This window comes from Saccostrea echinata, unplaced genomic scaffold (assembly GCF_033153115.1).
Source record: "Saccostrea echinata isolate AGI-Se365-2 ecotype Australia unplaced genomic scaffold, CSIRO_AGI_Sech_v1 ptg000001l, whole genome shotgun sequence".
In the NCBI taxonomy this organism is placed as follows: Eukaryota; Metazoa; Mollusca; class Bivalvia; order Ostreida; family Ostreidae; genus Saccostrea; species Saccostrea echinata.
In genome coordinates, this window is record NW_026889750.1 from 47390326 (window position 1) to 47452268 (window position 61943).

Here is a 61943-nt window from a genome sequence, read left to right on the forward strand (position 1 = left end):
TGAAGCCCTTCAACGGTATATGGTGACGTCTCTGTATGAGTGAAAAATTCTCGAATGGGACGTAAAACAATATACAATCAATCAATCCCTTTATGACTGTCTTCCATTTGTTTCATATTTGGATATTTGACTGATTATAGACATCCATGCCTAAATAACAGACAGGCGGGATATTCTGGCTTTTTAATGGTAAACATGTCTCCCAAAATATTCTGCATGCTTTGAGTACGATCAATTGTTTTTTTAAAAAGTGAAAGAAAATGAATGACATAAGTTTTGGGAAATAAATACGGAACGTTATGCAATGTTTTATATATATATATATATATATATATATATATATATATATATATATATATATATATATATATATATATATATATATATATATATATATATATATATATATATATATATTAGGGGTGTCAAATTTTTCAACAATTCATATTCGAATATTCAATGAAAGTATTCAAATATATTCGAATATTCGATAAAATAAATGCAATCTGGTTTATTTTAAATGTACATCATCATACTCTCATGGCAGGTTTTGCGTCGGTATTTGGAAGTAAAATTGGATGTAGATTTTGGTAGGTATACAATAAGGAATTCTGCATTTAATATTTTTTAATGTTTAAAATAAATAATTGATTTAAGTGTATCAGGGACTTATATACTAACGGGATAGGCAACTCTCGGAAGTCTCGCGATACCTCGTAAGTTGCGGGATTTCGTAAGTCAATTTTAATAAAATACATCTCTTTTGCTATCAAATATTTCTGCATAAAATCTTAATTTATCTATCAAAAAATTATTCAAGATTTGTTATAAGCACCGTTTTTACTCCTTATCTTAGAAGTAATTACGTTTATTTAAAAATCATTGCGTGTCCCTGATCGGCCGTATTTCCGAGAAATCGCCGATTTTGGTGGTTGTTTACTTAATATCTAGATTATTTTATAATATGTGGTTTAAAATTTATTAAATATCCATTCCGATACACAAAAAGAACAGATTACATTAATCAGAAAACAAGCTTTTTACTGGGGAAAAAAGTAGTTTGAAAAACTTGCAGTGTTGTGTGTGCCGTTCTGGGTACATAAACATGGCGCTGAAGGAGTTGCCTATCCCGTTAGTATATAGGTCCCTGAGTGTATACAACAGAAATATAATTTTAACAAATGATATCTATACAAGCTCAAACTGACGAACCAGTCGTCTAACCAGGGGCTAGATTGTCGTTTACTCTTCAGATTTAAATACGTCACGTAATTAATTACAATTATCTGCGTAATAAAAGATATAATATAATCTTTGATACAATGTTTTGACAATATAAACAAACACTTCCATTGACAATTTTCCTAGGTCATTAATTTCCCGATAATGATTTTAAAATTTTAAAATTAATATTCAACCCGAGATAATAAAGCAATTGATGTATTATTCTGAAATTGGGCCCTTTACAATATTACAGACTGATTCTATCAAAGATGTAATTTAATGATCAATAAAATTCATTTTCATAAGTACACTCATCATGTCTCTTAGACATTCAAGAAAGGTTTCATTTCGTTGTCCTCGATTCTATATCCGATCATATTAAACTATTGAAAGTACTTTTTGTATTATACATTAATAATTCTTGTTTATTTCTTTTATATCTTACCCATTATGAAATAATTTAGAAGACCTATATGATAAGAAAGTGGCGAAAGGAATCAGGGGATCGCTAGTAAATTAAACAGGGATAATTCCAGCACTGTTCTAATTAAAATTTAAAACCTTTTTTGGGAAATCTGAAAAACACCGAATAGTCGAATCTTAAATTCATATTCGAATATCAACTCATCGAATGAATATTCGAATGTTGGAATATTCGTTGACATCCCTTATATATATATATATATATATATATATATATATATATATATATATATATATATATATATATATATATATATATATATATATATATATATATATATATATATATATTGAATGACATAAGAAGTCGTGCATATGAGGTAAATGTATTGCAAATGACATAATATTTCGTGCGAACGACATACTGTTGATATATTCCCTAATAAAAGGTCCCCCGAAAATTGCAGAGGTGGGATCAGGTGCCTAGAGAGGGTAAGATATCCCCTGTTGACCCGTCATACCAGCCGTGAGCCCTATGACTAAATCAGGTAACGGGACATTCCGTTGTCAAATTTAGTATAAAAACAAAGGCCAAACAATTGACCCAATTATAGGTTTTATTTGTTGACAGGGTCATTGATACGGCCATTGAATATACGAAATGCTGACTTTAAACGAGGTTTTTGAAACCCTTGTAACATCAACTTACATGTATCTGTCAGTAGTCTGCCTCGATTTAAAAAATTTATCGTGCTCTTTGGTATCGAATACGTTGGTAGACGTAATCATCATATGCAAATGATAGCGGAATATTACTACATAAATAAGGAAAGTTGACGATGGAAAAGATGAAGTCATCCCTTTTGTCAGACAATTTAGTTGTTAGTTGGTCTTTATCGTCTATGGTCAGTAGAACATCTAAATATTAAGCAGACGAGCAAACATAATGGACTTTTGCGAGAAGCGCTGACTTTTACAGTCGACGGCTTACTTTTACACTAGGGCAATATACGGAAGCTCTTTTGCGATAAAAAGTTTTAGCTAAGCAGTTAATTTAAAGATACTAATGGGTCATTTCAAAGCATGAATTACGTTTCTTAGGAAGAAAACGGTAACTACCCTTTCCTCAATTTCCTCTCTTCCCAATTTGATCAACTCCTGCTAAGTTTTCCCTCCGGAATGTTTTTTTTTACTTATTTGATTCCTTACGAAAGAGAGATTGTAAGGAGATACTGCTCCTTACGAATAAGGTGTTTTAAGCTATATTATTCGGCATCCCATCATATTTTGTGTTGGCTGTATACCGTTTAATCAAGTTAGAACCACTAAAACTACACTTAGAGCCACTGTTAAGGTTTTAATAAATCTATTATCCATTCCGTACCTCCATACATAGCACAGAGTAAGCCTTTGACTGTAAAAGTCAGTGCTTCTCGCAAAAGTCCGATAAGGACATAAAATTTATATAAACAGTGGTTATTAGAATTTCTTTTCAAATGCATAGAAGTAATAAAGAAGAATCCCAGTACTATGTATAATGAACATTCAAGTCTGTTTACATGGTCGTCTGAGAATAGGATACATACATGTAAGAGGTATATTTCTTTTTAAAATCTACTTTAAACAGTGATTCATTTGTTAAATCAATGTGGAAACATTTCAATACAGTGTATTTTGGAGTAGATTATTGTTTTCAATTTATCATTGAAGATAGACCATTTTATTGACATTCCAGGTGAACATAAGGATTTATTTTTCCTACAATTATTGCTGTTTTTTCTGTCAGTACAATGATTTTCCACCATCGAAAAACAATGTTCACATCGCCCTTAGGGCTCGATAAATCTTTTACGCATCTGAATCATCGCATTGACCTTAAAACAGCAATAACTGTATAACGTAATTAGATCAACATATCGATTCATTCCCAATTTAGCTCAGGTGAGCATTTTGGCCAACAGGTCTCTTGATTTATTTTTTTATGCCCCCTAAAAATTTCTACATTAATCTACAAGGGTCATCATTCTACGGGGGTCATTTTTCTTTTCGTAGGGTATGCAGATTTTTAGGGTGATGACACTTTTTCTACGAGCAAAAGGGTCATTTTTCGACGTCGACCCCTTCACGGTAGCTCAGTCGGTAGAGCACTCGATCCGTGATCGGGAGGTCGTGAGTTCGAATCTCGGCCGAGACTGACCTCAGTCGATAAAACATAGGTAATCAGAGATTACAGAGCTCACCTCAACGAATGTTGTCTTTAAGTAAGGCAAAGTCCCACACTAAACTAATAATCTAGGAGTGTGCATCCCTAGATGCAACATTTATGCAATTTTGGTCTGATAGGGCTTGCAGTTACTTGGGAATAGACTTATCTGAAAACTTAAAACTAGTCCTCATCCAGAAAATGTAAGTCAAATCCAGCATCCGAAGCAAGTTTTGAGATTGTTTGCCCCTTGATGCATCATCCATGCAAGTTTGGTTCAGATAGGCCATATAGTTACTTGGAAATGAGATCTGCTCCAAAAACTTTAACCTGGTTACTCATCCGGAAAATGTAGGTCAGATCCAGCATCCGAAGCAAGTCCAGTAGTGTGCATCCTTAGATGTATCATCCATGCAAGTTTAGTCAATATAGGGCTTATAGTTACTTGGAAATGACATCTGCTCCAAAAACTTTAACCTGGTCACTCATCCGGAAAATATAGGTCAGATCCAGCATCCGAAGCAAGTCCTGTAGTGTACATCCTTAAATGTATCATCCATGCAAGTTTGGGCAATATAGGGCTTATAGTTACTTGGAAATGAGATCTGCTCCAAAAACCTTAACCTGGTCACTCATCCGGAAAATATAGGTCAGATCCGCATCCGAAGCAAGTCCAGTAGTGTGCATCCTTAGATGTATCATCCATGCAAGTTTGGTCAATATAGGGCTTATAGTTACTTGGAAATTAGATCTGTTCCAAAAACCTTGACCTGGTCACTCATCCGAAAAATATAGGTCAGATCCAGAATCTGATTCAAGTCCAGTAGTGTTCATCCTTAGATGTATCATCCGTGCAAGTTTGGTCAATATAGGGCTTATGGTTACTTGGAAATGAGACCTGCTCCAAAAACTTTAACCTGCTCCAAAAACTTTAACCTGCTCCAAAAACATTAACCTGGTCATTCTTTAGCTGAAATTGCAGCATCTGAAACCTTGACTTGTACAATAAAACACATTAGTAGCATCCTCCATGCATCTCTGACTAATATAGGCCATAGAAGTACTTGAAAAGAAAACTGCTCCAGAAACCTTAACCTGGGACGCCGACGCCGACGCAGACGCCGAGGGTATTACATAAGCTCCCCCAACTTCGTTGAGGTGAGCTAAAAATGGGTAGCAACTGTTCCTTCGCCATGCGCTCGGCACTTGAAGTGAAAGTTGCGGGTCCTTTGGACCTCAAAAACCGATGCCCCGTGTCAGTAGGCGTTGGCACGATAAAGAACCCTCACTGCTCAATGGCCCTAAGTGCCGAGTAAAGGTCAAAATTTGAAGCCCTTCAACGGTATATGGTGACGTCTCTATATGAGTGAAATATTCTCGAATGGGACGTAAAACAACATACAATCAATCAATAGTCCTCGAATAATGACCGGGGGTCATTATTCGACGGCGAAAAATGATCCCCGGTCATTATTTTATGGGGATCATTATTTGTCTTTACACCGGAACCAAAAAAAACCCGCTTGAAGTTGTCCATTAAAATTTAAAATATTACATCTGTTTGATTAAAATTCAGTCGTAATCACGTTTTAGAGTTACGTCCCGTTTGTATGAAAAGTCACATGTCGGTATTAATAGCACACTCTATGCTGAGAAGTAAACAATGGAGAGAAAAATAATACCACTGCGAAGAGAAGGTCGACGAAATATTTACTTTAATATCTACTGTAAGTTAGTTAAATGCTAAAAATTAATAGCGATTCTCTGTAACCACTTAAACTTTTTTGCCACGCATGGTCACCGATTTTGATGAACCCATTATTACAACTTGACACCTGAAACTTATATCAAATAAAATTTCGTTGCTATGTGTCTTGGTTGCCATGGTAACAGCCAGAAAAGTTGAAAAATTGAGATTTTCAGCTACTTCAAATCTTTATTAAGCCTTAATAAAGACTAAGAAAAACACAAACCATTCTCCCAAAAACATAACACCTTGTTGCAAGTTATGCTATAAAAAACTATTTAGAATTTATCTCTAAGTAAGTGGTAACCATCGGTACATTTGACATACATTTTATATGCTGAAAAATGCTGAAAAACGCTCAATATTCACAAATGATAGATGTTACATGATCAAATTCAATCAACAACCTGAGAAAAACTATGAAAAATATTTGACCTTAGGTAATTACGTATTGGCAATATTATTCTAAAAATAACTTCCATGGTTGCCAAGGTAACACAGGGTCACCATATGCAAAATCTGTATGATTGGGTTAATGCTACTATTTTGAGGAAAAACAATAAAATTCATGACTGGCACATATACATCCTTAAGACCTTGCAACACCGACAACATAAGAAAAATTGGGATTAATTGTCACTTTGCAGTGTAACCATGGAAACAACGTACTAGTTGTTTAAAGTGATATTTTTTGCTGCTTTAGGAATTTACTTACCTTTTAATCAAGAAACATATTATTTGACTCACCTTGAATAGTACTTATATGGTAGTACTAAAGTTGAATTTCGTATATTGATCAAATTTGTTGAAAAATACAACACTGTTGCTATGGTTACCAAGAAGAGAAAATGTTCGATTTTGTTAATTTTATGTCAATATAAGACCCTTTGTGCCAGTTGTTTGCATCCAGTTTGAGATTGGGTGGTAGTCAAAATTGAAATTCAGGTTAGTTGTTCACATATATCAATCATTAAAGTTTTGGAAATCTACATACAAGGGTACATATGCAAGGAAACGGGGTATTTTTCAGATTTTTATTCATGTTTTTTCGCCTTATTTCCATAGCAACGCACTATTTAAAGAATTAAAATTTGAAATGTGAAAATAAGGGGCACACCAACGCTTTTAAAAATTGATCATCAGTTATATAGAAATATGCTTTTAAAAAGATAGGATAAGATTAAAACAATAAGAGAGTAAATTTAAAATTCCTCCGTGCTATTAAAACCATGGCAACCATTGCCAACCTATAAGAAATATCATATTTTGTCCTTGGAATATGTTCCAAAGATCTCTTGTCTATTGTTTGCTTGCATTTCAACCTATAATTGTTTTTATTCTTAAGTGTATGACTTTATAAAATTAAATAAACAAAATTATTACTTTTGAATACTTTGTTTCCATAGTAACGTATGTTATAGTTGATTTACCAAATATGTTTATCATGCAAGCAGGCCTTCAACTTTCAGAAACAGTCATTGGCAATTGTTTGCTTTGTTTCAAACGTTAACTGTGGGACTCTGAACTTGTTGAAAAATGCCATTTTTCAAACTTTAGGACATGTTGCTATGGTAACCATGACACGTAGCAACCGATTTTTGCCTGATTTGAGTTTACGGTATCAAAGACTTTTCTATGCGTGCCACAGCTCCTATATAAAAGTTAAAGTCATTACAGAGAATGGCTCTTAAATTGCAACATCTCGAAACGATCGGCAGTTTCATGTGTTTTGTCCTTCAAGAAAAATTTATAGATTACATTTATTTGTACTACATGTATTTCAAAGTTTACTAATGCAATCACAAACGTGTGTCAGAGAAATGTTAATCAGCTAAAGGTATATTTTATACAACAAAGAAACACACAATTATGCAAACATTTTGACGATTAAAATCACATACATGTATAGTCTAAACCTTAGAAAAAATGATTTTTTTTATTAAGTCACCTGACACTAATCAGAAATATTTAACACTGGGTAATGGATATATATATATATATATATATATATATATATATATATATATATATATATATATATATATATATATATATATATATATATATATATATATATATATATATATATATATATATATATATATATATATATATATGGGGGGGTGGGGGTGGGGGGGGGTGTAGGACTCCAAAGTGCGATGGGACTCCAAAGTCCGATGGTCACGCCAAAGTCCGATGGTCTGCGCCAAACCCTGATGGTTTGACACGCCAAAGTCCGATAGTGCCAAAACAATTAACGTTTGTGACGTCATAGTACTACTGCGCCGAATTGCGATGCCGCGCCATGCCAAGATCTTAAATAAGTATAAATAAATATCATTATGCGAAAACTAACCCTAATCTCTCGAATAAGTGCAAAACTAACCCTAATCGCTCGAAAAGTGTGTAACAACTATAACCTAGATATCTTTGGTGGGTGCGAGACTAACCATAATCAGTCGAATAGAGTGCGAGGACTAACCCTAAGTCTCTTGGGTTGGTGCGTAGCGCTACCCCATAATTCCTATAATGTGCAAGGACTAACTCTGATCAGTCAAGTGGTGTGCGAGAATTAACCCTAATATCTCTGATGAGTGCAATCAACAAGCAAAATTAGTAAAATTGTATGCGAGGACTAATACTGAATTGATGACTTTTGATTCAAAAGTTTTGATTGTAGGACAACGGCGTCAAGGATTGAAGTCAGAATATTGTGACGTCATAAACGTTGATTGTTTCTCCGCACCATCGGACTTTCGCGTGTCAGACCATCGCACTTTAGCGCAGTGCGTCTCATAGGAAACGAGCCATCGGACTTTGGCTTGACCATCGGACTTTGGCGTCCGTACTGACATCAAACCATCGGGGTTTGGCGCAGACCATCGGACTTAATTGGCGAGACCATCGAACTTTGGCGTCATCACGGGACTTTGGAGTCTTACATATATATGAAACAATAATGACCAACTAAATGCACAATAAAACTGCCAACCATCTCAGTAAGTGCATTAAGCACAAAGACGAAGTTAGTAAAAATTTATTGTGATCAGAATCAAAAACAAATACAAAGTTTACATCATTATATGAGAAATGAATATTGAATAGCACATTAGTCTCCTCTGTCATTAAAGCAGTATTGCTTGTAAACATCTAACAAATAATGAGTAATCCTTACAACGAACCTAACGGTAAAGCCTACATCTTACGACAGAAATCTCTGCCCGTCTGTTGGCTTTAAAATTTAGTAACCTACAAGTATATGTTAAAATACTTGTGTGATATATAAATGTTCATGTAGTGAAACAGAGTCACAGTGACTGTTTATTGTATTTCCAGATCGTTAGCTAATGTATCATAAGTTTTCAATGGAACATCTGAATCCTCTAGGTCATTTCTATGTCCGAAAAAAGGATTGCCTTCATAATAACCCTGCCATTTCTGAATGTCCTTAATTCTAGATAGGGCTACCTTTTTGATCATTTCTTTTGCTAGTTCATTTTTACATGATTTCATTTTGTCCAAAAACGTATACCGCTTTTCCATGTGGTACTCCGGATGAACAATTGAATTCATAATAACTGTATCCAAGTATGGATCAATGATCGGCTTATGGTATTTGGAATATGGTATATTTAAATCCCCCTCATATAAATGAAAAATCATAAACATTCTTGACATTCGTGACATCTTATAAACCGACTTGTAGATTTTTTTTCTTTTCCCAATAAGAGAAATTATTTCAAGACATTTTATACTCTTGTCCGAATCAAATGTTCTGCCTATATTTAAACAATTAGATGCTTCTAAAAAATGATTTAAAATTCCAATAGGACGGATATACCTACCTTGATATTCTCGGGGATTTTTTTCCATGCTAAGAACTGCATCCAAATTTTCCCCAAAATTCTTAGAAAAGAATTCCTTACTCTGTATTTCATCATGAAGATATGATTTATCCATTGCATTTTGTAAATCATTCACCGATTTACGTCCAACTGTTTTTACAAATTGGCGAAAAAACAATACGAATTCAGTCTCCATCTTTGTTGCACAAAATACAATACCATGAAAATTTCTCTCATTCCTTATTCTGTATCTGCACTTTCTTTCAATTGAATCTTTAGGGGAAATAAACGGTCTGAAGTCCAATAATGTCTTAAGAAAAAGTGTCTCAAAAATATGTATAGTCTTTTTTTCCAATGGTTTGATTAATAGCAATGGATGATGATGATTGTAAAAAAGCATGAATTCACTTGATTTAAATCCATACCTGTTTTCGCATAGAGCTAAACTGGAACCAAAGAGCCTCTCAATCTTTTCTAATATGAGGTACAATCCTTTTGCTGCAACAACATGTATAAAACTTATTTCATTTCTATGCGAACACACGTGACTAGATTTCATATTCATCAATATGTGTGTTTCTTTTGTAATGGACAATTCTATCAAAGCATATCCATATGATGTCAAACTATTCATAAGATGCTCTTTTATAGACTTGTCAGAATCATAAAAAGTAAAGACGAATTCCCTTGTTTTGTACTTTTCTTTGAAACACGGTGAGTATTCTACCAGGACTTCCAAACTGTTTTTTCCATTTCGTGTCTTAACTGTTGGTGACATTCCCAAGTTTCTAAGATAGGTGAATGCCAAATAATTCCCTCCCATTATTGACCTGTGAAGTAAGTTATATCCGCTATTATCAAAACAAAAATCTAGAGACCCGGAATCAATTTTGAACATCGAAGTAAAATTAAAGAAATGTGATGTCCAGAATATCCTGTTTTCATCTTGAACAATCTCGTACAAAACTGAGCTTCGTGAGCAGCGAAATCTCATTTGCCTTAGGAAAGGGAATATCAGCGGGTTGATAACTTGGTGAGACAAAAGATGCTTCATAGATGCTATTCCTTTTCTGTGTGTATATTCATCATAATCTAATTGGAAATTATAGTAGAGAATACCCAATAAATTAGCATTATTCCTCTGTAAGCTATAATCTATATATTTCCCGATGGAACGTTGTATTAGATTTCGAGATTTTGGTATATTTTTCAATATAATATATATAAGATACTCATGAGGAATAAGTATTTCAAGTCGGTTAACTTCACAATTCGATTCACCTGTAAGAAGGTAGATATTGCAATTTCGAGCAAACTTGAATTCTTCCTGGTAAAGTGTAGGCGTGTATTTAAAAGCTATGTCTAAAACATTGTCACCATTGATGTCCAATATATCAAAAAGCTTACACCAGAAGTTCACCGAAAGCTTAAGTTTAAGATAAAGGCTAAAAAAATTTACATTTCCCTTTGCGCATGCATAATGCAAGGGGGTCCGATTGAACATGTCTTTAAGGAGTCCTTCTTCTCGTAGACGATTTTCGATGTATTTCATATTGTTTATATTAATTATTGATATAACATTCTTAGTTGACTCATTGTAATATTTAACTCCCATGGCCAAGTAATGGCAAACGTATTTATTTTCATTGTCAGGCGCGGGTTTTGGATACAGGGAAAGTAAATGAGCAAGAACATTATATTGATTACATATGGCTGCCGAGTGTAAAGTAGTAGATCCATTAAATGCAGTAATATCGAAATAAGCTCCCCTGATTTTAAGTAATTCTAGTACCATTTCAACGTTTCCTACACAGCATGCAACGTGTAATGGTGTTACACCATTGCTGTCTCTATCAGTCCAATTCCACAAACCATAACGTATTCCGATATCAAATATTTCCTTATTCCAGTTGTATGCTAGAAAATGTGATGGTGTAATGTTGTATGGACACATATTATCCATATATTCTTGTCTTTCCCTTTTGTGTAGATCGAGTTTTTCTATTCTACTCCTTCGATATAAACATCTTAAAGATTTAGGTATGCCTTTTGCATAAACAAGCTTAAAGATACCAGCTCTATTAAACTTCATTGCCGTGAACGCAGGTGTCCTACCACCGGCTTCTCGACAATTTAATGTATTGAAAGGCTGGTTTAACAAACGTTGCACAATTTCTGTATATCCATTTTGAACAGCGATCTCTAAAGCTGTTTCACATCTTACCAATTGTCGATCGTCCTTGAAGATGTAGTTAACTGTATGTAGATCGTCTATATTATCGATCATTTGGAGTCGAGTTTGGTGATATAATGTCCAGTACTGAGAGGAGTTACAAGGCAGACATGAATCCACTGCACCATGATGTAATAGTAGGTCAACAATGTCAGAGTGTCCACTCGTGGCGGCTAGATATAGTGAATGATTAAGACTGGCAGTAAATTTTGGTTTATATCTCAATAAAAATTCTCGGACGACATGTATATGGCCATTTTCAACTGCCAAATGAAATGAATTAAAACCAAAAGCTGTTTGATGCATCAGATTTACGCCATATTTCATAAGAGTTTGAACTGCCTTGTGGTGTCCATTTTGTGACGCAATATTTAAGAGACTATATTCCCAAAATGCAGAAGTTTTACAAAATTCCAACATGTCGATAGACTCGTTGATAAATCTTGGGCCCAATCGGACAAAATTCACATTCGCATTGCGTTCCAGAAGAGCTCTTAAAGTTTGGTGATTCCCATATGCAGCTGCAACATATGATGCTGTCACATTACCACTATCTTTTTCATCCACTTTTCGGAATGAAAACAAATCTAATAAGAGTGTCATAACAGAATATGAGTTGAACCTGACAGCAGCCTCGTGTAGAATGTGCATATGACGAGCAAATTTATTGGCATATTTCTTACCAAGTTGTAAGAATTTTGACTTGATATTTTGATCTTTAGAACAAGAAACATGTTCCACTAAGTCTAAAATGCTTACGTTGGAAAAAGATCTTTGTCTATCAAGTATTTTTAGATAGTATCTTGCAAATAAAATGCATCCATCCTTTTTTGAAATATAGAAGTCTTCCTTCCTCCTTTTGATATCAGTGAGATATAACGCGAAACTTTTATGTACGAATGATATTTTCCCCTCGTTTTGGCGTATAAAATGACTTAGTTCCTTTCCGAATATCCTCATCACCTCAACTGTTTCTTCTTGACTAATGTCTGCAACTTTTAGTAACTCATCTTCAGACAAGGGCTCTGTTGCGCAGCATAAAACTTGAAAAAATTTTCTTGTAGCCCCAAACATACTTTTATCTTGAAATATCCTATTTAGTTGATCATTGAATAATATTTCAAACGTTGTAAAGCTACCGTGTACAGAAACTTTATCTTGTAACCAAGTTGGAAGAGCTTTACTTAATAACAGCATATTTCCTTTCGTATACTTTACAGCTTTCGTTATGGACTTTCCCAGATCTGAAGTTTTAAATGCCTCTTTAAAGTTATTTTGGTTGCTTGAAGGCCATGCTTTTAATTCATCATTTACATATTTTTCAGCATCTTTGTAGTTTTGGGGATCTAGTGGACGTTTTTCGTATATGTTTAATTCATTTTTTGCAATTTGTATCTGAGAGATGTTTCTGGACGTAATAAGAAATTTAAAGCTTACTGGAAACTTCTGAAGGCGTCTCCATAGTATATAAAAAATATTACGGTTGCCATAGTCGACACACTCATCTAAACCATCTATGACGACAATGTAATTATTGTCATTCTTATCTAAATCACCAATAGAATTTAAAGTTTTTAGAATTAAAACGTCGAGACAACCCTCTGGGTCTTCAGTACAAAAGTCTTGCTCAAAGTACCTATGAAAATTGGAATTCTGTTTCAGAACTTCAAGAAATCCTGGAACTCGTTTTGCAAAACCACCTGCCATATTTTTTACAAAATTACCAGGAGAAAGGGTCTTCTGAGAATCAAAGTTGCACAAGTGATACACAACAATATGCTCATAGATCCAATTTCCGGGTAGGCGTTTATCGCTCTGACAGATTAGATGGGAGACTAGGGCAGATTTCCCATATCCCATTTCTGCAATGAATAGCACTCCTCGTCTTGAGAAGTGCACCTTTTCATCTAGTTCATTCAAAAGCCATTCACGGCCTATCAATTTTTTATGTTGTGATCTGTAGAAGTCCAAATCAATCTCCAGTGTGAATGGATATTCGTAAGTCGCATTTTTGCATCTTGCTACATCTAAATTAGAAGAAAGCGTTATTAACAATATATATAGGACATCCAATGGTTTTTAATTGAATGTGATTTTATCCAACGAGTTGTGAGTTTAACATCGCCTTTGGTGAAGAGATACAAAACATATATGTAGGATAAAGAGGCCTATGGGCCACATTGCTCACCTGAGCATTTTGCTAGGAAAAAGCAGAAAGCAGTCCAGTATTATAAAAGTTTACGAGGGGAGGGGGGGGCAAACTTAAATTTACACTACCTCAGGGTGCTTCCATACCAATATAACTAATCATGGCTTTGCTGTTCTTGAGCAGAAGAATTTTAAAGATTTTTTTCCTATGTATTCCTATGTAAAACTCTGACCGATCGCTCATTGTTGCCCCACCCTACTCAGCCTAAATTTGAACAAATTTGAATCTACATTACCTAAGGATGCTTCCATAATAATATGACTGATCCTGGCTTTGCTGTTCTAGATCTTGAGCAGATTTTTTTTTCAAGATGATACCTATATATTCTTATGTAAAACTTTGACCCTCTGTTGTGCCCCCCCCCCCAACCCCTGGGGGTTATAATTTGAACAAACTTGGTTCTACAATACCTAAGTTTGCTTCTGTATAAATATCACTAATAATAGCTTAGTTGTTCTTGAGAAGAAGATTTTAAAAGATATTTCCTATGTAATGTGTATGATCAGGTTTTACAAGGAATATATAGGTTTTTCTTTTACTCTTTGTGAGTTAATGATTGGAATGATCATCAAGACAGCTCTGTCTGAGGTTAAATCACACATTACTAAATTTTTTCTTTCATCTAGAGATGGGGACTGGGTAATGTACTGCTTGCACCGTGTTTCTCTCCTAAGTTCCTATTGATAGATAAGACCGGTGTCTCAATCTTCCTCACACTAACTACACCAAGAACTTAACTTCTTTTCCCTGTGATACTTTTATTTTGCTCTTACCCTTAACTTCTTTATTACTGATTCAATGGCCAACTTCTTCGGCTAGCATCTTAATGCCTCAATCTTCTTCAGATTTACTACACCCAGAACTTAACATCAATTCCTTAAGGATACTTACCACTGGTGCTTATATCTTTTATACTTTTATTTTGCTCTTAATCTTAACTTCTTTAAGGCTGACTTAATGGTCAACTTCTTCTCTTAGCTTCTGAACACCTGACTTTCCCAACGCTTTGTATTATATACCCATTGGCTAGTCTATCCCAAGGGTTGTCAGGTCATTCCACTATTTTAAGTCTTCAATGCTTTTTACGCAAATGCCCCTTAACCATTACACCTATATATTCCTATGTAAAACTTTGACCCACTGTTGTTGCCCCGCCCTACCCCTGGGTGTCATGATTTGAACAAACTTGAATCTACACTACCTGAAGGTACTTCGGTATTAATATGACTTATAGTAGCTTAGCTGTTCTTGAGAAGAGAAGTTGTCAAGATATTTCCTATTTACATTGGCCCCTTGTTGTGTCATCGCTCAACCCCCAGGGCTCATAATTTGAACAAACTTTAATGTACACTACCTGAATATACTTCTATATTAATATGAATAAAAATTGCTTAGTTGTTCTTGAGAAGATTTTTAAAGATATTTCCTATATATTCCTATGGTAAACTTTGACCCCCACTTGTGGCCCTGTCCTACCCACAGGGGTCATGATTGGGAAAAAATTGAATCTACACTAACTGAGGATTCTTCCATAATAATGTGACTAATCAAGGCCTTTCTATTCTCGAGAATATTTTTAAAGACAATTGTAAAACTTCGACCCCCTCTTGTTTCCCCGCCCTGTTTCCCCGGGGATATGATATGAACAAACTTGAATCTGGAAAATGTAATGAACCTTTCATATAAGTTTCATTATGTCTTTAAAGATTTTTAAAAGATGTCATTATTTTTACGAATTCTTAATTATCTCTCCTTGAAAGAGGGCGTGGCACTTCCTGTGAACAAACTTAAATCCCTTTCACCAAAGGATGCTTCGTGTCAAGTCAGGTTAAAATTGGCCCAGTGGTTCTTGAGAATACTGTAAAGCAACTTTTATTCGCGTCCGAGAAATATCCGCGAGTTTCGCAACCTATTTAACTCGCTAATATTAATCGCTGTGAACCATTCATTTTGCTTTGTATGATGTATTACTCATTATAGGGACCTTGATATGCTAAAGTACGATCACCCAGTAAAGACCAGGAAAGTACAATGAGTAAACAAGGGCAACAATAATGGTGAGAGACTTTGCTGTTCTCGAGAAGTTCTTTAATGATTTTTTCCTATTTTTGCTATGCAAAGTTAAGATTGCCAGGGGGTCATGACTTTGACTAAGTTGAAGCTAAACTACCTGAGGATACTTGCATATATAAATGACTAATCATGGCTTTGCTGTTCTTGAAAAGAAGATTTTTCCTATCTATTCCTGAGTAAAACTTTGATCTCCCCTTGTGGTGGCCTCATCCTACCCCAGGGGTTATGATTTGAACAAACTTGAAACTAAACAACTTGAAGATGCTTCCATATCAATATGACTAAACATGGCTTTACTGTTCTTGAAAGAAGATTTAAAGATTTTTCCTATACATTTTTATGGTCGCCCGCGTAGCGCAGTGGTTAGAGCGTCTGCTCTAGAGTCGCGGAGTAAGGAGTTGATCCTTACGCCCCGGATCGAATCCCACTGTGGGACGTGGAGACCGGTCCTTCAGATGAGACCGTATAGACCGAGGTCCCGTGTCGCAGTAGGTGCTGGCACGAAAAAGATCCCTCACTGCTCAATGGCCGTAAGTGCCGAGTATAGGTCAGAATTTGTAGCCCTCCACCGGTAAGTGGTGGCGTCTCCATATGAGTGAAAAATTCTCGAGAGGGACGTTAAAGGTGCATAGACACAGATTTGAAATTTATATTTTCTCAAATTTTCTGTATAATATCACAACTTATATGTTGCTATAGCATTTCACACGAAAAAAAAATTAAAAACTTATTTAATCTGGAATTTATTGAAACTACGAATTTCGGGAGGCGTTTGGTTAACACATCCTTGCACTTTCACAATTTTTAACTTTATCCTTAATACTTAAGAAAAGTAGCAATTTTGTTGTGTATTAATGAATAATATTACATCTATAATCCAGAAAATTCAGAGTAAAATGTGCGAAAGCAAAACCCACCCCATTTAAGTATTGTCAGCCCGTGCTCAATGTTGTGTAGTTGTGTACAGAGTTTAACAAATTGAATACACCCGTGAAACGTAAACTGTTTTTGTAAACAGGGCACGAGCTCTGTTGTTGTTAATGTTTACGTTTCACCGGGTGTGTTCAATTGTTAAACTCTTCACACACCACTGAGCACGGACTGACAATACTGGTGAGAGGATTTTGCTTTCTACATTCCTACTCTGAAATTTCTGCATTACAGTTTTAATATTTTTCATTAATAAACAACAAATTTGCTACTTTTCTAAAGTAATAAGGATAAAGTTAGAATTTGTGAAAGTGCAAGGATGTATCTATCAAACGCGTCCAGAAATTCAAAGTTTAAATAACTTCCAGATAAAATAAGATTTTTATCAAATTTTCGTATGAAATGCCATAGCAACATATAAGTCATGAAATTATACAGAAAATTTGAGCAAATATTAACTTCAAATCTGTGTCCAAGCACATTTAAACAACAATCAATCAATATATATATATATATTTATTTTTATGTAAAACTTTGATCCCCAATTGTGACCCTACCCTACCTCCGGGGGTTAGATTTGAAGAAAAACTTGAGTCTACACTAACAGAGGGTGCTTTCATATATTTATGACTAAACTCGGCTTTGCTGTTATTAAGAAAAAGTCTGTAAAGATTTTTTCCCATATATTTCTATGTAAAACTTTGATCCCCCATTGTGACCCATCCTATCCCCGGGGGTAATAATTTTAACAAACTTGAGTCTATTCTATCTTTTAAAACGACTCATCATGGTTTTGCTGTTCTTGAAAAAAAAGATATCTTAAGTTTTTTAATGAATTTCTACGCAAAATATTGATCGACCATTGCTACCCCGCCCTTCCCTGCGGGTCATGATTTTAATAAACTTAAATCTACATTGTGTTAGGAAGTTTTCACAAAAGTTTCATCTTTTGTGGCTAAGTGGTTCTTGAGAAGATTTTTAAATGACCCCACTCAATTGTCACTATTTCTTAATTATCACCCTTCAGAAGAGAGTGTTTTCCTTTCTTTGAACAAATCTGAATCCTCTTTACCAAAGGATACTCTGTGCCAAGTTTGGTTGAAAATGGTATAATGGTTCTTGAGAAGAAGATGAAAATGTGAAGTTTACAACAATTACGACAACATCGACACCGACGACGACGGAGAACGGACAAATTTTATCAAAAAAGCTTACTTGAGCTAAAAATTGAAGAACCCTAAAATCAAGAGAGCATTCCGATTAGAGACCAAGAACAGAATCGTTTCTCTTAAGGAAAACGATGTACAAATGAACTGCTCTATTTTGGTTCTCCAGGAGACAGAAGGAAAGAAAACAGGAGAAATCCTTTTCAGAAAACATATGCAGGAAATCAGATGAGAAAGAAAGGGGAAAGCTGAGACTTTACGAGAAACCTAAGGAAGTGTACAGACAACTAGACGAAGCAAAGAAAAACGTGAACGTGAGAAAAAAAAGAGATTATACCGAAAAACTAGCAGAAGAAGCAAAAAGAGAGCGGCTGCAAGACATGATCAATTTTTTTCGATTATAAAGGCAAGGAAACTATAATGGCAGGAAAATATCGGACATTAAATCTTCTTCTCAAAGACAAACAAGGTAACCAACTTTCTAAATAAGTCTACACGCTGCATTTCCTACAGATATTCCCAAACGGTTACTCTCAGGCTTTTCGATTACAAACAAACCCTACAGTGCCCATATATTGAAATTCTAAAACAAAATCTTCTTAAGTGTTCATGCTCTTCTTTTTTCTTTCAACTGCAGTTCCGCTGGACACGTCATTACTGGTGACGTTATAAAACTTGAAAATGAAGACCTAAAATCGATCATCGTAAAAGGTCCTAAATACAGGGAGCCCCGTTCTTTTAATTGGCGATAGAACTTTTCTAACAGACATTTCTATTATGAATTCTATTGAAGATTATGCCAAGCTTTGGGCTAAATGTAAAAAATAAGACCTGAACACTCTGTCAGAATGGATTAAATGTTTTAGAAATACACTGTATATTAAAGAATCATATACAAAAATTAAAAGGCAAAATGCGAACCATCTATCCTTGCGTTTTCACTAAATCGGAGATGTTAAAAGAATTGGAGAGAATACATCAACAATATGTAATGGTTCCAGCAGACAAGCCTGGTAACAATATCGTCTTTGTTTGTAAGACTAATTTTTATAATTGTATTTTGGAAGAACTTGGAAGAACGTCTGGAAATCCTATATATTCCCGCAGTTCACTTGCCAAGGATGAAAATCTTTAAAATCACATTTCAGTGTTTCATATTTTTAACATTCCAGTCAACCGAGTTCGATCTACCCTACCTATACTGGATTCCTAAACTAAAAATCCTTACAAACAAAGATATATTGCCGGGTCCAGCAAATGCTCTAACAAGCCCTAAACTCCTTACCAAAATATATATGCTGTTAAGGAGAAACTTCAGAAGTACTGTGCAACAGCATACTTTAGAAGTGGTGTAAATGTGGATCCTCAAAAAACTTTACACTTTTAGAACTTTTAAAAAGTCTGAAATCAGATTTTTTTCTGAAGTCTTTGACATCAAAACTTACGACTTTTCTACACTTTACACAACCATTCCTCACAATAAATTAAAAAGTAGGCTTTTTGATATCATAGACAACTGTTTCTTCAATAAAAAGGAACTCGGAAATTTTCACCTCTTGTGATTGGTCATCAACCAAAGTACTTCGTTAAAAATCACTCAGATTCTACACACAAGTTCTCTGAAATTGATATTAAAAAGATGCTGGAGTTCCTCGTTGACAACATTTGTATAGTCTTTGGAGACCAAGTCTTCCAACACACTGTTGGAATACCGATGGGCACTAATTCTGCTCCTTTATTAGCCTGGGTTTTTTTATTAGTATGAAGCAGAATTTTTTCATAAACTTCTACATGAGAAGAAGAAAACACTTGCCGTGGCCTTCAATTCGCCATTCAAATATGTCGACGACGTTTTATCAATTAACAATAGTTATTTCCATTTATTTTTATTATCATTATTATTAAGGTCTTCCGTTTTCACGGAAGACCTTCTAGTGATTCTACTGTTTCTTATTATTATTAGGTCTTTCCACCTTTCTGTGGAAAGACCTCTTGAAATGCTTCTGTTTATTATTAGGTCTTTCCACCTTTCTGTGGAAAGACCTATTGAAATGCTTATGTTTATTATTATTATTATTATTTTTCCGTTACCGCCTTTTGAACCGAAAGACTTTTCGAAGAACTTTATAGTTCATGATACTCGACATCAAAAGTTATTTCGAAAAACTACCCAACAAGTATGACCTATGACCCCTTTCGGAGTTCTTGCCCTTTAAATGAAAAACCTTGTTATCGCTACTCCTTCGAAATCATAAACCGCAGAGGTACGAAACCTTAACCAATGTCTTCAACTAAATGAGTACTCGCTTCAAGGTTTCACTGCGAAAGCATTCGTCGACCCCTTTTATGAGTTATTGCCCCTGGACGTTTCTCATGTTTACGAATAATGAAAAACTTTTCTAAATGACAAGTCGTAAAGACATGGGACCAACTGCATAAGATTCTTTGACCTTAGACCTTGAACTTAAGGTCAAGGTCAAAGGTCAAGGTCATTCAAAATATAAGAAAATTAGCTCTTTTTATAGCTCTTTTGTCTTTCAACATATACTACATATCTTTGCATATTTAATATGTCCTTCTTAAAGTATTATAAAAATTTCATTCTTGTCCCCCAAGCTTGACCCATTCAAAAGTTGTCATCCCTTTCGCAGTAAAACCTTGTTATCGCTACTCCTCCGAAACCGTAAACCGTAGACATTCCAAACCTTCATCAGTGTCTTCGACTCATTTAGTACACTCTTCAATCTATACAGTGCGAAAGGGTTCTTCGGCCCCTTCTATCAGTTACTGTCCCTGAAAGTTTTTGCTGCTTACATTTAATGAACTTTTTTTTAAAACGGTGTATCCTAGAGACATGGGACCAACTACATCGGCATATTTGACCTTTGACCTTGAAATATAGTCAAGGTCAAAGGTCAAGGTCATTTAAAAACATAAGAAATTCCTTATATATGTGTACAATATGGCAATTCAGCAAATGACCTTGAACTTTGACCTTGACCTTTTACCTTGACCTTGGGTCAAATGGAAAAGTAAGGACATGCATCCAGCTCCAGTATCAGGAAAACCATAGAAAGTAAAGTTTTCTTGGGGTTTTTTTTCTTTTTGTTTCTTGTTTTTTGTTTGGTTTTTTTTTTTTTGGTAATGACCTTGACCTTTGACCCTTGACCCAAAGGTCACAATCAGGCTTAAGGATGTGGAAGTAGTTACAATTCTTAGTTTAAAAGAGGCATAAAATAAATAATTCACCCCCCCTTCTTAAAAAAAAAAAAAATCACATCAACAACAACATAGAATATTACTCTAGAATTCAAACCAGACCTCGGATCGACACCAGATTTGGTACAAATGTAGTATAGACCTCAGAGAAACTTTCTGGAGAGTTTTACGGTGAGTCCTATAATTTTATAAAAGTCTTGAAGTTTCACGGCAAAAACTACAAGTTCTATTGTGTTCGAAATTTAAGTGCAGGTGAACGAAGAAATGATCTAAACCTTTTATCGGCTATTTCTTCAGATATCGTTAGTAGCATTCGATTCTATGGAATCCGGATAGGGCCATGCAGTTCACTATCGCATCATCGCACCATCGAGGTTTGAGTCGATAGTGCGATGACGCGATAATGCGATGACGATGAAGCGATGGTGCGATAACGATGAAGCGATGGTGCGATAGCGCGATGACGATGATGCGATGGCACGACAATGCGATGACGATGATGCGATGGTAGGATGAAGCGATAGCGCGATGACGCGATGGCACGATAGCGATGATGCGATGGTGCGATAGCGATGATGCGATGGCGCGATAGTGATGACGCGATGCTCTATCGTGTCATCGTCAGTGCTCTATCGCATTATCGTCAGTGCCCTATCGCACCATCGCGTTATCGACTTTTATGCGCATGCGCCATTGAGAAGAGAAATGGCGTCAGGTAGTGAAGGTATGACCGGATTTTAAATCAGAAATAGAACCTTACTGGGTTAATTATAAACTTCACTTATGTATTAAAATTAACCATGTCTTTCTTGCCAGAAATATAACTAGTTAGAAGATTTAAAATATAGTTTGATAAATAAAGATAACAATACACTAATCATGTGACTATGTAAAATAAAACGAAATCCACACGATCTAGATTTGGTTTTTAAAAGAGGGGGGATTCACAATCAAGAAAATTAAAAGCATACACAAAACAAAAGTCTTCTTCCATCCCTCTTCCTAGTGCTACGTGCTTGTTATTTAAATATGATGATCAACTCAAAAATTAAAATAAGTTTTATTTTCATTGGGCGATCAAATCTTTGCTCGAATTAACTAATACAGGTGAAGCTCTTCTGTTTAAAAAGGTATTTTTCTCAAAAAGCTTATAGTTGCAGTCGTGATTCGATGAAATGATCATGATGACGGTGATACATGTATGATGTAGGCCTACAGTACTTTGAGACGTCTAACCGTACATACATACAATATGTTTCTTAGTTACTTAGGTAAATTCATTTTGATTTGTTTATAACATGGGTTAGCAAATAATCTGAAAAAATAATGTAATTGTATCAGTAGATTACATGACAAAATGAAGACGGGAGCAAGACGAATATTGCCCAAGTTGCACTACGGTACAACTTGAAGATCTTGTATAAGTTAAATTATTATTATGTAGGGCTATTTAGATATTGAAAATTCATACTTATAACTTATCCTGATGTCATTACTTTTCTTAGATTAAAGACTGACTATCACTCCTAATTTTATTTTTATTGCACAATAATACATTAGGTTTACTAACTCTTTTCACCACTTTATTCTTTCAAAACTAATATGTTGACAGTGCGACCGTTAGGGCGAGCGCAGATACGTTTTCAGTGTACTGTTTATAAACTGTATTTAGACCCGTCTTTTCAAACCGCACGTGACATTTGGTACGTCTAGACTCTGACGTCACATGACGTCGTATGTAAGTTGCATTACCAAACCGAAGCCTGAACGCTGGCAGATTTTAGTGAAGAACGTTTTATTTACTATTTATCTGAAATATATCCATTAAATCAAGATGAGTTTATTTTGTTGAACTTTTGTTGTCATTCTCGCGAGAACGTATCTTAATTAAGCGATGATGTGGGTCCAAAAATACTGCGGAAAAAAATTCTATTGAATGAATGTGCAGTAGTCCGAATTTTCTCTTCGCCCAGGCGTTGTCGTTAGAGCTCACAGTGACGAGCGGTGCTTTGCGCCGCTCGCTATAATATTTATCCTCTTTTTATTATACCACTTTCTTGGGTGCTCCTTACCTTACACTTGGGGGGGGGGGGCTCCAATGACTGAACTGAATTGGGGGCTCCAAGCATGACTCGAGATTTTAGTGGAATAAATTCTACTATAAACTTTATCTGCCTTATATTTTTGAAATATTCTTTTGATTTTGGACCAGAAATGTGTGTCTGGGCAATGGAGTTTGATCAGTGTAACAGTCTGAGTTCAATGGGATGCCAAATCAGTCTAGGGCCAGCACCCAAAACATCATAACAATACAGACTTATGCTCAATTTTTATAGTTAAATCAACTACCGTTATCAGGAACAAATACACTAAACTTTACTTATTTTAAGTAGTACACATAGTTTTTAGATTTTTTTCTTTTTGCATTATGCAGACAGTGCTGAGTCTTAACAAAATTAACTTGCTTGAATAATTATAGATATTTGCTCTGTGTCATGAAACTATGTCTTCATTAGAGACATATAGTGTGTTTCACATGCACATCTTCATGGATCATTCTAATGCAAATTTTCAGATGACACAGATATATACAACATATTGGAAGAGATAGGAATGAAAGAAAGAATTCATGTGTTCAGAGAAAACATGGTAAGAAAAACTAATTAAAGGACTCGTGTTACACATGACACATTAGTATGATTACTTATCATGCTTCTTAATGATTAATAAGCTGTGTGTCAATGTAACAAGCATCATGATTTTCTCTAATCATGGTGCTCAGTAAAATTAATGTTTGTATGTTTTACAGCCTGCAGGGTTGTCCACATCAATTCTGACAGTTGTCATTAGCTCAAAATTTTTTTATCAAGCCAAAAAAAAAACAAAAACAAAAACAAAACAAATTAACTTCATCAAATCTGAAAAACCTGTTAGGGGTGGGTGGCACTTTTTTTCCTCAGATTCTTCAGATACAACCCCCCTTCCCTCTCCCCCTCCACCCACCCACCCCACCCCCATTAGATCTGCATATGCAAAAGTTACTACATGTAGATATTTTCAGAGAAACAGTAATTTGTGTCGTTGCCAAAATACATGTAATTTATTGTTTTTTGTGTGAATTTAGTTGGTGTCAATTCCATATTTGTAATTTACTATGTATATATGACATGTATTACAAAAGATTATGTCAGAAAATTTTGCAAACTACTGTTATCCTCCTTAAAACCTTTGGAAAACTGTTTACTTATTTTGAAAAGATGGGGGGAAATGCAATTTTGCATCTACAATAAACTTCATATAATTCATAAAAGCAAAAGCCATTTTTGCAATCCAACTTGGGATCTGCAGGTCAGTAGTCTGTTGTCTTACCCATTAATTATTTTACAAAATTAGAAAAACACTGGATGATTTATAATTTTATTAAAAAATATTTAAATCCCCATGACGTATGCACATATAGTGTCACAAAAAGTACATTTCAAAGGGTGATGGACATGTATGTGTTTGAGATCAGTCTTGAATCTAATTGGCATATATGTGTACATATTGTATGTTGTCAAATTACACACAAATGAAGTTCAAAAAGAAGTAAAAGTAATGTTTAAATGCATTTATTTCATTAATGTGTACACTAGTCCTAAAGGTTTCAAGATTAATGCACTGTAGATTAGTTGTGTACGGTACATCATTTTCAGATCAGAATTCAGGATGTAGTTGAACTTTCAGACAAAGATTTTGAAAAGCTTGGAGTTACAGCAATTGGACTTCAACTTAGATTAAAACAAGCTTGTCGAAATCATCTTCAAGGTAATTAACTGATTTTTTTTAACTATATATGAGATATCTCATATAAGTAACAAATATCTGTTCTCTAGATTTTAAGAAAATGGATTAAAAATTACAAGATTGTGTTGTACGAGGGGGCAATGGTGTTTGCCTCGAAGAAGAAATCCAGTTAGGTGTGACAAAGTAATCGATAAAATTCTGCATCTATGCTTAGCACTTTAAGGAGGAATGCCACACCAAAATTTTATTTTATAGGTAATAAAGACATCTCTTTTTTAATTTTGTATATATATATATAGATTTCAGCCTTGAAAGACTGATATCAGCTCTTAATTATTTTTTATGATTTTTTTTTTTTTTTTTTTTTTTTTTTTTTTGTATTTTTTTGGAGAAATTAAATGAAAAAAAAAATGTTTTATTTGCAAACAAGATGCTTTGTGATTTAAAACCATACAAGATGTATGGTTGCTGTTAATAAATGCATAATATGAGTGTAGTAAAGTATGTAAAGTAATACTGGATAGACATTTTAATTTTTTAGATAAATTATTTATGTAATAGATTAACCATACAATTTTGACTGTTTTGTGGTGCATTGTAAATTATATCATGGCTTGGGTTTCACAACCCTGGGTTTAACCTCACGAGATGAATATTTGGACCAATCCTGATCAAAATTAAACTGATCCCGATCAAAATTAAGCATCCTTAGGTGAAGGAGATTGTAAATTGTTAAAGGGGCGTGGACAAAGATTTGAAGTTAATATTTTCTCAAATTTTCTGTATGATATCATGACTTAATTATACGTTGCTATAGCACTTCACATGGAAATATAATAATAAACTTATTTTATCTGGAAATTATTGAAACTACAAATTTCGGGATGTGTTTGATTGACACATCCTTGTACTTTCACAAAGTAAACTTCATATATATCCATAAAACTTATGAAAAGTAGGAATTTTGTTATGTAAACTAGCTGTTTTTGTAAACATGACACGAGCTCTGTTATTGTTAATGTTTATGTTTCACCTGGTGTGTTCAGTTTGATAAACTCTGCACACATTAATGAGCATGGAATACTGGTGAGTTGGTTTTGCTTTCTCACATTTCTACCCTGAATTTTCTGGATTATAGTTTTACTATTTTTCATTTACACACAACAAAATTTTTACTTTTCGTAAGTATTAAGGATAAAGTTTACTTGGTGAAAGCGCAAGGATGTGTCAATCAAACACGTTCCAAAATTTGTAGTTTCAATAATTTCCAGATAAAATAAGCTTGTTATCATATTTCCGGTAGATATTTGGGGTAGAGTGGGGCCGCAATAAATATGACAAGGGGGAAAATCTGGCGATAAACAGCTGGGCCAGTATTACTCAGGTGAATGTTGTGGCCCATGGGCCTCTTGTTCTGATATGGTGTGCCAAAAACCAAGGGGCACATGGACACTAAACATAGAAAAAACTTGGAATGGCCTAATTGATAATTAATTGGCCAATCATAGACTTTTACTCCTTTTTAAAAGTTCCAGGCATATATTGTTTCTGAATTTTCCTGCCATTTTACACTATAGGAAAATCTGAATTCGCCAATTGATGCCCAGAAAGTAGAAATGATGCCTGAAAGACACCTCATCTACTTGTACTTGAGTGTAACTTTTAAAGGTCCTTCACCACCTCAAATATGTCTAAAATTTGCCAATTCCTGCCATATTCCACCTGTATTCCAGGCGGAATCCGCCTCTAAATTTCTACAGGTCAACATAATAAGCAATCTAAATATATAAATGAAAATATAATCCAACAATCTTCTTTTCAGCCAAAAGTGAAGAAACCTCACCAGTTATGAAGAAATTCTTCGATTTAAAAAAGGAAAGAGTTCGTACACAGAAGTCAAAGAAAATGAAAAAGTACTTCAAGCCAACTAGAAGAGTGTATTGTGGGTGGAAGCATTCTATTAATCCAGACTTGTTCAAGGTTGTCACTTTGAGCAAAGGTGGCGGCCAACAAATTATTGATGTTTCAAAAGATACCACATATGAAGAACTTGAAAAGCAAATTCTTGACCTCTACTTTCCAAAGGGAAGATCTATTGCCCAGAACGTGAAGCTGTCAGACTTGAATCATTACTTAGCATCATTTTCTGGAGATCCACTACCTTGCTTTCATAATGATGGTGGATTTACTGTTGGAAAATTTTTTGACCATATTAAGACATATCCAGTGAGAGTATACTTACATACATGTGCTTCAAAGAAAGAAGATGATGATGACAATTATCTGCCTGATATTTCGGTACTAATATCTTCTTTCTTTACATAACCTTAATAATGGTATGTTTAGTAAAACTAAGTATTAAAAAACCCTTTTCAGAAACAGAGAGAGATTTATTACTGCCTTGTGTCTGCTGCATTTTGAATGGAATTTTGAGATGCATGGCACTACAGTGCTAAGTGTTTATATGGTTTGTTTGTGAATATGAAGCAGGAATTTTGTTTGTAATATATGTAATAGTTTGCAATATGAAAGACACAATTTGTTATCAACACTTAAATAACATGCAAGAAATCTTTTATTTTGGAATGCTTTGATCTTTTTTTTTATGATTTCTTTCAAAAGAATTCTCCTGGTCCTTCTGATGTTAGAGAATGTCAGTCATTAAGCCAGTCCAGTCAGTTGGAAAACCCACAGTTACTACCAGGCACATCTGATGCAGTTTTTACAGATGAAGGATCAGACACAGAATTTGAAAATGCTGGTACTCCTGTAATATTTTTCAGAAAGTCAAGACAGACTTGTTTAACTTCAGTGAGTATTTGAAATAATATCCCATGTTTATTATAACATTTACCAATTTACAATTATGGACTTCAGTGTAGGTCGATATGTGGTTATGAGGACCCATGTTACTTGACATTGGTTCTTATAACCACATATTGACCACTCACTGAAGACCATAATAGTTATATAATTACTCAAGGTGAATATTCTGACACAGTCCTAACTGAACGGATTTGGCTGTCATTATGTCACAATGGTAAAAACATGCATCTTATATTATGATGTCACGTTCTTTGTCACTTTGGTACAGCCGATTGAACTGTAAGTCTTGCGATATCATATTCTGCAGACTCGCTTTCACCTCAATATCACAAAAGTATGAATATCACGTGACATCATTTCAGCCAATGAAAATCATGAAAATACTCTCCTTATATAAATTAATGTATATTATTAGTCTCTTATAGCTGAAACCAGAGGAGACATAGATTTCTTCCATGTTCATCCATTTGTCTGTCTGTCCAATTCTTGTGTTGTAACGCATTGACTTAGTTTTCACTGTATTGCTTTACACTATGGTACAGGAATACTCTACCTTTACAAGAATCTATATATGGTCATAACACTTTGTCTGACTGACAGTTTGTAAATATGTCTATATGTACATGTATATGAATAGTGATATGTTATGACAAACAGTTTTAATTGTAAGTTTTGTAACTATTTCACATTTTGTGCAAAAGGAGTTTGCCTGTACGAAAAGTCCGGGCGGCTTAGACACGGCTCGGGCACGGATTCTGTTTTCTAGAAATCCATGCTTATAGCATTCTTGCTCCTATGTAAAATATATATGGGAAGCCGTGCCTTAAAGTGGTCAAGGCACGGACACAGCATGGGATATTGGCCGAATTATTTAAATTAGATCACACGGTTTTACAAAATCCGTGTCAGAAAGCCGTGCTAGTATCCATATATGGACTCGCGGATTCTGCAAACCCGTGTCTGAAACCTGTGTCATTTTCCATATATGGAGACATGGATTTTTGGAACCTGTGTCAAAAAAGCCGTGAGACATATACCGTATATGGTGTCACGGGATCTGTGCATTTGTGTAGATCTAGGTCAGGGCCATTAGAGAATCTCCTGATGTAACTGTGGATGCCAAACTGGTGACTGAAACCATGCAAACTTCACAATGCTTTACATTATTATTATGCTTAGTTTTAGAATTTTAAAAGTTAAAAATCTTATATGTATGTGTCCATTTACTTTCTGTTAAAAATTTACTTTATCATTTACAATTTATGCTAGTTTGTAATTAAGAATTTAATGATATTGTACAATTCATTATTGTAATTTTATCAAAGTTTGCACAATCTGAGAAAGAATTTGATTAAAATAAAACTTTCTGTAACACAGTGATGAAACATAAAATGTCTAGGAATTACTTGGTGAAAGTCCAACTAAAGTCATTCAAATAAACAAAGACTATTTCATCATGTTCATTGTCAACATATTGCAATACAGAAAGATCATTAAAATTGAAAATGACTTATTTATTCTATATTAGACTTACTGCATTTAGTTCAAAAGTGATGAAATCATTCCATACTGACATATAACAATTCCAACTGAGATCTATTAGTTATATATCCTTTAACTAGAGTAAAATAGACACATTCTTAGCTCATGACCATAAATCCCTCCAATTTGATATTCAAATAAAGGAAGTTATGATTGAGCCAAAAGTCAAAAGCTGTGAGATATGAATAAATAGTTTAAAGCAAAACCCGCTTGATTAAAAACCTCTCCCTGGGACACAGATTCCGTGCCCCCACACTGGTTTCTGTGAGCAAGGGTTCCTCACTTTCAGACTCAGAATCTGTGTCCGTGTCTTGGACATGCAGAACCTATGCGGCTTTCTAAAAACCTGTGCGAGTTCCGTGCTTTAGCCGTGCCTATTCTACCTCAAAATTTCGTATAGGTGATTATAAGAAAACTATTCTTTAGCCATAAATTTTGTCATCATACAGTTTTATCTGTATGTATGTATGTATATCTCTATGTGTGTCCAATCTTGAAATACTAAAATTTCTAAAACATGTTTCTGAATCAGTAATTTTTCCATTCACCCTCCTTATGTGGTATATTTTGTTTTAAACATTAATGTATGTATTAAGTACATCTCTCACTTTCCTATGTTAGCTATATCCCTAAGCAGGGCTCTGTTTTCTAGTGTAAATATAGGTAAAGTATCAATTAATCACAAGAAAGAGTGATTAAATTAAGTTTTTGTCCATTATTTCACAGACTCCTAAACCTGACAAGAATGGTAACAAACCTTTTTTGAGTGAAGTATCAATCTCGAGTGCAGGAAGCCAGGATTGTAGTGATGGTCAAGATTTAGATGGAGACATGCAAATACAGGCAGCTATAAGAGCTAGTTTAGAAATTATGCAGTAAGAATAAATACTTTTATTATATGGTTGAATAATTTCTATCTCTCTGAGTGGCTGAGATCCAACAATGTAGAAAAAATACTACATTACATTTACCTGCAATTGACCTTCCAGGTGAATATAAGGATTTATTTTCTCTACATTGGTCTAAAAATAGATTGGAAAATTACAAATCAACTCATATAGTTTTGAAAGCTATTCTTCCACTCATTTGAACATAACAATTAGGAAATATATAATATGGGGCATGGGTGATGTGGGGGGAAGGGGGGGACCCCTTCCCCTCCCCAAAAAACACTTCTTTTCTAAACGTAAATTTTTACTCTTAATTGATACAAACAATTTTCATTGAAAGGATGGTCCCCCACTAATGGACCTTAAATTCACCATCCCTAACCCAACCTCAAAACAAAATTTGAAGTGAAGAGAATTCTTTTTTCATGGGAGATAATCAATTGAAAGATTTTTTTCGGCTGTCACTTTCCCCTAATAATGCTCCCTTTTCTAAATCGATCCTATAAAAGAGGCTGGGTTTATTTTTTTTTGTCTTAGCAACTAAAGTAGATTTTAAGAAAAAATCCAAATTTAAAATATGATGGTAATGTTTATTTAACCCTGCTTCTCTCATTTTTAGCTAGGACTATAAATGTAAACAAGTAAGATGGCATATGAACTGCTTAATGAGTTTGAATCATTTAATCATTGAATTATATAATAAAACAATTATAATTGTTGTTTTTGCAGTCAATATGATAATTTAGCAACCTTGGAAGTACAATATTCACCCAGCCTTTCGGGCTCGGTGAATATTGTACTACTCAGGTGGTTAAAACTCCGTATTGACTGAAAAAAGCAGCAATAATTTTGTGTAATATTTTTCCACCAATATTAACTCTAGTATTTCAGTTAATAGTCCCCTATCAGTGAAACCAGAGGAGACTGTTGGTTTCCTCTGAGTCTGTCTGTCCGTCCGTCTGTCTGTCCATCTGTTGGTCTGTCCTTCTGTCTGTCTGTCAGTCTGTCCCACTTGGTTTTCCACACTTTTTTTCTAAATGCTTACAGATATTGAGCTGATTTTTGTTATGTAAGTGTATCCTGATGAGTTAAGATTAAGTCTGCTTCATTGATTTTTGACGGAATTATGGCATTTTCAATTTTAAATGGATTATACTCACCCCTAGGGGACTATTTTTGCTAATTAAGGCAATACTTGGAATGCTTGTTTCGTCGAAACACAGTATAATGTTTTAAAAATCAAAATTAAAGTGAAAACTTCGTTATAAAATTATGTTGTTTTATTATCTTGTAAGCAAACTGTTTTATAATTTTATGAATTCTAATTTCATTTGAAACAACAGACCACAGCAATTCATTGACTTCGATTTAAGAAAGTGGACAATGAACACACTCAAGTGTGAGGAGGAGGGAAATGTTAAGCAGTTGGTTGTGGTTCACAGAAGGCACATTTTGAACTCAGCACTAAGGGCTTTGGACAGGACTTCATTTAAGTTGGAGGAACCATTTAAAGTAGAATTTCCAGGTGAACTGGGATCCGATTTTGGAGGACCAAAGAGGGAATTTTTACGGTATATATAAACAGATTTATTAGGGCCCCTGCTCTGTGGGTGCCATATGATGATCAGTCTGGTCTGTCTGTCTGTCCATTTTCTGCCCATTATCACTTGCCTAGAAAAATGTTTTCTCTTTTCCTGGCCTAATCTAGCTCATGCTTCACCTACATATTGCCTGTGGATAGAAGGTGTGCAGTGAACTTGAACCATTTGTAGCTTTTCTGATAAAAATTTGTCCATTTTTCTGTTGTTGTCATTTATGGTATCATTATCTTTTTAAAATGTCATCTTCTTCTTCAGAACCACTTTGCCAATTTCAACCAAACTTAAGAACATAAAGATATAAAACAGATCTCCAACACTTTGCGATAATGCAGCAGTAAATTTACTTTATTTAACAAAATAAATTTACTGCTGCATTCTCACGAAGCGTTGGAGATCTGTTTTATATCTTTAAGTTTACAACTTTAGGTACAGACCCTATTGAATACCATTCGATATCCACATGTGAGAATCTTTCGCAATTTTAACCTCAAGGTGTTGGTCTCCAGTTTTTCTTTGCTTTGTATCAAACTAAAGAACAGTAAATCCACTATTGATCATATTTATATGGAAGCATTCTCAGGTAGGGTAGATTCTAATTTGTTCAGATCATGACCCATGGGGATAGGGTGGGGCCACAATGGGCAATCAAAGTTCAACATTGGAAAAATATTTAAAATCTTATCAAGAACAGCAAAGTCATGATTGGTCATATTAATACAGAAGAATCCTCTGGTAGTGCAGATTCAAGTTTGTTTAAATCATAACCCTGTGGCTAGGATGGGGCCATAATGGGCAATCTAAGTTTAACATAGAAATATACTGAAAAATCATTAAAAATCTTCCTCTTAACAGCAAGGCCATGATAATTTCTAATTAATACAGAAGCATCCTTAGATAGTGTAGATTTAAGTTTGGGAAATGTTGAAATTATGACCCTTTGGGGCTTGGGCGGGGGCCACAGTTGAAAATAATATTCAATACAGGAAAAAACCTATAAAGTCTTCTAAAGCCATGATTAATCAAATAAATTTAGAAGCATCCTCAGTAAGTGTAGATTTAAGTTTGTTTAAATCATCCCCAAGGAGTAAGTTGGGACTTCTTTTATATTTAAACTTTTCAATACTGAATGGATTTCTACTTCTCTGGGCTAATGTGTTCAGTGGAGCAGTGTAGTCCTTGTACCTCATTCAAATTAAAAAAAAAATTCTGATTGTAACATTTGTCTGGAGCACATATTTTCTCTCCCCTTTGCCCAATAGTGCTCCAGCTTCATCTGTAGAGTGTGTGCATAAAGATTGTGTGGTGTCCTTGAATTAAATTTCTAGATCAAACCCATGCATGGTCAAAGGAGATATTTTCTTTCCCTTTTGGTCCTTCTGACTCCTTTCTCATCCAGAGTGTGTCCATATAGGTAAAAGTGTTAGTTGAAAGTTATGGGCAAATTCCAAATACTTGCAGTACTGTATTTTACATGCCCCTTGATCATAATGACCTTAACTAATACTAGTATAAAAGTGGGTCCCTTTGAGATGCTGACCATCTCAATAATATCAAGTTATTTAGGAAAGCTCCTATGATGCCACATTAATTACATAAACTCCTACTTATTTAAAAACAGGAAAGTAAATTTATTATAAAGGCACCGGTAATGATTAGTAAAAGAATAATGAATTCATGAAATTGTTTAGTCTGCAGTTGTTTATTGAAATTGCACTTAAATCTGAGTTTGTATTTTAGTTGTCTTATGAAGGAACTGGCTAGTACCATTCTGGAAGGGGAACCATATAACAAGTCGTTTATACACTCTGTGCCACTGTTAGAAAAAGAGATGTTTTTCAAGGCTGGAAGATTGGTGGTATGGAGTATTCTCCATGGGGGGCCAGGTATTCCATATCTAAATCCAACTGTTTACCAGCTTCTTATTGAACCCAAAGATGTTGTGTATTCAATAGATGATGTCATAGACCTTGATGTCAGAAATAAAATACATAAGGTATACATTTTTTTATTCATCTGAAACAAAATGAGAAAACAGTTGCAAGTGTTTGAAAGTTAACTGAACTTACATGACTGTATAGATCTATACTACAATGTTTAAAATCAAAATTGTATCCGGATAAATATTCTTTGTTTTTATATGTTATACAATTTAATTAATATACATATTGAATGTATGATATGAATAAATTATGTGGGACATTGTATTTAGATTTAGATATTTAGATATTTAGCACCCTGCGTGGTGCTGTAGGGATTATTATTATATATTGTTATAGAGGGAGCTTAGTCAGGGCCCCATCCCTGGTAGCTACCCTATATATCATCTTTAATGTTATAGGTCTGGGAAATAAATGTGGAAAAAAAAATCTTAACATTTAATAATACAGTAAGATTTACTCTAATATGCTTACAGCTGCAAACTGCAGATGACGAAGAATTGTCTCTTTCGATGGATTGGTTGGTAGAACATGGAGTGTATGGTATCATTCCACCATACACAGAACATAAGAGAGACACTATGGTGAGACAGCTATTGAAGAGTCATGTTACCTAAGGTGATTTTATATCATTTTTTTTGGTTCACAAATACATTGTATTTATCTGTATTGATTTTCATACACCTTAATTATCCCACCAATATCTGTTTTAAAACATCAATGAAAGATATTGAAGCTTTTTTTCTTGCCAATATACCAGTAACTACATATCCTATCAATATTTCTTTAAGAATCCATGCAGAAATTGCACAGTTCAGCCAAGGATTGAATAGTTTAGGGTTCTACACACTTATGAAGAGCAATTCTGAGGAAATAAGGGGACTTTTTCTTCACACTTTGTCCAACAGCATGTTAACCATGCAGAAACTGAAAGAAATTATACAGATTAACTACAGTGAAGATGGATCAAATGACAAAAAGAGAGAAGAAGATACAATGTATGCTTTTGAACTGTTCCTGCAAGATTGTTCAGGTATAAAGAATTAAGTACATGACTGTTTATCTGTGAAATGATGCAAGTTCATAGATGTCATAGAAAAACCCTTGTGTACCAATTTTTACTCTCAACTTAAACATTATTTAAGTCAAAGATATTTTTGTTCGGATTGTTTTGTGGGGTGGAATTTATGTTCACAGACCAAGTACAGCAATATAATGTTTCTTATTTGATTGATTTATTTTTATAAGATTTTCAGTTAATCAGACATTATTAAAATAAAGGGATTATTTCTTTACTAAAATTATATTGTAAATTCAAAGATTGAGAGAACTTGAGGGCATGGCAATTTTTAGGTCACCTGAGTCACTCAGGTGACCTATTGCTACCCGTTTTTGTCTGTCGTCGTTCTTGTCTGTCGGTTGTAAACTTTTGAACATTTTCAGCTTCTTCTCATAAACAATCAATTTTGGCATATAGCATCTATGGATGAAGTAGGACAAAAATTATGAATTTCATGGTCCCTGTCCCCCTGTGGCCTGAGGGGTGGAGCTAAAACCACCAAAATTAAAGCAATCTTTAAAAATCTTCTTCTTTATTCCTGGACATGAAGCCGTCAAACTGTTGGCATGATTGTAATAAGCATTGAGCCCTCTACCAAAATTGTGAAATTCATGGCCCCAGGGTCAGGGGTTCTGGTGTAAGGGCGGGGCTCTATTGATGATATAGTGAAAATGCATTAAATTATTCAAAAATCTTCTTCTCTGCTCGTAGGTATTATTTAAACAAACTAAGTACATTGTTATGATATGCAAGGATGCCTCTTCCAAATTATGAAATTCATGGCCCAGGGTCAAGGTTTCTGGTGAAAAGGGGAGGGGGGGGGGAGGTGCTCTGTTGATTATATAGTGAAAAAGCATAGTTTCTTTGAAAATATTCTTTTCTGCTTCTGGTTAAAAAGCAAAGAAGTTAAGTGTATAGTTATGATGAGCAAGAGCGCTTCTTTCAGAGTAGTGAATATCATGACCCCTGGGTCAGATCCGCTGGTATAAGGGTGGGGCTCTTGATAAGCAAAAGCTGAGAAAATACCAGCTAAAACTATATTTTTGTTAATTTTTTCTTTGAGAAAATACAATGATTTTCATCATTTGATCTTTGACATCTTTTTAAAACTCCTGGTAATGTATGCTGTTTTTTTTTTTTTTGTCTTAAAACACCTGATGAGATTCTATAATTTTGAATTAGGAATATCCTGGAAAATGGTTGGTAAGGTACATGTATATGCAAGTTGCGTATGACCTTAAGAGGCAATAATGCTTTTCTTAGTCACTATTTGCAAGTTCTATACTACTTAACATGTATTTCTAACTCATCCCTTTATTTTCCTTTTCTTTCAGAAGATACATCTGAAATTAATCTAAACATGCTCTTGGCATTTTGGACTGGAGCTGACACAATCCCTCCACTAGGATTTCACAAAAAGCTTGAAATTAAATTTGTGGAAGACCCTGCCCGTTTGCCAGTTGCACATACCTGCGATCTTTTGTTGGAAATATCTAGGGGAGAAACCCCTGAGGAATTTCACAGAAAAATGGAGTTGGCAATCACTTGTGGGGGGGAATTCCATCTTGCTTAAGACAAAATAAACTTTATGTATTCAGTGCTACATGTATATCTATGTTTTGAAAGTTTTCTCCAATTTATTTTTAAACTCAATAATGGCAGTGATAGTCATATGAAAGAATAAGAGTATTTCTTAAGGGAAAGATAATACTAAAGGGCATTGATAATCATATGAGGAGTATTTCTTCAGGGAAAGATAATACAAAAAGACATTGATTTTTGTATGGGAATATTAATTGATATTTGGTGTATTTGTGGTACTGTAAGCATGCTTTTGATTTTTAAATTCTAGATTGTTGCATCTGTATGCATAAAAGTTTTTCTCAGAGCAGTTTGCTTTCCTTGTATCCTCATTTTGCAATTTTCATTAATAGTTGTTCCAATGAATATGGCATGTATGATCACCCAATAAACATAGTAATAATTTCTGTTTGTGACTTTTAATTCATACACTTAGATGATTAGTGTACATGTACAACATTTTTCATGAAAATCGAAAAAAAAAAAGTCGAGTGAAACATAAGGTGATGATTTATTCTCTGTGCTCTTAATTTGGATTTTACAACTTTTCAACCAAGTACTTCAAAGCCTCCATGGCCTTCTCAGTGGTGTTTGGAACAGTTCTCCCACCCTCCAAAAGCAAATGCTCAAAGTATGCTGCATAGTCCTCACAACATCCTGTCGAGCTTGGACTAGGAAATAATCTTTGAAACTCTAGCACGTCATGAATATCCACTGGAAATTTATAATCTACTGCACCTGTACATAAAAAAAAATGAAGTCATAATGTGTTGATACTGTATTAATTTGAGCACTGTGAAAAACAACCAAGGTATCGAAGGAGAAAGGTAAACACCGAAAAATATTCAAATTAAAGTTAGTGATTAAAGAAATCTTTGCTAGGAAATATACCAAAAATTTCAGGGTGGAAAAACATCATTTCTGGTTTTCCTGGGAGACTTCCATCATCATCATAGAGTCTTTGTGCTCTGATGTAATGGTTATTCCATTCTGTTTTGATCTGATCAAGTTCTTGTTGGATGATTTTCATAAAGCAGAAGCGAAGGCATTCTCTAAATTGGTAAATTTTAAATGTCAATTTTGAAAAAAAAAAAAAAGAATTAAATCAATGTGAAATTTTTCCTGTAAAATTGTGATTGACTAAAAAATGTTTATATTTCTTAATATTTCTTAAGAAAAAAATCTTCCTCATTATAAATGGTTGCTTTAGTCTAAGTCATAAGGATTTAGGTAACATGCAGAAAAATCATAATAGGTTATAAACACATAAATTCTTAAAGTATAAATAAAGAATTTATTTCTCTTCTTACATGTGCTCGTTATTTGCTGATGAGAACATCCCTTGGTCTTCCATGTCTTTGAACAAGTGTATCCAGAAGGAGATGCCCATCTCTCTCAGTGTTCTCCACCAGCGTTCAATTCTCTTAAAACAAAATCTGTTTGTGAAAAACTGAAGGCTGATTTTTCAAAAATAGGTCAAACTTCAAGGTCATTGAGTACAAATGTTGGTACTGTCACAAGGAATACACAACTTCTGCAATATAAAACCCCTAGGATCAACCGTTCAAAGTTATGACCAAGTTTTACAAAAGTAGGTTAAACTCCTAGGTCAATTATTTTAATGTCGGTACTCAAAGACAGATTTTTTTTTTTTTACAAGAAGTACACTTGAGAAATATGAAATCTCTAACACCAACCATTCAGAAGTTGTGTCCTAAGTTAAAGTTTTTTCACAAGTAGGTCGAACCCTAAGGTGAAGGTCATTAGGTCAAAAAATGCATTAAAGTCTTTGCAGATAAACATACAGACAGACCCAAAACTGTATGGATAAGGCCCTCCAATCTTTAATCATAGGGGCATAAAACAATCACATAATTTAGTCATATATTAATTTCATAATGATACAGAAACAATAATTTGTATATCAATTGTGCAGAGATATTTTAAATCATTAAACTGACTTCATTTTCAAATTTTTGACAACAGGTTTCTGGAAAGGGATGCAGAGAGGGGTATGGGAGGGTTATCCCTCCCCTAGGTCAGAAAATTTAGAATAAAAATGCATACAAGTCTGGTGCATTCTGGGGGTCATTTTTTTCAAATATGAAATAAACAAATAAAGCAGCAAAACTTTAAACAAAAGATTGGTGTTTTCAGAAGTTGCAATTACATCCATTCCCCCCCCCCCCCCCCACCTTGATGGCTTTGTAGTATAACTAATACTATAAAAAGAACTGTGTCACCTTGAACTCTATTAAATGAAACTGATGCAAATAATGAAAGTATCAAGTTAGCAAAACTTATTTTTTTTAAAAATTATCTGTGGTATCAGATTACACAATGACGCCTATGAAAGATAATAATAAGAATTTATTTTTTTGGTCTTTGAAAAGTAATATTGAAAATAATGAGTTGATCTATTTCATTTTAAACATGAGATAACAATTTTCCATCAGGAAAAATGTTCAGAAAAGTATAGAGTTTGAAGAGAAACTTAAATGAGGATTACACATGCAAATTTTAAAAGTATTCAATTACTTCAGTTATTTGGTCTTACATCAAGTTAAGACTAACTGAATTGACTGTGATTGGGGTAGTAGACCATTCAGATTTAATCAAGCCCCCCCCCCCCCCCCCCCCTTATTTTCAAATCAAAGGGCAAATTACTCTAACTTCTACTGCAGGAGTGTTAACTGGAATTGGAGCTCGATCCTAGGTGTGCAGATTTTAGAAGGTTATTAAAGTCATCTGATCTGTTTATACAACATAAGTTACTGAATCATATTGTTATTTTAAAAAAACTTCATATTCATACCTGGTTAGACATCGATCTTCCTTTGATTACACTCTTTTCTCCACACATGTCATCATTATGGTACCAACGAAAAGATTTTTGAATGTCCTCAATGTATATATTCTCAGTTCCAGCATCAAGTCTCACACACCTTGGAGCACCTATGTATTGGAAAACTCATACTACCATGAACTGAGACAATTATGGTTTCTTTGTTCAAGTAAATATTTTTTACAAAATAATGCATTTTATTTGTATTTATTCTGTATCAATACAAAACAATGTATTTAGAATGTTACTTAGTAGAAAATTAACTTGTGAAAATTAAACTGCAATATACAATTTCAGAAATATATTTATCAATGATTTGTAAAAACTATATACTCAACTATTTATTTCCTCCAGGTAATTCAAGAAATATGATGCTACAACAGAAGGGTCATTGTTTGTTCTTGCAACTTTAAGCCATAGTATTCGTCTTGAAAATCTGAAAGAATAGGAATTTGATCATTTCGAATAATAGTTAATATTATTTTCTGATACGCAGCTACAACAGTATATAACAATAATAAATTCTATAACTTCATAAATTCTTGTAATCTTACATGACTCAAATGAACACTAAAAACTGATACACATTAACTTACCCACACATTGCACCATGTATAGCGAAGCCAAATGGCTTCAACTTGTCGTACCCATCAACATGTACTAGATAATTTGGTCCATTGTTTAGATACATTCTTCTTGTCAAGCAGTGACTTGCTCTTAGATCAACTCCATCAGGATCGATTATTCTTAACAAACACAACACGTCATCCCTGGAACAGTATATATATATATATATATATATATATATATATATATATATATATATATATATATATATATATATATATATATATATATATATATATCATCAACCATTTTAAATCTAACCATTAAATTTAAACAAAGAAATGAATTAAATGAAATTATTATAAATATCTTATTTATATAAAACTCGTTATAAGCAATAGGCACATCGTTTGAATTCTGTTTATTAATCATAATAAGATAATATACCTTCCTATAAAGATGCCATGTTTTTGAAGAAGTCTTCGTTTCATCGAACGACACCCAAGAGTCTGTCCACTGAACATCATTTCTTCCTTTAAGTAGAATATAATGTAAATCATATGAAAAACATTTGTATGAGTTAACTATAAAAGATAATGAGCTATCATCAAAATGTAGATGTTATTGACGATTTTTCTATATTTCATCAATCTATCAAAAAAGAAAGATGAAATAAAACACAAGCAATACTACCTGAATTGCCCTTATTGCCATATCCACATTGTATGATCTCCGTCTTCTCAAATTAAGTCTGGTCATGCGCCTTTTCAAATGTCTACAGCTTAATTATTTAAAAAAATAATTCATAAAATATATCTTAAAATGGAAGATTTTAATTTTACTATTTCTTAAATAACAGATACATGTATATACATACAAGTAGAACATGCATATAAAACAATCTTTGAATGAGACTATAATGTATAGTTACTTTATTACTCATAGAGAAACTATTAGCCTATACATGTACTAATATTATTATTATAACTTATGACAATTAATGATACCTACCTTATTTTCACACCATAATTACTCCAAAGAAGGAATATGATTTCTTTATTATCGTATCCGTTAAAGAAATATTCTTGAATCTTTTCGTCAACGAACGCCATGTTGTGCAATGACTGCTGGGAATGTTATCCTGTTATAGAAAGTACTAGTCGATAGAGCGATGGTGCGATGACACGATGACGATAGTGCGATAAAGCAATAACGATGACACGATATAGCATCGCGTCATCACTATCGCGCCATCGCATCATCGCTATCGCACCATCGCGTCATCGCTATCGTGCCATCACGTCATCGCGCTATCGCTTCATCGTACCATCGCATCATCGTCATCGCATTGTCGTGCCATCGCATCATCGTCATCGCGCCATCGCACCATCGCTTCATCGTTATCGCACCATCGCTTCATCGTCATCGCATTATCGCGTCATCGCACTATCGACTCAAACCTCGATGGTGCGATGATGCGATAGTGAACTGCATGGCCCTATCCGGATTCCATACGATTCTCCTGATATGATACAACATTTTAATACCAAGCATTCTCTCTTTCTTTTACATTTGGAATTTATTTGATTTTTATTTAGAATTAATCAGTTTCCAGAAATAGCGATTTTCGGTATATTAAAAACAATTCTCGCTTTCATTGTCGTGTTTCCCTTCTAAAAATGCATGTTGGGAGTTTAATTTGTGATACACATATTTAATTTAACCCAAAGAAATGCTTATTTAAATGTTTCATATTTATTTCAGGATATTCAGTCAGAAATGTTAAAATCCGAACCCGATCTTTTAAGCTTACAAGAAAGCTATTAACAAAAAATTCAACATGCGCACAATATCGATGAATCGGGCTACAGTCCATTAATACTTTTTCCTTAGGGAACAGTATTAACGTTTTCTCACGCAGCCCGTCCCTTATTATTTTATATACTGCTTGCAAATTCAGGAACTATTTCCTTTTACGGAACTTCTTTCTTCCCCTACCGATTCTAAAAATACGCTTGCATTTCTTCTGTAGTCTTAAACAATTAACTTACGAAGGATATCAGAATGCGTGGCCGAATGGTTAGCGCACCTGCCTTTCAATCCAAGGGTTTTGGGTTCGAACCCTGCTGGAGGAGCAATTTTTTTTTTTTTTTTTTTTTTTTTTTTTTTTTTTTTTCTTTTTTTGCATTTTTCTACTTTTTCTCAACCCAAATGACACGGAAACACTTAAAAAGGTGGAAAGACCTCTAATTGTTCTCTGAACAATTAGTCTCCTAGTTATTATTATTATTATTATTTTTCCGCTACGGCCTTTTGAACTGAAAGACTTATCGAAAAACTTTATAGTTCATGATACTTGACATCAAAAGTTATTTCGAAAAACTACCCAACGAGTATGACCTATGACCCCTTTCGGAGTTCTTGCCCCTTGTACGAAAAACCTTGTTATCGCTACTTCTTCGAAACCGTAAACCGTAGAGGTACAAAACCTTCACCGATGTCTTCGACTAATTGAGGGGACTCTTCAATCTTTTCAATGCGAAAGTATTCGTGGACCCCTTTTATGAGTTATTGCCCTTGAAAGTTTTTGATGTTTACAAATAATTAAAAATTTTCAAAACGATAAGTCGTAGAGACATGGGACCAACTGCATAAGATTCATTGACCTTTGACCTTAAAATATTTCAAAGGTCAAAGGTCAAGGTCATTCCAAAAATGAGAAATTAAGCTCTTTTTCTATCTTTTTTGTCTTTCAACATATACTATATATCTTAGCATCTTTAATATGTCCTCTTAAAACTATTTCAAATATTTCATTCTTGTCCCCAAAGTTTGACCCCTTTAAAAGTTATTGCCCTTTTCATTAAAAACCTTGTTATCGCTACTCCTCCGAAACCGTAGACCGTAAAGACATCAAACCTTCACTAATGTCCTCAGGGTCTTTAAACACAACTTCAATCTATTTAGTGCGAAAGGGTCCGATGACCCCTTATATGAGTTATTGCCCTTTAATGTCATTGCGCTTACTATTAAACCTTATAACTTTAAAACCAAAAGTCATAGAAGAATGGGGTCAAGTGCAATGTGACCCTTGACCTTTGATCTTTAATATTTGTTCAAGGGCAGTGGGCAAGGTCATTTCGAAATTTTTAAAATTCTCATTTTTTCCATTTTTCAAGCAATTTCTGGTTTCTCTTGTAAAAACATAATTAGTAGAGAGTTAAATATGAAAAATATATGAAATTTAAGGAAGGTGGAAAGACCTCTAATTGTTCGAGAACAATTAGTCTCCTAGTTGTTATTCTTATTTTTCCTCCCATATTTTGTGCAAGCGTTTTCTCAAAAGCTATTCAGTAGTTTTCAGTGATTTTTTCAGGGATAATGGACATTATTATGAACTTTGTGCATTTGAGGAGAAAATTCAAAAAATCTCTTTTGGTTCCGTGTAATGGCCAATTTTCTGATTTTGAATTGGACTTTTGTCTTCCTATCTCCTCTAGAACGGCTAAAGATATGAACTGGAGACATGTCAAAGATGATAGAGCATGACTTGTAGATGACTTGTAGATGTTCTGACCAATTTTTTGTGCGTCGTTGATGCTTCCGGTCACCACCGGAAGCAAATTTCAAAAATGGATTTTTTCAACTTTTTTTGTTTTTCAATATTTTTCTTTGATATTACTTTGGTTAATAGAAACACTTCTAAAAATACTTAATATATATTTGGTTTTAAAATTGCTAAATTCAAACTCTAGATATTTGCATTTTAAAATTTGAAGCGGTCAAAATGGCGGCCGTCTCCGTAAACAACCGAATGTCTTGTTGAACGAAACTAGCATAAGGATCAATGAAATGTGCAGGAATTAGTGGATCTGGTAGATTTTGGAAATGGATAATCTGTCTTTGAAAACATAAATACTCTGACCTCCAAATGCAATAAAATAAGTAATTTGTACGGTACATATGATACATGATGATGGAAACCATTCAATAGAACAAACATTTTAAAGAAAAGCGCGAAGATTTGCTCATGACGTTTGGCGCGAAATAATGTATTGTAACACCCCTCCCTTTTCATAGTAGACAAATGGTCTGATACAGAAGAGCAGAAAAAGATAACATAGACATGAAATACATGTATGTAGAATTGCATGGAATAAAAAGTTGAATATATGTGTATAACAATAAAAGAAGTAAACAGTATGATCAGTTCATCAATAATAGATTATTTCTTTGCTGACAGTTATTGTTTAATTAAACTCAATTAACGAATTCCGATGTTAATCTGCTTGCACAAAATTTGGCTAGCTAGTTTGCATTCTATAATTCCGCCGTATATATATATATAAAAAAGCTTTTATCCTCCTTCACGCTTGTTACTTCAAGCATTGATACAAAGTAAAAATCAATGATGGATGGTAAAATTGCGCTGGTGTAGTGGTTTCCATATTGAATTTTAAAGCAAGCGATCTGGGTTTATTCCCAATTTATGTCTGAATTTTCTTTCTCATTTAATTTCTTAGTTTTAATTTATGTTTTCATCTTTAGAAACGATATTGAGCGTTTGTTTTCTTTGCGAATTCTGCGCTATTCTCATTTTTAAAAGAAATCTGTAATATCCTTGCATTTTGAAAGACCCATGATATATTTTAGGCGTCTTTACTACGAGCATTTATAAATATAATTTTACATGCAAAGAATATCACATTGTCAGTTGTCTGAGCAAGATCTCGAACACGGTAAGAGATTAAGACACCAAACTTATATGAGCAACAGACCTTAAGATGTAGACAAAACCATTAGAGTTCAGCCGTCACTTCCGGTCGTCACAGAAAGTGATCAAAGAAATCGGAAATTTCAACTTTTCTTTTTTTTAATTAAACATTGCATCACTTTATTGCATCTTTTTCGCAGATTCGAAAGATGTTGGTCCCACCAGAAACAAAAACGATAACATCCGGTTATAAGAGAAAAACTAAATAATTTGAATATTTTACTTTCCCATAAATATTCTTTATAGATGAAGTATTTGAAATGAATTTTAAATATGTTATTCAGAGTGCAAATGTCTAGGATAACCTTAAATAGCTTTCAAAAATTCACTTCCGGTCGCGTGTTTTTTCCTCAAAATGAGAAATTTTCTGAGCGAGATCTCAAAAGCAGGTAAAAGATTAAAAGACCAAACTTTTATGAGTAATAGACCTTGAGGAGTAGGCGAAACCGTTTGGGTTAAACGCGTCAGTCGTCACTTCCGCTTGTCACAGGAAGTAATCAAAGAAATCACGTTGGATTTTCACTCTGACGATCAGGGTTAAATCTCCAGTGTCTGAATTTCTTTTATCACTTTTTAAAATTGAATTTTCGGGGGGTTTTCCAGAATCGAACGGAAGAACTCTCATTGCTCGCAATGAGTTTCTAGTTAATATTATTATTATCATTTTCCATTTATTTCAAGTCAAAAACAGTCAATAACCTCAAAAATTGAAAAGTACCTAAAGTGGATTGATTAAAGCTGAGTTACTGAAGGCAGAGGAACTCGATTTATCTCAGTGGATTTGAAATAAAAGGCACCACAGAGTCTGCCACATCTGCTCCATATTTGGATGTTCCACTGACTATAGACGACAAAGGCCAACTAACAACTAAATTGTATGACAAACGAGATGACTTCAGCTTTTCCATCTTCAACTTTCCTATTATTTTTTTTTTTTGAAATGTTCCGCTATTACCTGCATATGGTGTTTATGTCTCCCAGCTTATTCGCTACTCAAGAGCATTCTCTTCAGTACGATCAGTTTTTAAACCAAGACAGGCTACTCATACATAAGTTGATGCTACAGGGATTTCAAAAACCTCGTTTAAAGTCAGCATTCCGTAAATTCTACGGTCGTTATAATGACCTTATAAACAAATATAACCTATCACTGAGTCGTAATTTAGGTAACTTTTTCCCACCAATTGTTAGACGTTTGTTTTTATACTAAATTTAACTACAGAATTTCCGTCTACTTGATCAATACGTAGCGCTCACGGCGGGTGGGACCGGTGTCGCATAATATTTGGTCCGCCTCGTTTAAAGGTCCGGGGGGACCTAATACGATAACATATAAGGTCTGGCCTGCCTCTACAATAAAAGGTCCGCCTTCGGTTTAATATGCAGATTTTTCTCCTTTTATTGATTCGAAATTAATTTGATTTATTAATCTTTTTAAATTATTTAAGGTATAGTTGTTATAAAAGTGTCCCTCCCAGCAAAATGGAGTTCCAGGGACGTACATGTATGTACATTGTATATATACTAAACAGGATCAAGTCTTGCGATATCTCGCAAGTTGCTGGATTTCGCTAGCCAATTTTAATTAATTATATTTCTAATACTATGATGTATCTCAGTACAAAACCTCAAATTATCTATCAAAAAATTATTCAAAATTCGATGTTAGCACTGATTAACTGTTAGCTCCTTATCGTAGTACATACCTCACAGGTAGTGCACAAAACAAAAAAAAATATAAAGATGCAAAGATCTGTTGATCGAGTTACCTTATGGGAAAATCATGTACGACATGTGTCTTTTACAGTTTAAGTGATATCAATATTATCATTGCAAAATAAAAAAAATACATATATACATGTATGATACGCATACCTTCACTGGCACATTGTTCAGTATATGGTATTCGCAAGTCCAACAATGATCATTTCATTACAGTCTCTTTCCTAACAACGTTCGACTTCCACTCCCCAAAAAGAATTTTCATATCTTTCGAAAGATATTTCATTATATTATTAATAATAATTATGCGTAGTTCTTACGATTCATATTGTACCGAACTATAAAATAATTGGAGGGTCACTGTGACAGGGACTTGTGTTATGGTGTACTAGCCTATCCCGTTGTTGTTAAAACAACATGTCTGTGCTTTGGGGGTAGGCCTATTGTCTCACCTGACGAAACTTGAAGTCGCATATCCCCCGTGTTTTTATAACCATCGTTTCTTATCCAGTTAAAGACTAACGATTATTTCATTCTACTTGATATTACCCCGGGGTTAACACTGGTTAAGGAAGATGTGCGTTAATTGGCAAAATCAAACCAAAGTCAATCGAGTTGAACATTTTAAGCAATAACCCCCCCCCCCCCCCCCCCCAATGGAAAAGATTTTAAATGGTGTTGTTGTACATTTGGTGGGTGGGGTATAGCAAAATTATGCTAATACATGTCAAATAGTTTAAAAAGTACTGATGTTGTAGACTTTCCTCCCGCATTAATATTTTTTCCCGGAAAAACGAGCTTGGGTTTAAAGACCCCTCCCCCTTTTGGAAAATGAGCCTAGCATAGGATTTTATTTCCGGAATTTTTCTTAAAATATTGTTTATTTCATTCCCTACATTTTTGTAGTTTTCATTTCTGACGTTTTAAAATTTTCATCTCTGACATTTATCATCATAAAGTACTTTTCCGGCAATGAAAACAAAATTGAAATTTCCCTTATAAAAAAAATTAAGAATAAATCAAGAATAATTCATTGATTTCCAAATAATAAGTTCTGCTTATATTTAAAAGAATCTTATGATGATTTTATCCTCGGACACATGTAAGTGTAAGTTGTAAATTTTTGTTCATCTTTTCAAATCAAGATAAGCAGACTGAATTTGAGATCAGAAATGTTGACAGAATTTATGACATACAGAAACTATGTTTGAGGGAATAAAGTAATCAAAGTTGAGGGGATTCTGTTTTTCGGTGCTTTCAAACACATATAATTCAGTGGGCATTAAATTTTGGTGATCAAAAATTGATTGTTTTATTATTGAAATTATTGCATTTTATTACTAAACTTTGTATTTTTACTAGACTTGTGTTGATTGTATTCTAAAATGAAAACAAAAAATGTCGGAAATGCAATGCAAAATTTCGGAAATGACATGCAGCGAGCTTGGAAGAAACAACCCCGGCTTTATTATCCACCATAGGAAATACTCAGTACGCTTCAGTACAGAATTTTCTCCTTTTCCAACTTCTTACTAGGGAGAATCTTATCCACCCATACTATTTACAGAGGGGTTTTACAGATCGAGCAACTTGACATGTATTTCCCCCTAAAATAAAAAGGAAAGTGTCTGTTGAGATCGTGACTGATATAAAAATTCATAAAACACCACCAAGTCGTGTTCTTTTGTTAATATTTTTTATATTTATTTGGATTTTGGTTTAAATTAGATTTACTTTTAGCGGCTATTTCTTTTTTATTTATGTGTGTGTGATGGGGGTTATAGTTCTCTTGTTGCACGTCATCAACATTACCAATTAAATAATAATATATATTCTTGGTCCCTTCAGACAGATGTTTATGGTTGCATATAGATATATACAATACAGTAGACACATCTCCTGCAAACGTACATAGAGTGGATAATTAATTGTCATTAAAGTTTTGTCTTTTTGTCAGCATATTAAATGAAAAAAAGTACACTACTACATGTAGTATATATGCAATTCTTATGCACAATTAGGCCATTCCAAGAGTTTTCTAAGTTAATTTAGCGTCCATCCTAAAATTAATAACCTAATTATCTTTTTACCCTGGAAAAACACACGAACCACAAAGAAAAAAAAAAACAAACAATAGGAACTTACAGCATTTCCATAATTTTTGCTTTGTAAGTGAGATACATGTATGTGGGAAAAAAGAAAAACAGAGGGCGGACCTTTTATTATACTGCATTTTAAGGTCCGCCCTCCATTTTAACGAGTTTTTTTTCGCTACGATAACTTTTAATAAACTCTGAAATATAGAAGACCTTTTATTATAATGCGTTTTAAGGTCCGCCCTGTCTCTTTCTCTAGTTTGTTTGCTACGAAAATAAACCCTGTTCAAAATTTTCGCCTTGTAATAGTAAGATATCTGAAATATAGAGGGCGGACCTTTCATTATAATGCGTTTTAAGGTCCGCCCTGCCTCTTTAGTTTTTATGCTACGAAAATAAACCCTATTCAAAAATTTCGCCTTGTAATAGTAACATATCTAAAATATAGAGGGCGGACCTTTTATTATACTGCGTTTTAAGGTCCGCCCTGCTTTTTTCTCTAATTTTTATGCTACGGAAATAAACCTTGTCCAAAATGTTTGCTTTCTAACAGTAAGACATCAGAATTATAGAGGGCGGACCTTTAAATATACTGCGTTTTAAGGCCCGCCCTGCCTCTTTCTCTAGTTTTTATGCTACGAAAATAAACCCTGTTCAACATTTTCACCTTTTAATAGTAAGATATCTGAAATATAGAGGGTGGACCTTTTATTATGATTCGTTTTAAGGTCCGCCCTGCTTCTTTCTCTAGTTTTTATGCTACGAAAATAAACCCTGTTCAAAATTTTCGCCTTGTAATAGTAAGATATCTAAAAAGTAGAGGGCGGACCTTTTATTATACTGCGTTTTAAGGTCCGCCCTGTCTCTTTCTCTAGTTTTTATGTTACGAAAATAAACCCTGTTCAAAATTTTCGCCTTTTAATAGTAAGATATCTAAAAAGTGGAGGGCGGACCTTTTATTTTACTGCGTTTTAAGGTCCGCCCTGCCATTTTGACTAGTTTTTATTTTACGGAAATAACCCTGTCCAAAATGTTTGCTTTCTTACAGTAAGACATCAGAATTATAGAGGGCGGACCTTTAAATATACTGCGTTTTAAGGTCCGCCCTGTCTCTTTCTCTAGTTTTTATGCTACGAAAATAAACCCTGTTCAAAATTTTCGCCTTGTAATAGTAAGATATCTGAGATATAGATGGCGGACCTTTTATTATAATGCGTTTTAAGGTCCACTCTGCTTCTTTCTCTAATATTTATGCTACGAAAATAAATCCTGTTCAAAATTTTCGCCTTGTAATAGTAAAATATCTAAAAAGTAGAGGGCGGACCTTTTATTATACTGCGTTTTAACGAGGTTCGCTCCTGAGCTTTTGAGCAGATTTTTATTTTAACCTATATTTAAAAAAATCTGCGTAATGTTTTAATTCTTACAATAAATCTGGATTCTACAATGCCAAATAAACTATATTCAGTTAAAACTCCATGATTAAATTCCCTAATAAAAGCATTAAGTGAGGAACTATATTTTGTGGCGGAAGGTTTTTCAGAAGAAAATGATCATTTTTTTCTCTTTCGAAGTATTTAAAGTATGTTAAGTTTGGATTCCTATTTTTACATGCAGTCTGCACACAGAATTATTTTGAGCAGTGAACTGATTTATACTGGTCCTAAATTATATATTTAATAAACTGTCATGAATTCAATCATTATATTTGATAAATCAATCAAATATATTGTGAAAATCAAGAGAAAAAATAGCCCTAAATTAAGCTCAAAATTAGCACTATTTTAGTAATATCTAAAAATTAACATCACAGACCCCCACTTTTAACTTTCTTTTCTGAATATACAAGATACTTTTAATCATTCTTCTTAAATTCAGTAAAATGTCATTACTTTTAAATTAGTTTTTTGCTTGTTAAATCTGTAATGCTAGCAAAATGAAATTTTTTGAGTGCAAAAAGGTCAAATAATTGAACGTGCGGAGTAATTTAAAAAAATTTTTCGTTGTCAAAAATTTTAATGGGTCTATTCAAGATGAAATAAAACTGTGTTTGTTCCCATAACTTATTTGAATAAAAAATATCGGAGGAAAAACTTAAAAAAATGATTTATGTGTAAGACGTTTTTACAGTGCAAAAAGGTCAAACTAAATGCTCTGTAGCGCCAAAAGAAGCGCATTGACCCCAATTTTTTGTTTTGATTTTTAATTAAGCTATGTGTATAAATTCTAAAAATATACTTGATAAAAAATTCTCATTACTTTTGATGTCAGGATCCAACCTCCTTAAGGTCCGCCCTGTCTCTTTCTCTAGTTTGTATGCTACGAAAATAAACCCTGTTCAAAATTTTCGCCTTGTAATAGTAAGATATCTAAAATATAGAGGGCGGACCTTTTATTATACTGCGTTTTAAAGTCCGCCCTGTCTCTTTCTCTAATTTTTATACTACGAAAATAAACCGTGTTCAAAATTTTCGCCTTGTTATTGTAACATATCTAAAATATAGAGGGCGAACCTTTTATTATACTGCGTTTTAAGGTCCGCACTGCTTTTTTCTCTAATTTTTATGCTACGAAAATAAACCCTGTTCAAAATGTTTGCTTTCTAACAGTAAGACATCAGAATTATAGAGGGCGGACCTTTTATTATAATGCGTTTTAAGGTCCGCCCTGTCTCTTTCTCTAGTTTTTATGTTACGAAAATAAACCCTGTTCAAAATTTTCGCCTTGTAATAGTAAGATATCTAAAAAGTGGAGGGCGGACCTTTTATTATACTGCGTTTTAAGGTCCGCCCTGTCTCTTTCTCTAGTTTTTATGCTACGAAAATAAACCCTGTTCAAAATTTTCGCCTTGTACTAGAACGATATCTGAAAAACAGTGGGCGGACCTTTATTATACTGCGTTTTAAGGTCCGATCTGCCTCTTTCTCTAATTTTTATGCTACAAAAATAAACCCTGTTCAAAATTTTCGCCTTGTTATAGTAACATATCTAAAATATAGAGGGCGGACCTTTTATTATACTGCGTTTTAAGGTCCGCCCTGCCATTTTGACTAGTTTTTATTTTACGGAAATAAACCCTGTCCAAAATGTTTGCTTTCTTACAGTAAGACATCAGAATTATAGAGGGCGGACCTTTAAATATACTGCGTTTTAAGGTCCGCCCTGTCTCTTTCTCTAGTTTTTATGCTACGAAAATAAACCCTGTTCAAAATTGTCGCCTTGTAATAGTAAGATATCTAAAAGTGGAGGGCGGACCTTTTATTATACTGCGTTTTAAGGTCCGCCCTGTCTCTTTCTCTAGTTTGTATGCTACGAAAATAAACCCTGTTCAAAATTTTCGCCTTGTACTAGAACGATATCTGAAAAACAGTGGGCGGACCTTTATTATACTGCGTTTTAAGGTCCGCTCTGCCTCTTTCTCTAATTTTTATGCTACGAAAATAAACCCTGTTCAAAATTTTCGCCTTGTTATAGTAACATATCTAAAATATAGAGGGCGGACCGTTTTAAGGTCCGCCCTGCCATTTTGACTAGTTTTTATTTTACGGAAATAAACCCTGTCCAAAATGTTAGCTTTCTAATGGTAAAATATCTGAAAAACAGAGGGCGGACCTTTTATTATACTGCGTTTTAAGGTCCGCCCTGTCCTTTCTCTATTTTTCATGCTACAGAAAAGAAGCTCCAGACAGTTCAGTATTACTTCATATCATTATTCGTAGGGAAAGTAGTTCCCGGAGAGTATGGAGTATGACTCTCAGTCATACTTCATACAGTGTCAATTCTCCGGGGCTACTTGGTATGGAGTTGTAGCGTAACGTAATACTGAGCTGTCTGCAGCTTGGACTCTCATGATGGAAAACCCCATGATTTACCTTTTTTCTCCGGATAACCGTGAGTTGCCACTTTCCATAAATGAATAAAATAAATAATCATAAATAATCAGCGTTTTATAAAGGAAATATATTTTTGATTTAAAATTAGACTGAAACGCTTCTAGTCGACATCACGAAAATGTACATATCATGTAACTTGAAATGGGAAATGTGACGCACGCTTGACAACGTCCCCAGAAACAGTCAGTCAGTATATTTCTGGGTGCATTGGGGGGGGGGGGGGGGGGGGTGTTATTGCACAAATTAATGTAGAAAGTAGAAATTCTTTGATACGCAAAAAAGGAAGAGGATCAACTAATGTTCCCTCCCCCTTCCCCCGTTCATACAGACGTGAATGACATAAATGACTTGTATATAGAACTGGACATTCAACTTTGCCCAAAATGCTTCATGTCAGTAATAAAAGAAAATATTTTACAATAATGATTTCAAATTTTAATCGGTCATGCAATACAGCCTGCTAGATTATCCCACAGTCTGTCTATTATAGTCACAGTAAAATGTGTAATTTCTTTTTTTCTTTCTTTTTCTTTTGGCAAAAAAAAAAAAAAAAAAAAAAAAAAAAAAAAAAAAAAGAAACATTATTTCATATGTAGTTCATTATGACAAGGAAGAGTGGTATTTTTATAAGAAAGAATTAAATCCAAACCATGATTATACTTTAAATCTGATGTATATGTCTTCAACATTGAGTTACCTGTTTTAAGCTTTAACATTACATGTACATGTATTTTGTTTCTGCAGTAAATATAGATCGAATACAACATTAGGCTATATATTACCTTATCCACAAATAAAGGGCAAAATATTATAAACTGAAAACAAGTTAAGAGTCATTCTCTGTAACGACTTGAATTTTTATATAGAAGCTGTGGCACGCATAGTCTCAGAATTTCTCCAAACTCTCTATGATAAAAGTCTTTAATACCGTAAACTCAAATCAGGCAGAAATTGGTTGCTACGTGTCATGGTTACCATGGCAACATGTCCTAAAGTTTGAAAAATGGCATTTTTCAACATATTCAGAGTCCCACAGTTAACGTTTGCAGCAAAGCAAACAAGTGGCAATGATTGTTTCTGAAAGTTGAAGGCCTGATGTCTTAAATGCATGATAAACATGTTTGGTAAATCAACTTTTACATACGTTACTATGGAAACAAAGTATTCAAAAGTAATAATTTTGCTCATTTAATTTTGTAAAATCATACACTTAAGAATAAAAAAAAAATATAGGTTGAAATGCAAGCAAATAATAGACAAAAGATACTTGTAACATATACCAAGGAAGAAATATGATATTTCTTATAGGTTGGCAATGGTTGCCATGGTTTTAATACCAAGAAAGGATTTTAAATTTACTCTCTTAGTGATTAAATCTAATCCTATTTTTTTTAAATAGCATATTTCTATATAACTAATGATCAATTTTTAAAGATGTTTATGTGACCCTAATTCTCACATTTCAAAAAATTCAAATTCAATTCTTTAAATAGAGCGTTGCTATGGAAATAAGCCGAAAAAATATGCATAAAAATCTGAAAAATATTCTGTTTCCTTGGATACGTACCCTTGTATGTAGATTCCCAAAACTTTTATGATTGGTAATTATGAACAACTAACCTGACTTTCAATTTTGACTGCCACCCAATCTCTTACTGGATGCAAAAAGCTGGCACATAGGGTTTAATATTTATATTAAATTAACAAAATCAAACAGTGTTGTATTTTTCAACAAACGTTATCAATATATGATATTCAACTTTAGTTTTACCAGATAAGTACTATTCAAGGTGAGTCAAATAATATGTTTCTTGAATAAAAGGTAAGTAAATTCCTAAGGCAGCAAAAAAATATCACTTTAAACAACTGGTACATTGTTTCCATGGTTACACTGCAAAGTAGCAATTAATCCCAATTTTTCTTATGTTATCGGTGTTGCAAGGTCCTCAGGATGTATATGTGCCAGTCATAAAATTTATTGTTTTTCCTGAAGATAGTAGCATTAACCCAATCTTAGCAACACACTTTGGATGGTAACACTGTGTTACCATGGCAACCATAAAAGTTATTTTTAGAATAATATTGCCAATACCTAATTACTTAAGGTCAAATATTTTTATTGTTTTTTCTTAGGTTGTTGATCGAGTTTAATCATTTAATACCCATCATAAGTGAATATTGAGCGTTTTTCTGCATTTTTCAGCATCTAAAATGTATTCCAAATGTATCCATGGTTACCACTTACTTAGAGATAAATTTTAAATAGTTTCTTTATAGCATAAGTGGCAACAAGGTGTCAGGTTTTGGGGAGAATGGTTTGTTTGTTATTCTTATTCTTTGTTAAGGCTTAATAAAGATTCAAAGTAGCTGAAAATTTCAATTTTTCCAACTTTTCTGGCTGTTACCATGGCATCCAAGACACATAGCAACAAAATTTTATTTGATATATGTTTCTGGTGTCAAGTTGTAACAACGGGCAAAATTTCATCAAAATCGGTGACCATGCGTGGCAAAGAAGTTTAAGTGGTTACAGAGAATCGCTATTAATTGTTAAAACTAAAGGGAAGCATATACATACTTTTATTTTTTATTGGTCTTAGTATTAAACTCTACACTTGGAATAAGAAATTTCTTTAAATATTGTAATAAAAATAGACTATATATAATTATATATATCACAATTTTGATGTGTACGCATGAATATCATAACAGTATTATAATTTGTTCTTCAGCATAATTTATTAAAATAGAGAATTCATATCTATTGGTTTAAAGCAAACACATGACCATTACATTGTCATTGCTATCTGCCGCGGGCTCTACCTGCGGGTACCTGTCAGGTATACTTCACACCCCCATTGTTTTATTGCCTATACACACCGGCAGATTTCACACCTTTAATCGTCCTAATTTACACAAAGCAAATGGGGAAAAACAAACACAAATCCAATAAATGCGACATTTTTTTAAATCATTGCCCTAAACGGTATTGCTAAAAGCACACTAAACATGGAGTAGCAATTCCTGCCCTAAGAGATATATTGTACAAAAAAAATAAACACAACAGCAAGGGTAAATCCTTAATCTTTCTCCATATGATGTAAACAAACTCTCTTTAATTTTATTTGTTTAAGTCAAGATTAAAACATTTTTGCACCACCCGGACCTTTAAACTTAGGCGGACCTTTTCTTATACGGGCCGGACCTTTTCTTATAAAAGGCGGACCTTATATGTTATCGTATTAGGTCCCCCCCGACCTTTAAACGAGGCGGACCAAATATTATGCGACACCGGTCAAAGGGGAATGCTTACTCCTCCTAGCTATAGACACCTGATCCCACCTCTTGAATTTCCGGGGGTTCGTGTTTATACTCTGTTCACAGATTTCTATTGTTTGAAGTTTTTTTTTATGAGATCGATCACTGTTTGTCGTTTTAATCCTCTTTCATTTGAAGTGTTGGAAGGAGCACTTAAAGAGTTCTTAACATTGATCATCAAGAGTCTAAGGTAAAAATCACACAAGCAGGAGATATCTTACCGACCATCTGTGAACAACCAACACGACACTATGTCAAAAACAGTCAATAACATCAAAAATTGAAAAGCACCTAAAGTGGACTGATTAAAGCTGAGTTACTGAAGGCAGAGGAACACCCAACACCAGAATGTACTTACAAAGATACTGTATGTGTACTTAAAAAGGTAAACTTTATATTTTAACGGCTTTGGCATGGACAACAATGCGCTAATTCATAAATACCGTTATTAAATCATTCATGAATACAATACATGGCGCAGAGGTGTGTATCACTGATTCATGATTGCGCCCAGCACTCAATACCCAGGGATTGCACTTAATTTTGATTATGTCAATATATGTTCATGTAAGTTTTTGGAAAGATCTGAACTAAGGACTTTACCATCATGCCGGAAGACGTGTCTTATTGTATAGCTGCCAAAGAAGGAGACCAATTAGATGCAACAACTATAGAGGTATTATGTTCTTATATCTATATCAGCAAAATTGAGAGGAGTAATATTAAAGAGAATCTAAGCCACAAAGGACACATATTAAAGAAAAAGCAAGCAGAGTACGGAAAAAGCCAATCCTGTTATGATAAAAAATATTTACTTTCAGACAAATCGTGCAGCATTGCAGAGCAAATAGAACCCCCCATCCCCCACCCCCACCCCCATTGTATGTGAACTTTATTAACTTAACAAATCGTTTGATAGTATCAACCGAACAACGATCCTGAACCACTATAGCATACATAACAAGAGTATTGCCATCATAAGAAATGCTCTATTGGGATTTCTCCGAATAGGCTGTCTTTGTATGAACAAGGCTGTTTGCTCTTGCCACTCCTCCTCCACACAGACTGGGTCATGAAAGAAATGTATGGACTGGGTCATGAAAGAAATGATGAAGGAAATAACCATGACCATAAAATGATGTATCAATTGGACCCTGACAAATATATTGAAGGAACTACAAGCAGATGACTTGGCAGTTATGTCACTTCACCATCAAGACATATAGAGCAAAACAAACGACTTAAGGGAGCCGACTGGGGTTTTCATTGCGCAATACTTCGCGCAGCATAGTAAAATAAAGCGTATTTACTATTTTAAAGAAACTAATTTTACATAACTTATAAAAATTAACAAATTTAGGAAATCTCAGGTTAAAAAATCTAATTACGCTTTTAAACAACTGATTTTTTAAACGATTTTTCAAATTATGGGTAGATAGACGTCGTAATAGTGTGTTTTTGAGGTTATGAATAACCGAAGTTCTTTAAGAGGGTCATTAATTATGCCAAAAAATAAAAAATATAAAATACATGCTCTTGAAATTTTAAACATAGGAAATTGAGAGTCTTTTTTTTTTACATTACATTTTTTTTTATGTAAATCTGTGGTATCTGTCACGTTTTGTTGTACTCCATAAAAACAGGAAAATATCATGAATTTTGACATTTTGAGATGCCCCCTTTGGAAATCAGACGGTATAATTTTGTATTTCTTGCACAAAATGTACAATATAGTATTACCCATCAAATAATATAATTTGAGCAAAAAGTCTATAGTAGCATTTGTATAATTTGCTCCAAAGTGTGAAAAAATAGTATTTTCCAATATAATATTATAGTAAATGTACCTGTATTTTGAGATGGTCCCTAAAAAATAACCAGAGGGTAGATTTTCACTAAACGTGGCATGTATACAGAAGTTACTGTAAGGTACATATGGTAAAAATTTAAAGAGTTTCTCTATAGTAGTTTTCGCGAAATAAAACCCCAGTAGGCTCCTTTAACTGAAAACTTGAGACAAAAATTGGACTAAAAATCAACGACAGAATTAGAATGACTAAACTCATAAAGATCAATACCAAAGCAACAGCTCTTGTAACATTAAACAACATAGGTATAGAATTAAAAATGCTAGAGTTTATCTACCTGGGAAGCAAAATCACCGCAGATGGTAACTCGGAGATAGACACCCTTCCCCCACATATCCACAGGCAGGGAAGCATCACAGAGAAACATCTGGAAATCATCAAAGTTTAATATCAATACCAAGTTAAAAATCTTCAAGAGCAACGTTTTAGAAGTCCTTCTGTGCGGTGCAGAATCATGGAAGTTGACAAATACAGTAATCACAGGTATTGATGTCTTTTAGACCAAATGTCTTCAAAGGATACTACATATCTTCTGGCCTTGGACATCAGCAATAGAAAAACTATATAGGAAGACAAACAGCTAGCCACTCTATTTAGAGAGCAGTAGGAGGAGATAGAGTTATATAGGACATGTTTGCAAGATGCACCGAGATTCTATGCCTAAGGTTGCAATGAGATGGATCCCATCAGCAAGGAGAAAGAGAGGAAGACCTAGAAAAACGTGAAGACAGAAAAAGATTTGAAAAAGGATAGACATGGGGATAGATCCAAAATTGGTGTAAAGAGAAGTCAAAGGCTCTGGTAATGGCCTTATGTGTAAACCAGCACACAGAAGATTCAGTAGCAAGTATACAGGAAAACATCCTTAAAATATATTTTTTCATAACAATACTACCATGTTTAGTCATATTGATAAGCAAGCTTTCTAATAAGTGCAGATTTATTTTTGTTCAGATCATGGCCCTTGTTACTATGGTGGGGTTAAAAATGGAATTCAAAGTTTTATACGGAAATACAGAGAAATTTTCAGGATTAGAAGTGCCACATTAAAGTATATTCCCGAGGTGCATGTGTAGATTCATTTTTTTTTTCAAAGTATGGGCCCTGGGGTTAAGCTGGACAAATTCGGGGTCAGATTTTACATGATGCGTTTATTTAGAAAAACTTCAAAATAAAATATGGCTACGTTAATCTTATCAACCTTATCTTAGCACGTCCATGTTGTGTGGATTCAGGTTCGGTTTAGTAACGACTCCTTGGGTCTGGATGGGGTCACTATATGGAGTCAAAATTTTTCATGGGAATAAAGAAAAATCTTTAAAATATTAGGAGCCAATGTGACTCATTTAATTGCTGTGGTCCATTTACCTCTTGTTGAAAGAAGGATCTGTTATTTCAATGAATATATTGATTAAATTATTTTAAACTCTTCCGCAGTCTTCCATTTTTACAGAGGCTACACTTGTACTTGTTTACTAAGTAAATGACATCACGAAGAGTTGGATATAAAAATTACCCAGTGAGTAATTTTAATTGGAGAAAGAGGTACCTGTGTGAAAAATAGATTTTTCCCCATCTCAATTTGCCTCTTGTCTAATACCGGGGTATAACATTAAAAGTCAACATGTCATATTCAACATGCACTCAGTTATGTGTTTACTTTGAACAACAACTGTTAATATATATATATATATATATATATATATAATTATATATATATATATATATATATATATATATATATATTTATTTATTTATTTTTTTTTTTTTTTTTTTTTTTTTTTTTTTTTTTTTAATTTTATTTTTTTGCATATACTTTTTCAATTTCTAAACAAAATGAGCACACTCTTACCCTTTTCTTCCAGACTGTCATAGTTACTTATGATTAATGCAATGACCAGAATAGCCAGAGACAATCCTATCATTAGTTTTCCTTTTGGTGAACTTTTAATTCTAGTTTCAGGTTCAGGAATGGACAAAAACTCATCGATATCTGCAATACAAATCTCCGTTATATTTTCAAAAACGCGATATGCTTCACTGTCCACCAAAGCTAGTTTTTCATTTGCCTGTAGAGCATTTAACTTATTCACAGTTATTAAAGCCCATTCATAATTTTTGTGAGAAGGGTGTTGAAAGAACTGTATTAAAGCACGGATAGATTTTTTCAGTCTTCTATTTGATATTCCAAAGTCCTCTGTATGAGCGAAGTCAATATTTCTCACTTTACGAACAGTCTCAAGAAGTCTGATATTATCTCCCACTATAAAATATCTGCAGTTCTGCAGTAAAGACAGCATTGTCTGGATATCGTACTTGAAAGTCCCCGCCTCACGGACAAATGTACGGCACAGTTCTATCCTGGCCTTTACAGGATCACTACCCGAGAGTAAAGATAAGTCAATTTCCTGCCATTTCACTTTGCTCCTGTGTGAGGAAAACCGCATTAACTTTTCTATTCCCCCCTTCCACTGAACGCAAGTTCTGCACCATTGTTTAGCGCTGTTAATTCGTTTGCTACAAGTCTGGGTACAGACTGTTTCGGAACTTAACTTTCTTTTTAAACGATGGTAAACGTCATCCATACCGTGGTCAACATGGGATTTAAGGCCGATGGTGGAATATTTCAAAGCTTGAATCAAAATAAGAAAATTTCGCTCTTCTTCTGCGCAGTTCTCCATTTCTCCATTGAAGGCGTATACAAGAAGACGTTTGACGGAAGTCTAACTTTTTCGGTTCATCGAACCCGTCAACATAGAATATTTCTCTTCATGTCGGCAATGTAATATATGAACCAATGCGACGTTGTACACTTAACAAAACTTCTAAGTGTTCACTCTAATAAAAGTATTTATTTATAAACTACAAGATAGAATGGTATGATATTTTCAAATTATTATAACCAGCGAGTCTTCTCAACAATGTTGAAAGAAAATCAATTATCACCGATGAAAATCAATGTACCGTGACGAAGCGTAAAAACAATAAATCTGTATTCTGCGGCAAGTGTTTTGTGTGATCAGCATCTTTTTGTGACCATTTTCAATTTTTGAAAACTGGTTTAACTAAAAAACACAAAACATTGGCAAAATGACCATTGAGAAAGGAGGGAGAGCCGTTGGAATGCTGTTATCCGGATCATCCTTGCACCATGTTTTACTCACTTTTATTTTAGTGTTTATTTGTCTTTAATATTACTTTTAAAAATTAACAACAAGTACAAAACCCCATTTAAACACATTTTTCTATAGGTTCTGCGTCATTTTCATCGTCAACTTGTCACAATTTGAAAGTTTTGGACAAAATTTCATCAAACCGGAAGTGATCTGGATCTTCGTCTGAGGCCAACGTTTCGCATCACAACTAGGTTAAAAGTTTGTTACATTGTCCTGAAACAATTTTAGAAACATTAAAACATACGACTTAAGTGGTAAGAAAATGATAAGAAATTGGTGCTGGTGGCAGTCTTAAATATCATCGCAAACAGTCTGAATCATCCTTAGAGGTACACTTACGTGCGAAACGCCCAAGAATATTGACCAAAAGGTATCTGTGATGATGCACTGTCAAATTCCCGGATCTGAATCCTATTGAATACATTTGGGATTTTTGTAAGGAATGTCAAAGCACCCCCCCCCCCTCCACACAATTTCAACGGTTTAGAAAGATCCATGCAGTAGGTGTGGCAGCAGATGGGTCAATATCCTATTCAGGGGTACATGGTATCCATGAAAAAAGAATATGCCTTGTAGTAATTTGAGCGAGTGGTGGTCTTATTCCCTAGAGATTATTTTATGTGAATTTTCATTTTGAGGGTACATCATGTCCTTGACACTTTGCTTAAAATTCTGACGAGATACTTACGCGAAAATTACGCAACATCGAACTGAAATATGCATCATTAACCATGAATTAAAGAAATTATATATTTTATGCATTTGTTTTTTAAAACTTAAAAAATCTTAGGTGAACACTTAGAAGTTTGGTTCAGTGTATATTCAAAAAGGCACATGCCCACAAAAAAATTAGTTCGTGTATTTCGCTGAATAAATGATTGTAGTATACTCAATTACTCATAGTAAAGAACATGTAGGAAAAACCAATGAGTCTATCAGATTGAGATATACACACTCGCTCTGATGATTTTCAGGAATATATATTGTTTACGGCAATGTTTGTCATAGAGCGATCACTATGCACCTCCTCCAAAATAAAAAATAAAAAGCGCCCAAAAATATGTTTGCTTTAAAATTACTTCAAAGTAAATGTAATTATACCTACATTAAACCTTCAAAAAAACTCATATTAAACTAACTTTAACTCTCATGTACGAGGGTTGTCCGGTAAAATCTTGGACAAGTTGCC

At 34.0% G+C, this 61943-nt stretch overlaps 2 protein-coding genes across 2 annotated transcripts; one reads left to right on the plus strand and one right to left on the minus strand.

Annotated features, from left to right (window-relative positions):
• Nucleotides 1-1105: 1105 nt before the first annotated feature.
• On the plus strand, nucleotides 1106-36487 carry LOC133181509 (G2/M phase-specific E3 ubiquitin-protein ligase-like). The gene is made up of 12 exons (XM_061316001.1): nucleotides 1106-1131; nucleotides 18223-18367; nucleotides 23844-23921; nucleotides 24968-25079; nucleotides 26881-27356; nucleotides 27681-27869; nucleotides 30153-30301; nucleotides 31660-31887; nucleotides 33655-33910; nucleotides 34331-34463; nucleotides 34636-34887; nucleotides 36249-36487. Exons 1-12 carry the CDS (start codon nucleotides 1106-1108, stop codon nucleotides 36485-36487), a joined length of 2283 nt encoding a protein of 760 aa, XP_061171985.1.
• Nucleotides 36488-37022: 535 nt separating this feature from the next.
• Nucleotides 37023-42870, minus strand: LOC133193098 (uncharacterized). Its single transcript, XM_061329076.1, has 9 exons — nucleotides 40919-42870; nucleotides 40601-40688; nucleotides 40355-40440; nucleotides 39937-40110; nucleotides 39679-39776; nucleotides 39311-39450; nucleotides 37806-37918; nucleotides 37387-37547; nucleotides 37023-37233 (listed from the first exon to the last, which is right to left on the minus strand). Exons 1-9 carry the CDS (start codon nucleotides 41017-41019, stop codon nucleotides 37034-37036), a joined length of 1161 nt encoding a protein of 386 aa, XP_061185060.1. The 5' UTR covers nucleotides 41020-42870; the 3' UTR covers nucleotides 37023-37033.
• Between the last annotated feature and the right edge of the window lie 19073 nt (nucleotides 42871-61943).

Excerpts from the sequence above, each read along its gene's own strand:
- LOC133181509 (XM_061316001.1), top strand. The coding sequence starts at position 1,106 with ATGGCGCTGAAGGAGTTGCCTATCCC. Across the intron at positions 18,368-23,843 it reads AAGCAAAGAAAAACGTGAAC|TCAGATGACACAGATATATA; the intron begins GTGAGAAAAAAA and ends TAATGCAAATTT. Across the intron at positions 30,302-31,659 it reads GCTAGTTTAGAAATTATGCA|ACCACAGCAATTCATTGACT; the intron begins GTAAGAATAAAT and ends TTGAAACAACAG.
- LOC133193098 (XM_061329076.1), bottom strand. The coding sequence starts at position 41,019 with ATGGCGTTCGTTGACGAAAAGATTCAAGAATATTTCTTTAACGGATAC. Across the intron at positions 40,689-40,918 it reads AATTATGGTGTGAAAATAAG|CTGTAGACATTTGAAAAGGC; the intron begins GTAGGTATCATT and ends TAAATAATTAAG. Across the intron at positions 40,441-40,600 it reads TGGCAATAAGGGCAATTCAG|GAAGAAATGATGTTCAGTGG; the intron begins GTAGTATTGCTT and ends TTCTACTTAAAG.